The 71,230-nt window shown below is 45.6% G+C and overlaps 2 protein-coding genes across 3 annotated transcripts; both read left to right on the top strand.

Moving 5' to 3' along the window:
• The first annotated feature begins 24,029 nt into the window (after window positions 1–24,029).
• Aen (apoptosis enhancing nuclease) lies at window positions 24,030–34,984 on the top strand. Of its 2 annotated transcripts, none has more exons than XM_047539847.1 (4): window positions 24,030–24,115; window positions 27,522–28,128; window positions 31,229–31,429; window positions 31,998–34,984. In XM_047539847.1, exons 2-4 carry the CDS (start codon window positions 27,586–27,588, stop codon window positions 32,232–32,234), a joined length of 981 nt encoding a protein of 326 aa, XP_047395803.1. In that variant the 5' UTR covers window positions 24,030–24,115; window positions 27,522–27,585; the 3' UTR covers window positions 32,235–34,984. The 2 variants fall into 2 exon arrangements, with proteins under 2 accessions (XP_047395803.1, XP_047395802.1); XM_047539846.1 differs by lacking the exon at window positions 24,030–24,115 and adding an exon at window positions 24,122–24,304 and having other exon boundaries at window positions 31,998–34,983.
• Window positions 34,985–39,489: 4,505 nt separating this feature from the next.
• Window positions 39,490–54,368, top strand: Isg20 (interferon stimulated exonuclease gene 20). The gene is made up of 4 exons (XM_047540640.1): window positions 39,490–39,727; window positions 39,995–40,246; window positions 52,481–52,681; window positions 54,145–54,368. Exons 2-4 carry the CDS (start codon window positions 40,019–40,021, stop codon window positions 54,259–54,261), a joined length of 546 nt encoding a protein of 181 aa, XP_047396596.1. The 5' UTR covers window positions 39,490–39,727; window positions 39,995–40,018; the 3' UTR covers window positions 54,262–54,368.
• The last annotated feature ends 16,862 nt before the right edge of the window (window positions 54,369–71,230 follow it).

The following is a 71,230-nucleotide window of genomic DNA, read 5'->3' as shown; positions in this document are numbered from 1 at the left end:
ACAGCCATGGATAGAACCTCAAGTATAATAATGATTAGAAGTAATGAGAATGAACATCCTGTTGTTCCTAATCTAAGGAAAACTTTTAGTCTTCCCATGAAACATGATGTATTTCTATTTTGTGCAGATGTCTTATATCAGGTTGAGGAAGTTCACTTCTCATTCTAGTTTGTTGAGTGATTTTCGTCATAAAAAGGCATTGGATTATTTTTTTCAAAAGCTTTTTCTTGTCTGTGGAGTTAATTCGGTTTTGTACTTGACTCATACCGGGTGTTATATAGATGGATTTCTCTCTTTTAAATCATCTTTGCATTCCTGGGATAAATCCTTCTTGGTCATGGGGTATAATCCTTTTAATCTGCGTCTGGGTTTGGTTTTCTAGCATTTTGTTGAGGTTCTAAATTCATAAAGGCTATTAGTCTGCAGCATTTTTCTCTTGTGATGTCTTTGGATTTGATATCATGGTAATACTGGACTCAGAGGGTTTGGTTGGAAATGTTTCCTCCTTTTCTGATTTTTGGAAGACGTTTATGAAGGATTGGTCTTATTTATTTATTTCTGTTACTGGGAATGGAACCCTGGAGTGCTCTACCACTGAGCTACACCCCCAGCCCTTTTAACTTCTTATTTTGAGACAGGACCTGGCTACGATGCTAAGCCTGGCCTCAAATTTACACTCCTTCTGCCTCAGGCTCACGAGTCACTGTGATGATGGGTGTGCACCACCTGAAATAAGGACAATTTGATGTCTTTAGAGTATAATCCAGTATTACGGTGACCAGAAGCAGTCACATTCCTGACCTTAAAGAGAACATTTCTCAAATTTCACTGTTTAGTGGGGTGCTGTGACTTGATGCCCTTTATTAAGGACAGGCAATTTTCTTTCATTCCAGATTGGCTGAAGTTTTTATCTTACATTGATATGGAGCCTTATCAAATGCTTTCTAGATTTGTTCAGTGTTCATGAGATTCTTTTCCCTTTTAATCTATTAAAGTTGAATTAATTTACATGAATAGATTTCCAAATGCTAACAATTCTTTCATACCTAGAATTTGGCCTTTTAAAAATTTATTTAGGATTCTTTAAATCTATATTTCTAAATAGATTGAACTATACATTTATTTCCCGAATTTCTTATTGTTTATTCTTCCTTCCTTCCTTCTTCCCTCCCTCTTTCTTTTTTTCTTTCTCTGTGTGACTTGGTAATATGGACATATTCTGTTTTTCAAAATTATGTTGCAATTTACATACAAAACTATCTCAACCTGGTAGTATGTGTGTTTAAGGATGGGTGATGGTATGTTTTTGTTAAGGATTGATTAATTTAAATCACTATAGGCCTACTAAGCTTATATGTATGGTTATATATGTATTTATGTTTATTGCACTATAAATTGAAACCAGGGGTGCTTTACCACTGAACTACTTCTCACTGAGTTGCTGAGACTGGCCTTGGACTTGGGATTCTCTTGCCTCAGTCTCCCAAGTCCCTGAGATTACAGGTATATGCCACTACACACGGCACAAGATTTTCTAATATTTTCTTGAGTTAGTTTTGTTAATTTATGTTTTTCTTTTCTTTTCTTTTTCTGGGAGGTAATTCAGGGGCACTCCACCACTAAGCTACATCCCCGGCCCTATTTTGCATTTTATTTAGAAACAGGATTTCACTGTGTTGCTTAGCAAGCCTCGCTTTTGCTGAGGCTGGCTTTGAACTGGCGATCCTCCTGCCTCAGTCCCGGCCTCCCCTGAGCTGGTGGGATTACAGGCATGCACCACCGCACCTAATTAATTTACATTTTTCTACAAAATTGTCCACTTTAAGTCTTCAAAAGTATTGGCACCAGGTTTTCATTGTAATAACTTATTTTTAAATCTTTACTATTTCTACAGATACCATCTTCTTTGCTGCTGTTTCTCTGCTCACCCCCAGCACTGGGATTGAACCCAGGAATGCCCCACTGTGCCTGGCTTATAGCTGGGTTTTTATTTTTATTTATTGATTTATTTGCAGTGTTGGGGTTTGAATCTGGGGCCTTGTGCATACTAAGTGAGTGTTCAACCTCTAAGCTACATCTCTATTTCTGCTGACTTTTTAAATCTCTCAAAATCTGTCTTTGAACTGAAAAAGGCAGTACATTTAAATTTATCATGATTAGTAATATTAAAATTATTTCTATCATTTCATTTATTGTTTTCTATTTACCTTGAGTTTCATTTGACCTCTTTTGTATTCTCTTTCCAATATCCCACTTGATATAATCTCTTTTTCTTCATTTCTCCTTTTCACTATGGGTTTGGTAATAACTTATAATTTCTATTAATTTAATATAATATGTTATAATATAATATGTTATAATATGTTATATTAAGAATTATATATGTTATATATCATATATATTAAGAATATATATTATATATATTCTTTTTGTATCCTTAATATATTATATATGTGTGTGTATATAAAAGCATATATATTTTTTATTTTTTTTATTTTTTTTGGTACTAGGGATTAAACCTCTGAGTCACATCCCCAGCCTTTATTTTTTGAGAGATGTTCTCACTAAATTGCTTAGAACCTTAGTAAGTTGCTGAGGCTGGCCTCCAACTTGCAATTCTCCTGCCTCAGCCTCCTGAGTCATTGGGATTACAGGTGTACACTACCATCCCCAGCTAGAATTTTATTTATGTATGTATGTATTTATTTTAAATTTATTATTATTATTATTATTATTTTGGTATAGGGGATTAAACCCAGGAGCGCTTCACCACTGAGCCACATCCCAACCCTATTTTGTACTTTTATTTAGATACAGGGTCTCACTGAATTGCTTAGCACCTTGCTTTTGCTGAGGCTGACTTTGAACTCAAGATCCTCCTGCCTCAGCCTCCCATTCACTGGGATTACAGGTGTGAGCCACTGCACGTGGCCCCAGCCCCCTTTTATTTTTTATTTTGAGACAGGGTCTCCTTGAGTTGCTTAGGACCTTGGTTAGTTGCTGAGGCTGGCTTTAAACTTGCGCTCCTCTACCTTAGCCTCTGGAGCCACTGGAATTACAGGCATGTGCCACCACACCCAGTTACATTCTAATATATTAACATTTGATTTATCACAATTTAAAGTTTATATTTGTAAAACATTCTGGAATAAAACACAAAATTTAGAATGGAAGCTCCATTTCTGCATGCTCTGTATGATAGAGTTATTAGAATATGTTGAGATTTATTGTCTGATATTTTGGCTCCACCTCCCAGTTAGACATGATTATTATATTTTACAGCTAGTGCATTTTTTGATTTATCAGCTCTTTTCCAATTTCTATTCTAATTATCATTTATTTCATTTCATTCTTTCCATTTGGGTTCCATTTTCTTACTATCTAAGTCTATCCTTTTGCTGGGCATGGTGGCCCACACCTGTAATCCCAGTGACTTGGATGAGGCAGGAGGCTGGCAAATTCCAGGCCAACAAGGTAGGCCTGGACAACTTAGCAAGACCTAGTCTCAAAATTAAAAAATAAAAAAAGGCTGGATCGGAGGTTAGTGGTAGAGCACCCCTGGGTTCAATCCCCAATATCCACCCCACAAAAAGAAAGAAAAAAGTCCATCTTTTTGTGGCTTTTGCTTTGAAAAAGAGTGTTATCCTCTCTATAGTTAGGTTACTTAGGTCTTTATTTGAAATGTGCTCTTAAATTTATTCTTTTCAGGAATGGTGGGTTTCATTAACTTGAAAGATCAGGTATTTTGTTTTATTTTGATTTTTAAGGCAGTTTGATAATACCGGTTAATGCTTATTCATATTGTAGTTTTTAGTTTCATTTCTGTGGTTACTGGGGAATGAATCCAGGACGCCTTACCACTAAGCTACATCCGCTGCCCCCCACCTTTCAAAAAATTTTTATTTTGAGAAAGGGTCTTGCCAAGGTGCTCAGGCTATCTTCCTGCCTCAGCCTCCCTGTTGCCGGAATTACATGTTTGAACTCCTATGCCTGGCTGTCTATAGATTCTTCAGTGTGATAACAGACACTGAGGCTACTGAGGCTACCCAAGTATAGTCTGTTTAGTGAATTTTTTTCTTCAGTATGTTTTCTGGACAACCACACATGGATATGATATGGGACGATCCTTATTCTTTTAGCTCAGATAGCTTTGTTGAACCTGCTATGAATGTGTACCTCTAGAGTCCCTGTCTCCTCCATGGCAAATTTCTGATCTCTTTGAGTTCCTGAGGGGCATCATTCTTAAAGACCACTCCATGGAAGCACTTGGGTCACCACCTCATCGATGCCAGAGTGATCCTCCTCTTCTTCAACTCTTCTTTGAGGGAGCCATTCGTCCACACTCAAGTTGGAAGGAAGAGTGTGAACGGTGGTCAGGTTTGAGTGTTTTAATAAATTCTGAAACATTCTTAACCATGGTCATTTCTAAAATTGCCCCTTCCTTGTCTCCCTATTCTCTCTTTGTAATACCTGTTAGAAATTCCTTGATCCTTCTCCTTTACTCACTCTTGCCTTTTACTCCCTGATATTTCCCATCAATTTATCTCTTTGTTTAATTCAAGGTAATTTCTTTTTTTTCAAAAATTTTTATTGGTTCTTTTTAGTTATGCATGACAGTAGAATCCATTTTGATATAATTATACAAGCATGGAATATATCTCAATCTAATTAGGACCCCATTCTTGTGGATGTACATGATAGATTCGTAAATCATCTGCTGTGATTAGTCAGCTGTTTAACCTATCCATTAAGCTTCAATTCTTTAAATTCTGTTTCTCTCCAATTTACATATTACTTTAAAAATATATCAGCTGCTCTTTCATTATGAATTCTGTTCCTTCTGGTTATTGTTGTGGATGTTTTGATACTGGGGACTGAACCCAGTGGTGCTTTACCACTAAGCTATATCCCCAGCCCTTTTTATTTTTTATTTTGAGATGAGTTGCTGAGTCTGGCTTGGAATTTGTGATCCTCCTGCCTTAGCCTCCCCAGTTGCTGGGATTCTAGGTTTGCACCGCTGTACCCAGATATTCCTTCCTCTTATGAAGCTTAATTTTTAAAAGTATACAGCTTGCCCTCTATAACTATGGGTTCCACATCCATGAATTCAACCAACTATGAATAAAAAATATTTGAAAAAAATTGTGTCTGTATTGAATAGGTACTGACTTTCCTTTTCCAGAAACAATATACTTAGCATTTGTTTTGTGTTTGGTATTATAAGTAATCTGAAGATGTTTTAAAGTATATGGGAGGATACACATGAGCTATATGCAAATATACCATTTTATAAGGACTTGAGCATCTACAGATTTTCGTATCCTCAGGTGTCCTGGAGCAAGTCCCCATGGATACCTAGGAAAGACTGTATTTATATTTAGACTTTACTGATTGTCCCTCTATCTGAAGTTCTTTGGGAATACTTTATGTAGTGTCTAATGGTGCTCATTCATAGCTATCATGGCCTCATTTTAAAACTGTAGCCATGGTTTTGCATTTGCCTGTATGGAATTCAGAGGTTTACCTGCCCCTACCACAAATTTGAGTTTAATACCTCAGCTGAGGATTTTTGCACCATGACATGTTCTAAATTCAGATCCCACCAGAGTTTAGTCTTTAAGTTTCATTTCCCATGGGGAAACTTATAAAATAATTTACACCCAGAGTTTGAGTAATTTGCAGCTTCCTTACTGTGTTCTCTGGGTTCATGGATCAAATAGTTCTTGCTCCATTTTTCTTAAGAGAGCAGCCATTCTTCACAACCCAGATTAATGACAGTGCCTTAGTTCCAGTTTCTTGCCTTCTTTTCACCTTTGGCTACCTACCCTGTCCCCAGGCTAAAACTTAGGCCACTGGATATCAAAATATATAATACTTACTTAATGTCGCTAAATGCATGTTTAAAAATTGGTACAATGTTAGATTTTATATATATATATATATATATATATATATACACACACACATTATATGTAATATACATTTTATATATAATGTGTATATCATATATATAATATATCTATATCTATCTATCTATCTATCTATCTATATATATATCTCATACATATTAGCCTCAGCTTGGTGCTATTGGGAAGTAGTAGGTGGGGCCTAGTAGAAGGTCTTAGGTTATTGGGGGAATGCCCTCAAAGGGGATACTGGGACTCCAGGTCCTCCTCTTCCTTTCTCTGCTTCCAGCCACTGTGAAGTGAGAAGCTTTGCTGCTACCATGCATGGTGGGAGCCATGGTGTGCTGCCTCACCGCAGCCCCAGAGGCAGCAGGGTCAACCACAGACTGAAACCTCTGAAACTGTAAGGCAAAATAAACTTTTCCTCTTTTTAAGTTGATCATCTCAGGTATTTGTTACAGTAACAGGAAAAAAGAGCATTGTTACCCCTAATTAAGCTGCTTTTTTCCTGTGAAGAGAGTGTGTCTGGAAGTCAAATTATGGATGGATGAATCCACCACTTACCAGCTGTGTGGCTTCTGGCAAGTTACTTAACCAGAGATTAAACAAAACCAGAGGAAGTAACACCTGCCTTCACTGGGTTGTTGTTTAATTAAATGATGTAACATCTAAATCAGGGTTTTTTAGTTGTAGATCTCATAAAATTATATAAAATACTGTATGTAAAAGCATCAAAAAATGCAAAGTACCACTATGAAAATGTAAGGGAAAGATTATTATTAACATCATTGTTATTATTAATTTGAGTTTGGAAGGAAGTGTGATTGAGTAGCAGATGCCAGGAACAGAAGCAAGCTTACTGGAGAGAAGGCCAACTGGGTTGATGATGGATCTGAGTTGACTAACAACAAAATGTCCCTTATCAGCTCTTTGCTGATAAAGTCAAACCATCCCGTGGTTACCAAATACCCAAGGCAAGATCTGAAATGACCTGCAGTTCTGAGATCAAGTCTCCACACCTGTCCAGATTATGTCCATCTGGAACAGCACTAGATAAGTAATAGATGCCTAACAAATGTCTTCTACTCCACTATTTCTATCATATTACACTTTAATTAAAGAAACTACATGATCACATTTCAGAAAATTTTGGAAACATGATAAAAGGAAAAAATTTAAAGTCATCCATAATCTCTGTGTTTTAGCAGAAACTTTATCACACTCTATTCTATTTTTTAACGCGTGCTTTTTAAAAAAAATTTTAGTTGTCAATAGACCTTTATTTTATTTATATGTGGTGCTAAGAATCGAACCCAGTGCCTCACACATGCTAGGCAAGCACTCTACCACTGAGCTACAACCCCAACCCTGCATGCATGCTTTTTAAAGTCATTATTTTAGTCATAGCTATAAAGGTAATTCTGCATTCTGCTCATTTCTTTCTTTGCCATTTTATGATGCATATTTTCTCTATTCATGTTTCAGCATTTTAGAGTTGGTAGAATATTTTATCCATCCCATAGCTGATCTGCCAGTCCCCTATTGCTGGATGTTAATGTTTCTTCTGCTTTTTTTTTTTTTTCTTTTTTTTTTTTTTCTCTTTTCTTTCCTTTTTAAATTTTATTTTAAGGCAGGGTCTTGTTAAGTTGCTAAGGCTGGCCTTGAATTTGTGATCCTCTTGCCTCAGTCTCGTGCATTGCTAGGATTTCAGGCATGGATCATTGTGACCAGATGTTGCTTCCACTTTTAAAAATATAAAAATTCCTTCATGTATTCAGAATTTCTTCTATTTAAGATTAGTTTATTAGAATAGATAAAAGAAGAACTGACCCAGAGTGTGAACATGACTATGCCTTTGATACAACTGATAAAATTGCTTTCCAATGAATGTATACAACTTACAACCTCTGTTGGTATGAATGCCTATCTTACCACACCCTCTCCAACATTAGGAAGTAGATTTTTATTTTTGTCAATTGGTATGTGAAAAATGGTACCCCAATTGTATGATTTATGATTTTTTAATTTTAATTTTAATTTTTTATTTGGTACTGGGGATTGAGCCCAGGGATTCTATACCCCTGAGCTACATTCCCACACCTTTTTAAATTTTTTAAATTTTGAGACATGTTCTTGCTTAGTTGCTCAGGTTCTTGCTAAATTGCTGAGTCTGGTCTCCTAAGTCACTGGAATTTCAGAAGTATGCCACTGGGCCTGGCTCTATTTTAAATAAAGCAGAAAAATTCCCAATATTTGTATATCAGTTATTTTTCCATTTTTATAAATTGTCTTTTCACTTCTATTTAAAAAATAATTTCAGCAACGCATACAAGGGAGACAATCAGTTCTTTTCAGCAGAAAGATCCTTAGTAGCTCAAGATGAACTAAACAGTCCAAGTTCTTTTAAAGTCAAGCTGGATATGCCATGTGAATGTGTGATGAAATATCAAGGGCTTTACAAAGATAGGGAATAAAGTACTAATCCTGTTACTCTCATTTCTTCTACAGTTGACAGTTCTAAGATTCCAAAGGGTATAGCTCCAAGAAAAATGTGCTGTGTTAAGAGAGAAATCGGGTAAAATGAAGAAGAGCTGAAGAATTCCACATACTACCCAGACACCTAACAGATTCCCACCAAGAGATGGAGATGGTAGAATCTTTCCCCTGCACTCATTTTCCTGAACAGGCTAGAAATAGTCCACACTGGGCAATTTGAAATTGTCTAGAACAAGGTTACATTTGCTTTCAACCACTATTTCCAGATAATTCCCCAGGACAGCAAGTACATATAAATAAAAGTCTATTTTTCCTTGGGGGGAACTCTACTGCTAAGGGGGGAACAAGATAATACCCTTCACAGATCATTACATATATGCCAAATGCCCATTTAATGACTGTGCTGATTAAATGTGAATTTGTGAGAGAGTGCACATAAAATTAACTGTATGTCTCTGTTGTTGGTAGTGGTTTTTTTTGTGTGTGTGTGTGCATGTGTTTGTTTTTGTTTTGGTGCTGGGAATTGAACCCAGGGGCACTTTACCACTGGGATACACCCCCATTTCTTTTTTATTTTTTTATTTTTTTGTTTTTAGTTATACATGGGCACAATACCTTGATTTTATTAATTTATGTGGTGCTGAGGATCGAACCCAGGGCCTCTCTCATGTGAGGCAAGCACTCTACCACTGAGCCACAACCCCAGTCCTCCTGTTCTTTTTTATTTTGAGACAGGATTTCACTAAGTTGCTAGTGCCTCTCTAATTTGCTGAAGCTGGCCTCAAACTTGAGGTCCTCTTGCCCCAGTCTCCCGAGTTGCTGGGATGACAGGTCTGTGCCATGACACCAGGGTTGGTAGAGTAGTGAGTTTTTCATTTTTATTTTGGTTGGTTCGTTGGTTAGTTCATGAAAATATGTTTTACAGCTATATTTAACCTACCAATCAGGAAATGTAAAACACTATTAGGTTTACATAATCATAGGTGAGCCTACAAGGGGTTCAAATTTTCTTTCTTCTTTCAGTTTCTCCATATACTTATAAATCAAATACCATTTCCTAAATTTAAAAATGTAAAGAATGTTACTTCTGGAAGCCCTGGGTTTGATCCCCAGCATCACAAAATAATATTATTATTACTATTATTATTATTTCTGAGTGACCAAATATCTGAGTGATGCATGAAAAATATGATTTTTAAAAGTTTCCAAATACCTGCATATTTTGAAATTGAAAAAGAATGAAAACAAAACCCCTGTGGTACTAGCAGGAAATGTCCTACTGCCTGTGTTGTCAGGATGTGAGCAGGCAGATGTGAGTGTTAGTTCAGGGCTGGACCTGTTTGTTGGGCCTTGGCCAGTAGTGAATGGAGAATGGCACATGAGTGAAGCCATGACAGCCCTTGTTGACCAGTGTGGGGAGACTGATAGTAGAAAACTCACAAGTAACATCAATGAAGTAAGTAGGTGAAGTAGGAACAATTCTTTCCACTTTCCTCTTTACTATAGGAAAAAATAGAAAAGGTTAAAGACAATAGCATTGGTGACGTTAACAAAAAGGAGAAGTAAGGTGCGGGCGTCCTACGCAGGCCTTGATCCCAGTCCTTTGAGCGTCAGGGCTTTTCTCCATAGCAGGCAGAAACACCAGCGCCTGATTCAAGAGATTTGGAAAACTCAGATTTCTGTGTGTTATCTTCCAGTCAATTTTAAAAATATTGTAGGATACTTCCGTGTCTCATTTGGTTCGTTGCCAAATGCACACTAGATCGGTGGATGGTTCCCTCCCGGATCCCCAAGCCGTAGAGTTGTAGGTTTTCTGAAACACCAGGGGAGCTCTGGAGCAGGGTTTGTCCGTCTACACCGGAGGGTGAGGATCCGGACAGATGGTTCTGTGTGGGCACTGCCCGGGCGTGTGGACGCTCAGGGAGAGTGTGGGTGGAGAGTGAATGAGAAGGGGGTTGCTTTCGCATCCTTGAGTTCAGGGAGAACACGTCTGTGTGAGATCAGGTGAACCAGATCCAGCCTGCTAAGGTCGAGTGGAAGGAAGATAAGAAATGTCCCTGAGGAAATGAAGGATTCTGCATGGTAGCTCTCTGGGAGCCTAGTGTTTCCCAAGGGCGAGATTGAGAGGTGGACCCAGAACTGGTGAGGGCTAAGCTGGATTCTCAACTAAACAGGACGGAACTCCAGCCCAGCGCCAGATCGAGCCGGAGAGGGAAATAGCCTGCTGGCTGCTGGCTGCTGTCGCGCGGACCCCCGGGAGCTGTTACCATGGCCACAAGGGACTTTTGATGTGAAGAGTTGTGACACCCGCCCCCCACTCCTTCTCTCTGCTCGCCTTCAGGGTGACGTCATGAACGTCCGTGTCCCTGACAGGCCACCTGTGGGTTGGTCTCGGTTTTAAAGCAGCTGTTCTCCCCTGGCCCCCGCAGCCACGTCCACTGTATCTACACCGGAGGACCGTGCCGGGACTCCAGACTTGCCTGCCACCGTGGCGGCGCGGCCACTCTTCTGGACAGGACAGACGGCCCGAGAGAGGCAAGTATTCAAGGAGTGTTTCACAAGATAGTTTGTCAAACCCCATCCCCCTCTCCGCGTCCCTGCTCTGCAGCTTGCTTAGTAGCTCTCTGGGGAGCAGTATATAAGCAAGCGGTAGGGTGGTGAGGGGGCTTTCTTACAGAAAGAAGTGGAGAGCAAGTGATCTTTATCCCTGGCTATAGCGATTTGTGCCAGGTAAAATTTCAGGTAAAGCTCCTGTCCAACCCTTCCCCAGGTTAAGGGCTCAGGATTGGAGCAGCAGCTAGCTGGAGCTGGGACTCGCGAATCCGAACCTCGGCTGCCTGCGAGGCCAAGGAGGGGACCGCGGAGCTTGGCATAGCTGACGGTAAGGTGCCCGCCACCAAAAGGAAGGGGAGGGAATGAGGTTCTGGAACCTAGCAGATCAGCGCCCCAACCTGAGGCTCGCCAGTTCGAGTTGCGGGGGCGTCTAGTTCTACCCACCCGCGGGCGAAGCCGAAACTGCCTTGCTGTTTGTCTTGCTCTGAGGAGTGAGAGAGCGGCCCCACAAGCCTCGGGAATGTACGCTCTCGAAACCCAGCCGCTCCAAGCCCTCAGCCGCCACCTGGTCTCTTAGATTTCAAGTGCAGCAGACTGGTGCGTGCAGAAAAGCGACCAGATTCCACGTTCCACAAGATCTGTGCGCCACGAGTCCCGGGACTCTACTTGCAAACATTCTGAAAGCGCAGAACCGACGCAGGTGGGGTGTGTGTGTGTGTGTGGAAAGTGCTAGGAAGTAAATGGGTAATCATCTCAGTGCAAAGGGCCCTTCTTCCTACCCTTTGCGATTTGCCGCAAATAATCCCATTAACGTGGGTAGGGGAATGAAGAAGAGGGAATTGCACCCCGGGAAGCCCCATCTGTTTAAAAAATAAAAATAAAAGCGCATCTAGTGCAGATATGTTCTCGTCTCGCTTCTCCACCCGACGGGTTCCTGCCTGAGGTCTGACTCTGGCTGTTGAAGGTTCTTGGAACCCTTCTCCAGCGAATCCAATATTCCAGGTTCAGCACCAGAAACTGGATAGCGCCCAATTCCCAGATAGCCACGGGCATGTTGGCACGTCGCCTCGACCTCCTAGCCACACGGTACAATCCTCAGACCCAACCAAGAGGAAGCCAGGAGGTGAGATAGGGCTTTCAGAGAAAGGAAGGATTTGTCTTCCTCATTTCTCCAGGGGTTTTTGTTGGTTTCCTGGAGGACATTCCATCTCCCACTCGCTACAACCAGAGGAAAAACTTAGAGCCAAGTGCAGGCAGTGTGCGGGAAGAAAAGGCGCGCCTACAAGCGGTGAGCATAGGAGCATGCGAGAGTCCTTTGGGAGCTCCAGGCATTGGTGTTCTATGAAAAATCGCAACATCTGAGTTCTTTGCCTCTCTCTCCCGGTCTCTTTCTCCTTCTCCCCCTCCCTTCCTCCCCACAATCTCCGTACGCCTAGTTGGGAGTGTAAGAAGGAAAAATCGTGGAATGGAGAGAGAAGATATTAAGGCCGAGGTAAGATGCACATTTTACATGGGCGCCAACCTTTGGCTATAGATTAAAACTGCCCAAAATGAACATCAAGTTTCGCTTTTTTTTTTTTTTTTACTCCAAAAGAGCTCCAAGTGCCCTTTGTACGAGGAGCAGAGATGATTGTTTTGCCAGGGAGGAAAAAAGGCGCGGAGGGGGAGAAACTGTCACAAAAGGGCTAACGAAGGTGGGGGAGGAGAGCGGACCGGACGCCGGCACTAGCGTGGTTACCAGGCAACCAGTCGCAAGCCCCTGCCTCTTGTTGCCTTGGTTACAGTGAGTGGAGGGGCTTTGGCCACTGATTATCCATAAGCACCTTGATTCTTTAAAATGTCTCCTGGGAGTCCATGTCTTCCCGGAGCAGCGCAGCGTGAAAGTCACCACCGCTCCCACATAATCCACCCCACTCAGTCCCCAGCTCCCCCACCCCAACGCCCCGGGAAATCCTGGAGGGTGAATTTTTTCCTTTTAATTCAAGGCGCCAGGCAATGCCCCTGCAATCTTGCCCACCCACCCCACTCACGTTTCAGAGAAGTAATTGTAGCCTTCCCTGCAGTTTCTTTGGGATTCGCAGTTTGGTTCCCCCCCTCCCGCCCCGCCCCGCGACCCCCGCGCCACCCAATTCATTTCTTTATACTATAGGAGCTGATCGCTCTCTATCCTCGCTTTCCCCCCTTTATTGGGGGCGGGGGGGGGGGCGCGGGAAATAGGTTTGTTCTTCATGGATGAACAAGAAGGAAACAGGGATATTGTCCAAGACTGTCTACTGCAGAGAGAGGTTTTCTCCTTGGTTTGGCGGTCATCCCCTGCAAACACCACTTTGCAAAGGAAGGGACCTGAGTTTTGAATCGCCTCACCCCACAGACCTTAAGGACAACACAGGAAGGTAGAAACACGTTCCTCTTAACAAGCAGTCCCTAACATTACCTACATTGATTCTTCACTAGCAAACACAGCACTTAGAGCTTCTAATCCTCTGATCTTTTCCCTTTCCCTTTATTGACAAATATTGACTCCACTTTTCACCTGTCAACCTCACCTGCCTGTGTTCATTTGTACCATCTGGGTGGAAAACCACTTTACCCATAATTTCACAAAGGCAATGGTAGCACTCATCATAATTTAAGAGTAAACCACTGGGAGGTTACTAAAATGACCTGTGTTCTGTGCATTATTTCATCCAGAATTATTCTCCTTAAGAGCTGATAACTTTTTATTTCCAAAACAAAACCTTGTTTTAAGTTGAGCTATCACTTAAAAACACAGGTAAGGAGAAAATCTCCATGTTTCAGATAGTAACTGTCATCTCTTTATCTGTAATGCTCTTCAGCAGCAAATCAAACATCCTTCCTTTTCTCTTCTTCATTCATTGCTAATATAATTTTTAATAATTATAATTTCAATGTAAGTTTAAGGCCAAAAATGCCCTCAGTGGACTGGCTAGATATAGTTGGGGGCGTTTACATTAAAATGCCTTTCTCTCACATGTTACTATAGAAACTTCTTTTTGCATCAGACCAGACAGCTGGTCTGCTTTTTGTACCTTTCTTCCCAAAGAAGTGCTTTTCTTTATTAATTCTTTGGGACAGCCTATCATTGATCACATCAGTAATGACCCATAGCAACAGTAGTTCGTTTTTTTTTTTTTTTTAATTAGTATTCCTTTTCTTTTCATTTCTTTTTGGACAAAGGGTTTACTTTCCTTTCAAGAATATAACTGAGATTTTATTGGCCAGAAAGGAAAAACGATTCTCTCATTGGTTTGTGTTCATTGCCTGGTCAACCAATAAGAGGATGCCATTTATCTTTTTCTGACTAGCTGAGTGAACAGGGTACCCAGAATGATTGAATCTGCCTTAGTTCTATCCAGAAGCAAAGGACAGAACTGAGTTCTGGGACCCAGGAGCTAGGATTTCCCAGGGCTAGTCCAGATTGTGTTTGACTTGCAAAGATGAACCTTTCTACGTAGCTATTTGTAGCTTACACAAACATACTTGCATAATACATTGTTCTATGGCTTTTTTTTTTTTTTTTGGGACATTTTACGATACACCATGATCATTTTTCCAAGTCAGAGCAGGTTATTGGTATCAGCACATTGGGGACCCAGGGATTTTTGTGACCTCCCCTGGAAGTGCAGAATTGGTCCTCAGAATGGGTGAAGGGTGAGGATAAACCGCTAGAAGAGGGAAGAACTTCATTAACTGTGATAATCAGGTATCCCAGCTTTTGGATTCACTCTACTCTGCTTCAGTGTCCCATGGTCATTTCAATTTTTTTCTTTCCACTTTCATTCTTCACAGCTGTCCTTTTGGCCTGAATTTTCAATGACAAGTAGAAAAACTGGATGGATGGAGATGATGGCCCTCTAATTCAGGGTAAGAGCAGACCCGCTGCTTCCCACGAAGGCTGTTGACAGGTAAGTGATGGTGATCTTTGGAACTGAAGATTATCCCAGTCCCTCATAGCACTGGAGTTGGGCAGGGCTGTTTATTTATTTTCCTCCTTCCTGCACCAAGTGTACTATTTAGGGGGACTGACACTGGTTTCCTCTTCTCTAAAAGAAAGGGGAGACACAGTTCCTTCCAGGACAAACTCTCTCATAACAGCCTTGAAGAAGTCTTGACATGAGTATGCATGCCACTGGCAGTCTTCTTTTGGTTGCTGCAAGAGGAGATGTTAGAAGCAGATAGATGCCTGTTTATGATGCTGCTATCAGGAGCCACCTCCTTCTGGGGTCCATCTGAGTTCAGTGGGAGCAGGAGCTTCAGTGCTAGACTATTAACCCTATTAAGACTATTAACTATTAAGATTAGGAGCTATGTCTTGTCACCTTTGATTCCCTAGAGCTTAGTCATGTTTAAAGTAGAGGCTCAACACATGTGTGAACTAGACCAATTAGTATTAGGACAAGTCCCTTAACCTCCTCTTTATGAGAATGACAGCTCTAGCCCCGGGCCCACCCCTTTCTCTGCCTCCCCCTCCAAATCAAAAGCTTCATATTCCCTAGCCCTCTTCACAAAAGATAAATGAAGGTTCAGTTAATTGTTACCATGGATACGTAGAGTGCCCACACTGAGGATCCCTATCACCCATTACTGTCATGAAGCAAAAGAGAGGAGGGGTTGGGGAATCTTTGTAATGGAGGAAACCATGGAAACAACCGTTGCTAAGGGGACAGCTCTAAATTAAGAGGAAAGAACCTATAAGTGGGTAGTGGGACTTGGTGGACCTAAGAGCAGGTCACTTTTTCAAGGTACATTTCTCTGAGATGATAGCAGCATTTTTTTTTTCTTGCCACTATTTAGATTTTTTCCTCAACCCAGATAGAGTTGAGAGTTAAAGACTTTTAGAAATTTTAGAAAACCAGGGCTATCATTAGCTCAAGTCCATCTTCAATGGCTCTGTAAAGAAAAAGCCAAGGAAAGTGATTTTATTTCATACATCGAGGTCTAGGCTATGTGCCAAGCAGGGTGGGCTTAGAGCAGGGAAGTCACCTGCTGATAGCTTTCAAGCCAGGGTTGTTCTTGTGGACAGACCCTCGAGGTGATATCCAGAGAGCTTCCAAGACTCTCTCCAAATTCCCTTTGTGAGACCGTTTAGCTTATTACCACCTGCAAGCTTCCTATGGTTCCTAGGGTAAAAACCTCCCCTGTTAGCACCTTACACCCTAGTTAGACTTGCTCTCTAATCTTAGGCTTGAATCTGTCTGAAATAACACAGCAAGGTTGATGTACTAGCCCCTCTCAACAGTGTCAAGGAAACACAGCTTATTATTTTTTATGTTAAGAGAAATTTGACAATATGTCCCTTGCTGTCCCATGATGGGTTAAAAGAGAAGGGGGGTGGGGCTTGGCTCCCTGAAGCTTGGCACTGAAGACAAACACTGCATTGGGGGTGTCCCTTCTAGGGAGGGACATATTTCTCCCTTCTACAAAACTTTTTTTTTTTTTTTTTTTGCAATATAGGGATTGAATCCGTGGGCACTCTAACACTGAGCTGTACCCCTATCCCTTTTTATTTTTTATTTTAAGACAGGGTCTCTTTAAGATGCCCAGGCTGACCTGAAACTTTCATCCTCCTGCCTTAGCCTCCCAGGTCACCTGGATGACAAGCCAGGCACAAAAGAACTTCCTGGTGTGTTCTCACACCCACGCAGGACTGTGCCCAGTTTCTGGCTGACGGCTGAAAGGGGCTGGCCTCGGAGCTGGTGCTGCCAGCTTTCCCCACATCACCCCTCCACAGCCCCTGAGCTCCTCCATCTCAGGGCAAGCCCTTCCCCACTCAACCAAAGGGTGGAGGGGTGGACTCAAGAGGAAGAGCTCACAATTAAGAAGCTAAAGAATTAAAAGCACCAATAGGGAAGAGTAATTATCCCTCAGCTGCTGCAGAAATAAAATTAGGGCCATGCTCTCTGGGCTCCCAGGATATTGTGGCTTTGCTAATTAAGGAGCGGATGTGCCCTGCCAGTGCAATTAGAGGCTGGCCCAGGCAGTGAAGGCCTCGCCACTCCTCCATCAGTGCCACCCTGCAGGGGAAATTAACCAGGGAACCCAGCCTGTGCCTGCAAGGAGGGGATGCCTGGACTGGGTTCCAGCCTCCCCTACCCACAACCATTTCCCTCTTCCTCCCCTTTCTGTTCTGCATGCCCCAGCACCACGCCACAGAGAGCAACTTCATCCCCAGCTATGGCTCAGTTAGCGCCGGGAGGATTTTCACCTTGAGCTGTGTAAACCTGTAGGAGTGGGAGGCGGGACCCGGTATGGGGGTCACCACTATCTGGAGTTTTCTTTTTTCCCTTTTCTGAGACAGTACAGTACTTTATGATTCACAAAGAAAAGGTAGAGAAAATAAGGCCCCTGTCTGCTTCCCTAAAAAGATAAGATTTCCCCATTCTTAATGGACATATGTCCTTTATAGAAAATAGAAAACCCCAGGGAAAAAGAGAAAAAGAAGAAAATTTTCCCTGTCTTGTGCAGAGACAAGGAGGAGATGAACTTGGTAATGGGAGAAGGGACAAATGCTGGCCGTCCCTGCAGGAGTATCCGTTGGATTAGCCCACCCTGTCTCACCGGTGCTGGGTCCAGGGGCAGGAGGTGGGTGGCCACCAAGGCCAAGGACCGGCTAGCCCCGTCTGGAAGACTAGTGATTTTGTTGTTGTCTCACTGCTCAACAACAAGTCCCAGTCTGCCGCATGGTGCTGGCCACCGCAGCAGGGTGCAGGGCACGGGTGGGCCCCCTTTCTGACTGTCCTCACACAGGTTCCTTCCCATGCCTTCTGTCTCCTAGAAACCACCACAGGAAACCACTCTGCACACCCCTCTGCCCAGGCAGACTCCTTGGGAAACAAGGAAGGTCTATAGTGTGTGAGGGGAGGGGGCAGAGTCTGTCCCCAGGGAACCCTGGCTGCTTCTGCACCCTGACTACAGGGCAGGGAGAAAGAATCTCCCTTAATTACTTACTCAGCAAACATGTTCACACAGCAAACACGTCTGAGTCCCTACAGTGGCACTCGCAGCCAGGTGGATCCTGGCCTGAGAGAGCCACAGTGTGTGCCAGCACGAAGGGGCACGTGCTCCTGATGGAGTGTCCACATGCTCGTGCCCTGGCAAGGTGGACAACACACCTGATTCCAGCCCACATGGAGATTATCAGACCTGCCCAGTCCTCCTCTGGAGCCAGAGAGCCATGGGCTGTGTGCAAGGAATTTTTTAGCCCCAAAATCTCAGTGCTGACACTCAGAGATGCCACCATGAGAAAAACTAGGGTGGGGAAACCCAGTTCCCTGACTGTGGCAAAAGTGATCAGAAAAACCATTTCCTAGCCTCCTCCTCCTCTCCCCTCCCCTCCCTTCCCTTCCCTTCTTTTCTTTTCTTTGGTACTGGGGATGCTTAACCACTGAGCCACATCCCCAGTCCTTTTTATTTTTTATTTTGAGGCAGTCTTGCTAAGTTGCTGAGGCTGCCTTTGAACTTGCGATCCTCCTGTCTTAGCCTTCCAAGCCACTGGGAGCCTTTCTTGATGTCTCCTCTTGGAAATCACCTTACCCCAGTGTGGGCACCAAGCCCAATATTGAGACCCCTGGTGAAGATCCATTTCTCAAGCAACTCAAAAGCTCTCCCTCTTCCTTTCCTGGTCTACTCCTGCCCTCCTCTTCTACCCATGCAGCAGAGAACTTCAAAGCACCTTACAAACTTAAATTGGGTTGGGAGTTGTACACTTTTAGGGAATGCTAAAAATGCAACCATTAACTGAGCTCACACAGCGTCTCTGCTTGCTAGCTGTATGACCTTTGGAAAGGTACTTAACTTCTCTGAACCAAGTCAGTCCTTCACTTTCACCCAGAGGTTCCTGCTGTTGTTGCCTCTGCTGCTCCTCCAGGCTCTCTTCTTTCCCATTTCCTGCCTCTTAAATTTCTCTTTATTTCTAACTCTGCCTGAAACCTGTGGGCAGCCAGTCCTATTAGAAATTTCATTCACACTTGAGAAGTCTGCAAATTGGTGTCACTCAGCAGGCATCTGCCCTTCACAGGGGGACAGGGGCCTGATGGACAGGATGGGCAGAGGTAGGGAACAGAATGGAATCTCTTCCAGGCAAACATTAGTATCCAGAGCTGATATGGAGAGGAAGGGGAAGAAATCCTTCTTCCCTAAAACATCTGGGGAAAGTGGGATACACTCCTGATTTGAGAGATGAATAAGATAGTCCCTGTGAAGTCAAACACACCAGTTTCAAATTTGACTCTACTGCTTAATAGCTATGTGACTTTAAACCAGTCACTTAACATCTCTGAGTCTTGGATTCCTCAACTGTAAAATGAAATTGATCACATCTACCTTGCTAGGTTGTTATGACAATTAGGCAAGTGAGATGGCATAATACATCAAGGCATACTTATTTTGGTCTTTTTGGCCTCCTTTTATATTTTTCATGGTTATCTTCTTTACCATATTTGGACACTCACAGGACTCCTTCCCTGAAGTAGGAACAAGTGGAAACTATCATCTCTCTACTAGTGTCTCTTCTCATGTAGGAGTTTTATCCATTTCAGTGTTGATCCTTCCCTTCCTCAGATCAGCATCATGTCCATTTCATTTACAATGAAAGAATGAAGGTAGGCCAAATCCCTCCCCATTTCAAAAACACAGAAATCAAGGACTAGGGAGGCCATGGCCTGCCTCCTAGGCTGGTAACTTTACAGGAGTCCCGGAACACAAAAGGGTCAGTGACTCCAGGGTCGGGGGCATGAGTTTTTGGCCTTAATAACAGCGATGCAGCAGCCTGGTCCTGCGCTCTCACCTTTACTGCAGCTGGCAGGTTTCCCGGGATAAGCAGGGATGCAGCGCCCTCTGCTGGATTCTCTAGGTAACTTCTTTCGTTGCAGTTCTGTCATCAGTGCAACAAAACCTACCAGCTTTGAAAATCTCCAGGTTCAGGACCCACCCCAGACCAGTCAAATCAGAACCTTGGGGTGTGACCCGAGTGTCAGTAATTTTTAAAGCTCCTCACCTTCAGTTGGGACTGAGGACCACTGATTTAAGAAGTAATTTTATATGTGGAGAAACTAGCATAGAATAGTAACAGCAATGTTAGAAAATAAAATTTTCCTGGGTTGAATCTGTCCAATTTCCATTAAGATATTAACCATGTGAGATTAACCATGTGAAACTTTTCAGGAGTTGGGTATATAAAGTTGCCATGATTATTTTGTTGACAGGTTATGTTTTGGTAAATCCAAAATCTGGCCATTGTTGGGTCAAGAGTATCAAGAGAGGGAAAATTGCTTAAATAAAATGATAAGTGATTTACATTTGACCCCCAGAGTTTTGTCACCTTCATACCCAGTAACACAAAGGATCATTTTCTTTCTCTTTCTTTCTTTCTCTCTTTCTTTCTTTTTTCTCTTTCTTTCTTTCTTTTTTTCTCTTTCTTTCTTTCTTTTTTCCTTCCTTCCTCCCTTCCTTCCTCCCTCCCTCCCTCTCTCCCTTCCTTCCTTCTGTCCTTCCTTCCTTCCTTCCTTCCTTCCTTCCTTCCTTCCTTCCTTCCTTCTTTTCTTTTTGGGTGAGGAGTGTATTGGGGATTGAACTCAGGCATGCTACCCCTGAGTTACATCCCCAACCTTTCCTATTTTTATTTTGAGATAGGGTCTCACTAAGTTGCCCAGGATGGCTTCAAACTTGCAATCCTCCTGCCCCAGCCTCCTGAGTCGCTGGCATTACAAATGTGTGCCACCATGCCTGGCTAACACAATGGATCTTAAAAGTGGCCCTGCATCAGGATCAGCTGTTAGTCAACTTGATGAAAGACAGATTGCTAGGCCCCACCCACTGATTTTCCAACAAATTCCCAGGTCAAACCCATGCTGCTGGTTTAAGACCACACTTAGAGAACTGCTGCTCTAAAAAAATGGACCAAACCAACAACTAATTTCAGGTCTGCACTTGGTTCAGCACTGTAGGAATCCCCACAGGGCCCAGGATGGTCCCACAATAGGTATACATCTTGCTGCTATGCAAGAAGAGCACTTTGTGCATAATGATTTATAAGTAAAAAAATCAAGTCTTACCTCTCAAGTGCTTCTGGATTGAGAAGTCCTTAGAGAAGAGGCTTTGTCACAGGCTTTTCCCCACCAGGCCCCAGTCCACAGGGGTTCTGTTATAGAGAGGGCCCAGTCTGTATGAAAGGAGGAGATATTTTCATTGCAGGAGTGGGCAAGTGAGATCAGTGGTTTCCTTAAAGAAGCAGAACTGGGTGCACTGCCATCCACAGTCAAGACATCAGTATGAGGCCATCCTTACTGAACTGGACTTCAAATATTTTGCTTGATAATATTTTTATCATAATTCTTAGTTATGAAGGTGTTATTATTATTACTATTATTCACAGCACTTGTAATTGAACCCAGGAACTACATTGCCAGTCTTATTTTATTTCAAGACAGCATCTAAGTTGCCCAGGCTGGTCTTGAATTGCACTCCTGTTTCCTGAGTGGCTGGGATTCCAGGCATGTGCCTCCATGCCCAGCTAAATACCACCCTCTTAAGAACTATCTGACATCTTAAGAAATATGTCAGAGGAATGCACCGCATCTAAATTATGTAGTGATTTGATACCGTTGGGGTAAACAGCAGTCAGTGCCTAGGTTTGTTGTTTCTGAAGGTGAGCTGAAAAGGACCTCCAAGAATGTGTTTTGAGGAGCAAGGAGGAAGGAAACCGGTGGCTCCCCTCATCTCCAGTCTTTAGGAGGGGATCGAAGCAGGATGATCTTGGTTGTGAAATAGAGTCATGTACTCATAAAGCATCTTAAGAAACCCATACACAGCTGGGGAGATAGCTCAGTCGGTAGAGTGCTTGCCTTGCAAGCACAACGCCCTGGGTTCGATACCCAGTACCGCAAAAAAAAAAAAAAAAAAAAAAAGAAAAAAAGAAACCCATACACACAGTGGGAATGCAGTCTCTCCTGTAGATATATTCTCCTGCTTGTGGGGACAGCCCTCCATTGTATCCAGGCCTGCTCCCTCCAAGGAGCACCTAAGTAATAAAATTTCCAAACCCTCTCTCTCTCAAATCCTCCAAATTCTTTATTTAGGATCAAAAAACAGTACATTAAAGCCTTTGCAGCCCTGGGGTTGCACAGATACTAACATTATCCATTTTTTAAATTAATTTTTTATTTGTTCTAATTAATTATATATGACTGAATGCAATTATGCATTTTGATAAATCATACATAAATGGAGTATAATTTCTCATTTTTCTGACGTACATGTTGTAGGATCATTTTTAAAGTAGGTGAAAAAACTGTTCTCACTATGTTAATTTTACCAAAAGCACTGTGCTCCTTGAAAATCGCAATGGTTAAGAAACCAAACCCTTACTCTTTTGTGTTCTAGAAATGAATTACTACAAAGAAACACCCTTCCCCATGCAACTTGAGATAAAACCCATGGATTCCACTCTGGTCTCTGATGAAGCGAGCACAGACACTTCAAATTCCCATTCTTTGCTTCATCAGTGGTCTGCTGAACTGCTTAGCCCACTGATTAACTGGAACAATATGCATAACTAAACTTTAGTTAAGCTTTTGTTCCTCCCCATGGTGCCCCAATTTTGGCCCTCTCTCACCTAAACCAGTATACAATCCCTTCTTAACAGCCCTCCTAGAATAGTGTGGTCCAAGATAAAACATTCTCCTGTCTATTATCCCATCATGTCACTTCTAGTCATCCCATTTCTTCTGAGGCTTTGTTTACACCTCCCTAAAAAATAAAGCTTTTTGCCTAATCCTTGAGAATGTGGAGTGGTCATAGCCAGAGTGCTCCGCTCACCACTCCCCATCTCCTGCCCCAAATAATCCTTTCAAATAAACCTGGATTTGTTTCTTACTTGACATTAGATGCAACATGCTTTTTTTTTCTCCTTGAATTCACATTTGCATTCAACTTCTGCTATGAAGTTTAATCCAACCATAATATATTTTCATGCTTGGCACTATTTTATGGTGCACCCGCTCATATTTTTCCCCCACAAAATTATGTAAATAAATTTGAACTTGCGAACCGAAAAAAAACTGTGACCACAAGGTTCTAAGTGTTTGTCTTTTGATTGAGATGTTATTGCAATTATTAGTGGTACACAAGATCAAAATAAACATAAAGAATTTCATTATATGAGAAAATTTTTCAAATTTCCACAACCACTCCCAATTCTCTGCCAAATGAATGTCTCTGAAAATCCATCCTTTTGTAAAAGAAATTCACATTTATCATATTAGTAAACAGGGGATTCAGATAGAGGCATTCCTATGGGATAGTCTACTTTCTACCTAGAAGGGATCTTTCCATAGGAAGTTAAGGCTGGGGGTGGGGGAAGTGTAAGGCAGGAACTGGTGGCTCTTTCGAGAAAGACTACTTCTGCATAAGACAACTGCTGCTTGCTGTGCACATCTTCCCCTCAATCTTTCATACCCTTTCATACTACCTCCATTCCCCCCGGAGCACAAACCCCCATCCCTTTGAGCTGTAGTAGTTTTAGACTCCCAGTTTCAGGCAGAAAATACGATTTGTAGGTTCTTCCTGTTGTATCTATTTTCAGTGTATTCCATAGGGGAGACTTACTGAAGCTTCAGAAGAAAAAAGGTGAATTTAAGACTTCCCTACATGAGTGAAATATTGCAAAAGAATAAATGAAAAAGTAGTGCACAGGAAGCAAATAGCGCCCATCATGCCCTCGTATGATCTCAGTCTGCGTAATTTTGGAGGAGGCTACTACTCCCATTCTGCAGATGTGCGTGTACACTGTAAGTTACTCGACCTCGGGTGGCACGAGGCTGGCTCCCAGGAGGACCATCTCCACCCTCAATGCGAGGCTGGTTGGAACCCGGGGCACGAGAAGCGCACACTCCGCGGGGTTCTCTTTAAAACTACCCTTCCACACTCCGGTTCGGACACGCCCCCTCCGCGAGCTCCCGCCCTTCGACTGGCGAACTCCTACCGCATCTGGGCAGGCTTAACCAATCAGAAGAGGTCTTAGGCGGGCGCTGGGTCCAGCGAGCCAATGGTCGGGAGGCTGTAGCCGGGCTTGCCCGGGCAAGTGGGAGCTGCCAGTAGCCTGGACGCCACGTGCTCGCCGGAAGGGACGTCCGCGGCCTCAGGTGAGGTCTAGGACCCAGCTCTGGGTCATCGGTTCGGGGGCGCTGGCGCGGCCTGTGCAGGGCCGCTGGTGGCCGCGGTGGGGTGGGGGTGCCTAGCCTCCGCCGACCACACACTTCGGGCGGACAGGTGCGGGAGTAGGGCCTGGGTACCGCCTCCCTCATCCCAGCTTGGCCTGGACGCCGCGGCCGGTAAGTGCCCAACGCCCGAGCCCTTCCCCGGGTGGCCAGGCCTCACGCGTCACGCCGCGGGAACGCCCAGCGGGCGGCGAGGTCATGCGGGGCTTCTCTCGCCTTGTTTTTCTTGAACCCGTGAACTTTGTAGTAACGCGGGGGACCTTAGTGAACCAGGTTTTCTCAGATTTGGCGATTATCGGAATCATAGTTTGCCGGTGGGGTCGCGCGCATTTTAAAAATAGAGTCTTGGTCCTTGGTCGCCCAAGGGCAGTTCAGACGGTGTGAGAATAGGCCTGAGAATGGGCAGTGTAACAAATCTCTTGTTTCGAGTAATTCACTGCGTTTCTGAAACCTTAACCTTGTTCAAAACCCTAGATTTGCCCTGGGTCATCTAATTGTTTCGTGCCAGAGCAGGGTCTAGGACTGCCCACTCCCTCCTGCTCTGCCCGCGGGCGGGTGGCCCCAACACCACTGATGATTCTCACCGTGGTTCCTAGGGGGCCTATACTAAGAGAACTCCGCGCCTGAGGCCCTTCCTTTAAATGTGGGACTCCTACCGGAGGGCTCCGTGTCTGCGCTGACCCTCAGAGCCCTGGATCCAGGCAGGAGGACAGTTTGTACTTGTCCTTGCCGAAGGGTTGTGTCACTTGAGCAAAATTATCCCCAGCTAAACATCTGGGTCCCCAAGATGTGCCAGTGATGATTGTTGGTTCTCACGTGTCAGCATCAGGGTATATGGAGAAGGACTGTTTTTATCTCTTGAAACAAGGCCAGAGACACCTTTTCTTAGGGAATTGAATTTTGACTTCTTTAAAACCTTGCCAGCAGAGTCAAGAAAGACATCCACTCTAGCCCTGGTCTCAGCCCCTGACCCACAGAACTTTTAACCCCAAAGCAGAGCAGGGAAAGCTCCTCACTCCCACCCTGAAGTCAGTTATTAGCATGTGTCTTATTAGGCCAGGTTTTCTCCCATTGCTGGGCTAAGGCAAATTGAGGTTCCGAATTCTAAGGTCTGTTTTGTCGTATGAGGAAGTTACTTACAGTGAAGAACTCTTTTAAAAAAGGAGAGTGCTTCTGGTGGAAGCCATGAGCCAGCCAAGGATGGATGAGTCAGGATGGGTCACCAAGCCTCACCCTGGCTTAGGGTGCTAGGAAACCTAATGCAAATGCAGACATCAGCAAACCTGGCACTTGGCTTCACTTCCTGCCCCCTTCCCACTTCTTTAACCTTTGCTGTTACTACTCAAGCCCTTAATCAAATCCAGACTTTGTTTCTGTAAGGCAGGTGTGTTCCTTTCACCCTCTCCCTAAAGCCCTTAGTGGTTCCCCATCAATCTCTGATTAAACGAACTTGTACTCACTCTCCAGGAACAGTTCTCTTGCAATCCCCACTCACTTTTCTCTTGGCTCTCCACCTCCGAGCTTTTTAGTTGCTGCTCTGAACTCTTTGCCCTCCTCAGTGGATGTTCTTTGGCTCTGGGCTTTGTGCCTGTGTTCTCTCTTTCTGAATGCCCTTCCATTCCTGGGTTCCCTGGCTGACTTATCTAAAACACTGCAAAGTTTCCCCTCCACTGCCAGACATTCCCTAATCTGGATCTTCTGCTTATTTCATTGCTTGTCTAATCTATCAGGTACCCCTCCTTTCGACTCATCACTCCCATTCTGAGCATGCCCTTGGAACTTTTGGATGCTCTCTCTCCCTACCAAACCACAAATTCCCTAGAGGCAATTGTGTCCTAGGGAACTCAGTTGCCTCTAGATCTCTAGTCCCCACATTCTGGCTAATAGCAGGCCCAACTTGGGCTTCCTTCACAAGCTTCTGAAGGGGCCTGCTACAAGCCAGATCCTAGGCTGACTGTTAGAGAAGGGACCGAGACAAACAGAACTCTGTCTCTACCTTCAGAGAACCCTGAGGTAGAGACAGGTAGCTCTTACTGACTTTGAAGAATATAATAATTTTCCTACACAGTCAACACAGGGCAAAATGCACAGGGTGAATTTCTTTGCTCCCCAGCTAGACAGTTAATGCCATAGGTCAGGGCTACTGAGCAACATTTCAATAACTTATCTAGGTGCCTCTGGGTCTCCCTCATTCTCTTGACCAGCAGAAAACAGTCTGGGGGCACCAGCCTGGGGTAGGGATGTTTTGTGGAAGGGCCACCAAAGTTGGAGGCAGAAGATGAAGTGGTAAAAAGGAGACGACCATTTATGCTTTGTGCTCCAGTGGCATCAAGTCGCTGGTGGGTCCTGCAGCCTCAGCCGTGAGTCTGTGTCAAGTCTTTGCCCTCCACGTAGTCCTCTCTCTTCTACCTGAAGGGTTACTACTGTTCATCACGTGGATATAACCTCTTCCAGGAAGCCTCCTCCTTCTGCCTGTTGGCCTGTCCTCCCTTCCAGTGCCTCTAATCCAACCTTTAACACATTGTCTGCTTCATTTCTCTCACTCTGGTGAGACTAGATGGTCTGGGACCATCTTTATAACACTGCCCAGCACTCGGCACAATTGGGACCCCAGAGAGCCTTACTGTGACATGTGGGATGAGGGCTTATGGGTAACAAAGCAGAAAGGATCAGAGAGAGACAGGGGAAAGGCCTGTGGTGTTGGGAAAGGGCAGAGAGTTCAGGCAACTGGTCTGAGAATAGCTGGCTATCAACCATGGGCAAGAGTCTTAGCTTCTCTGGGAAGGGAGCAGATTACTGTTGAGCACCTGCTATATGTGTGTTATATACAGTTTATAAAGATCCATGTTAAACCCTCTTCTGCCTTATTCACAATATAATTGTCAGGGATCAGATTTTGGATTTTTGCATTAGGGATATTCAAATTGAATACTTTTTGTGTAACTTATTTCCCTATAACCAGACCTCTAAACTCTTGGGTACTAGTAATATGGAAGTGAACTGTGGCTTGAGGTTGAGAATATAGACTTGGGATTCTTATTAGCTTTTATGTCTTAGGTTGTTTCCCCCCCCCCCCCTATAAAATGAGGGTAATAGTGCTTTGTCCAGTCATTGGGGAGATGGAGTGAGTCCATGCAGTATTTAGAGCAGTGATTTCCAGGTGGTATTTACAGTACGAGTACAGTTTTTAATAAAGTAGGTCCTGTACTTGGTGAGGTGCCTCGAGCTCTCAGCTCTAGGGCAGCCCAGCTGTGGAGCACTGCAGGGTCAGAGGAGGGATGGCCTGGTACATTCCTCATACAGCCTCTCTGCTTATGTGTTCTCTCCCCAGGGTGCCACCCTGTTGGAAGATTGCCTCCCAGGCTTCCCATACTCTGAGCTGTGAGCTGACTGGCATGGTACCTGAGGAAGCCCCTGGGTCTGCTCAGTACCCATGCCTGTCCCTCACCAACCCCAGTACCAGGGATGTGGTTCGAAGAAGGCACAAGAGAAGGAGCCGACAGCACCAACGCTTCATGGCCCGGAAGGCCTTGCTGCAGGAGCAGGGGCTACTGACCATGCCACCAGAACCAGTATCCTCCCTGCTGCCAGCCCCATTGGAGGTGCTGTCAGGCACTGAAGCTGCTGGCAGTGGGAGGCAGCATCTCAGGGCTGAATTTGGCAGTGGTGGCCCATATAGCAAAAGACCCACCTCCAGGGAAGCTCCAGGGCCCTTGCCCAGCAAGTGTGTAGCTATCGACTGTGAGATGGTGGGCACAGGACCCCGAGGGCGGGTGAGTGAGCTGGCCCGCTGCTCTGTGGTGAGTTACCACGGTGATGTCCTCTATGACAAGTACATCCGGCCTGAGATGCCCATCGTTGACTACCGTACTCGCTGGAGTGGTATCACTCGGCAGCACATGCGCAAGGCCATCCCCTTCCAGGTGGCCCAGAAAGAGGTGAGGGCAAGGTTGGGGTCTTGTTTGGGTCTGTGCAAAGGGCTGGGCAGAGCATCCCTTAGTTTGAGTTACCACCTTGCCTCTGGGGGTGAGAGACCTTGAGAAAGTCACCTCATTTCTCCAAATAGTAGTTTCCTTCTCCATAGAATAGAGTAAGTAAAAAATTCTGACTCTACCTAAGGAAGGATTGGGGGTGGTGGGGACATAAGCAACTTACATGTTGAGTTTTGCTATTGTTTTTATTTGTTTATTTATTTGGTACTAGGGTTTGAATCCAGAGGGTGCTGTACTACTAAGGCACATCCACAATCCTTTTTTATTTCTTATTTTGAGACAGGGTCTCTCTAAGTTGCCCAGGCTGGCCTCACACTTGCTGTCCTCCTACCACAACCTCCCAACTCACTACAATTATAGGTGTGCACCACTGCACCTGGCTTGATTTCTTTTATGAAAGAACTGTGTGTCTCTGTAAAATTATCAAGGCCCGTAGTCCTATTGCCTTAAGGTGTCAATGTTCTGACATATTTCCATGTTAGTTTTTTAGTGCTTTGAACAAAATCGATTGGTTTTAGAACCACTCTAACATGGAATTATCAGATGCCCTTGACCATAGGAAATACCTAAAGCCTTATTTTTTTTTTTTTTTTTTTTTTTTTTTTTGGGTGCTGGGGATCGAACCCAGGACCTTGTGCTTGCAAGGCAAACACTCTACCGACTGAGCTATCTCCCCAGCCCCTAAAGCCTTATTAATAATCTAGGATCCTTGCCACCTGATTCCTCTATGAAGATTCTGACTTAAGATGTCTCAGGCCTGGGCAGGGCTCCAGTGTGCATTTCTACAAATACTCAACACTAAAGAAACCTCTGCCATAAAAACCACAGCATCTCTGTGGGAAATGGTGTTGAGGCATACAACTTTCAAAAGACCTGGTCAATGACACCACAGAAATATAACAAATCAAGTAATAAATGGTGGCACATTTTGCACATGTTAAATGGTTAGAAAATGCATATTGCACCAATAAGTGGGGCACTTTATCTTGACAGAGACCTGAAGTTTGCTTGTGGAAATGGGTGTCAGGAGGGTTGCTGCTTGGGTTAATTGTGAATTGATGCAAGGAAGAAGTTTTCTCAGAAAGTGCTATAAGAAGGCTGGGCCAGTGGCACACACCTGTAATCCTCATAACTCTGGAGGCCGAGCCAAGAGAATTGCAAGCCCAGGGCCAGCATGGGCAGCAAGACCCTGTCTCATAAAAGAGGCTGGGACATAGCTTGTGGTAGAGCACCCCTGGATTCAGGCTGTAGTACCATGCACATGTGCACATGCATGCACATACATTCAAAATGTGGTACAAATAGAAGTAGATGTGAAGGGATGTGGCATATCACACAAGTGAACAAATATGCTGGTAGCTACTTGAGGTTTGTATATATTGTGCCTTTCTACTGAGTCAGTTCAGCTGGCTGGTTTTTCTGCCCTAATTTAGTGTTTCTCACAGATAAAATGATGCATAAGCCAAGGTGAAATTCATATTCTTGAGCTGTGCTCTATTGCATCAATTTTATTAGAACAAATTTGCATTTTAAAAACAAACATAACAATTGCTTTTTAATGTTTCTGGGTTATTTGAATTAGGCAGGTTCGTCTTCCTTTTTCATATATCATTATGGCCTAAATATTTCTTTGAAAAGATTAGTGATTGTTTATCAATCATGTGGATCAGGAATGGAAGCAGTCGGAAGCTAGGTTTATGGCCAATTGTGGTGGCATACACCTGTAATCCCAATGACTTGGTAGGGTAAGGCAGGAGAATTCCAAGTTTGAGCTCACTTAAGTAACTTTTTGAGATCCTCGGCAACTTAGTGAGACCCTTTCTCAAAATAAATAAGAAGGGCTGGGGATGGAGCTCAGTGGTAAAACCCCCGTGGGCTCACTCCCTAGTACTTTAAAAAGATAAATAAATAAAGGAAGGTAGGCCTGTGGTGAGCCCTCCAGCTCCTTGGTCCCTTCCATTTACTCAGGAGCAGAACCACTTTCTGCCCAGACGGAGCTAGTGTGGGGTGGACTTGATCTCTTCCCAGTTTATGACTGGTGGTTGGGTGGGGGTCTTGGTGTGAGACTAGTGTGGTAATAACCCCACCATAAACTCTAAGAGTGTCTTACCCATCTGCCATGAAAGTAGTAAACCATGCACTGCCAGCAGTTAGACCTTGGGAGGCTAGCAGCTGGTGATAAGGGCTGGGCCCATCGGGGTAGGAGAGAAGCACCCTCCTCCCTCTGCAGGTGGCCAGAGCTGCACAGAACAGCAGGTGTAGAGTGTGAGAAGGAGGAATCAGTGCACAGAGGGGCAAGGTTGATGACAGCATCCTGAAAAAAAGAACTGTATCCTTTAGTACTCACAAGAGCTTCCATTTATGGTTTCTTTGCCTATGTGATACACTGTTCTGTTGAATTCACCCAAACAACAGGTCTTTATTGATCAATAATTAATAATAAACAAGGTGCTTTCATCAAAGCATTACTAATCAAATCAAGTAGGGTCCTTGCACTCATGGGAATCTCAGTGAGGAAGGGGTGTCTACATCATCTTGAGAGCTAACTATGTGATTAGAAAATGTGTCTCCTGAAGGAGAGAGCAGCAGCGGTGGGAAATCATGGGAAGGCCTCCTGAGAAGGGCCTTGAAGCTGAGACTTGCAACCTGAGAGAAGTTGGGGAGGATCTAGGTGGGGCAGGAGGGCTGATGAAGTCTTTAGGTTGAGAGCAAAGCCTGTGCCAGCAGTGAAGAGTTGCTTGTGTTTTTGACTAGAATACTTGTCCCCATAATCCTCACAACCATCCCGTGGAATGCTGTTGGTAATGTTCCCCTCATAGAGTGCAGAGAACTGAAGTATACCACTGGTTATAGTCAGTAGACAGGTCTGGATTCAAATTTGGGGTGGTGTGGTTGACTCTGGGGTTCATGGTCTCCCACTTCTCCACTTCTGTGCTGCCTCCCTCCAGATGCTCCAGTCCATACACCTGTTGTTGAGGGCACTTGGGGTTCGTCTACTGCTAGCCTAACAGTGGAGCTTCATGCCTCCTCCTCTCTCCACTCACAGATCCTTAAGCTCCTGAAGGGCAAGGTTGTGGTGGGGCACGCGCTGCACAATGACTTCCAGGCCCTCAAGTACATCCACCCTCGGAGCCAGACCCGGGACACCACTTATGTCCCAAACCTGCTCAGTCAGCCCGACCTCCACACCCGAGCCAGAGTCTCTCTTAAGGACCTGGCCCTGCAGTTGCTGCATAAGAAGATCCAGGTGCGTGCGTGGTGCAGGGATGGTTGGGAGGGAGCGAGGCCCACTGCTGGGCCACAGGTGTACCTTATCATTCTTCCTCTCCAGTCCAGGTTATCTTGCATGAAGCATGGGTCTCCCACTTACATAAGCTGCCCTTGTGTTTCTCTCCACAACCTTTCCCAGTGTCACTATGATAGCCTGATAGACTGATCTCTTTCAGGCCTGTCCCCTACCTAAGCTGGCTCTGTCCTTTTAATCCCCATAGGTTGCTCTCCTTTCTGCTACCACCAGACACAGAGCCTTTGATCAGGGGGCTGTTGACTCTTGCTCCCTCTGTGCTTCATATTCGTTATCCATCTGGTCTTATAGCCCTTGAAGCAGATTTTTCACCATGTCTTGTGTTCAAGGAAAACAGGCTTAGAGAAGCTAGGTGGCCTGTGGTATGCAACTGGGATTCCAACCCTTTCCTCTGAACTTAGTCTGGGGTATGTGTTCTTGGGCCCCTACAAAAAGCCTTGGGAGGCGGGTGTTACTTCTGGGGTCACAGGCCTGTCTCACCCGGCAGTGATGTAGTGGCTCTCATCCACAGGTGGGCCAGCATGGGCACTCATCCGTGGAAGATGCCACAACAGCCATGGAGCTGTACCGACTGGTGGAGGCACAATGGGAACAGCAGGCAGCCAGTAGCCTCTGGACCCATTCTGAGGACAGAGAACCTGACAGCAGCACTGACATGGAGCAGTATATGGAGGACCGGTACTGGCCTGATGACCTGGCCCAGGATACCACAAGAGGAACAGGGGGAGCACAGGATGGAAGGGAGTGAGAGGAAGGAGTGTGGTGGATAGGAAGTAGGGTCCAGGACAGCACTGGGCTGTCCATCCTGGGCAGGGCTGGCAGGATGCAGCCTGCCAGCCTCAGGGTCACAGCAGGTGGAATCCTTGTCCTTCACATCCTCTGCCCACAGCATAGCCCTCTGTCCCTGAGGGCTATTGCTAATTCTTTCTCCTGACTCCTGTGATTTTGCCGATGGCACTTTATAGATTCTGTGGAAATGGCAGGTGGACTGTCACTGGCCTTCTTCACCTCCAGGTCTGCTGGAGTCACCATACTGTGCTAGCTACAGGGATAACAACTGCCTGTGGGGAGGGAGGGGTCAGTTCCCTGCAGCTCCCTTATGTTAACTTATGTGACAAAAATTTATTTAGTTCTTGTTGCTACCTCTTCCTCTACAGTCATGTTCAGGTTCAAAATAAATGTGTCCTGAAAGAATTAAGACCTCTAAAGGGGGCATTTCTTCCCATCTCTGAGTTGGAACCCTGGTTGCAGCCTTTGTAGGAGGTTTACGTCCCATGGTGCCTGTCCCCTTCCTGCTAGGCTGCAGTGGAATAGGAGAGCCCATAGCCTCCCCTTCACAAACTTGTCATCAGGATCACAGGGCACAGCTCACAAGGGAGAGCAGAGAAGCTTTGGATGAGAACTTGCATATTTATTTTGACCCAAATCAGGATTCCCTTGCCCAGCACTAGGTTCGTTTACATCAAAGCCTTGGAAATAGTCTGCATAGTTGCTGGGGCCTCTCAGTTCTGTGATTAACGGTTACTGTGGTTTTGAGTTTTAATTTATATAAAAATGTTTTCTGAGGGGCAATTTTGGGGTACTAGGACCATCAAGGACTTGGGTCACACAGACCTCCAAGCCCCATCTTTACTGTCACTTAGCACTGAAACTTCAGAAAAGCCTGTGACTTTGCCCTTGAGCCTTTTTCCTCATCTGTAAAATGGGCAGAGTGATTAAGCCTACCCTGCAGGGTGGTTAGGATGTTTCATTGTTAGGTGCCTTGCACATATCCTGAGTGAATTGGCTCCTCTTCATTCAGGACAATGCCTGGACACTGAGCCCTTGGTGGAGCAGTCGTGGCCTGGAGAGAGCTGTCTTTGCTTGCCTGTTCCAGCAGGTGGGGCCCGGGCACATGCAGGCTGGGGCAAGGGTAGGGCATGGAGCTTCAGCGTATCTTGTCTGTGGCTACCAGTTGCTGGCTTCTTGTCAGTATCCTGCCACTGTGTGCAGGAAATGATGACAGAGCAAGGCAACACAGGGTCAGGGAGGGAGGGACACTACTGAAACCACACCACCCACTCGCCAGCTGAGGCTCCACTGTCCAAACCCAGGGTCAGAGAGCGTCTGGTCATTGGCTCCTCCCTGTCAGCAGAGAAGGAAGCTGGCCAGCTGGCTCTAGGACTGACATTGGAATTCTTCAAAAATTTTCCAAACACACAGCCAAGTAGTATCTTCAATTGATTTGTGGATTGAAGGAAGAAGGAGCTGTTATAGTGGGGAAATATACTGTTGTAAATTGTTTTGTTGTAGAACTATTTGTTCTAGAATAAAACAATTGGAAAAGTGGGTGAAATGACTCTTTCCATGAATTCTCAACCTAGGGTTGAGATTTGGGGAGGTCTGGGGCACTAGGCTTACTCCTTGCTTTGTCTCAAAGGGGCGTCTTTCAAGATGATGCACTGAGATGTGGCAGGAAATTTTTAGAGCTACTGAACTTAAAATTTTTATTTTATAGCTGCCCTATTAGAGCACAAGGTTTAATTTCTCCCTGAAACTAGGTACTTACTTTAAAATATTTTTAATTGAAAGAAGATACTTAAAATTTCCCATCTTAATCATTTTTAAGTGTACAGTTAAATAGTGTTAAATACATTCACATGGTTGTGCAACAGATCTCCAGAACCCTTTTCCTGTTGCAAAACAAAGTCTGCTCTTTAGGTGGTAACTCCCATACCCGCCCCCACAACCTCTGGCAACCACCATCTTACATTGTGTTTCTATGAATTTGACTAGATATTTCTCATAAGTGGGAATACATTTGCCTTTGTCACCTGGCTTATTTCACTTTGCATAATGTACTCAAGGAAAAGGATCATCCATTATAGCACATGTCAGAATTCCTAAGGTTGAAAAGTAATGCACATACCATGTTCATCCATTCATCTGTCCATGAGTGACACTGGTTGCTTACCCCTCTTGGCTATTGTGAATAATGCCAGCTGTAAGCATGAATGTAAATATCCCTTTGTTGTCCTCTTTTAAATCCTTTTGGACATACACCCAGTAAAGGAATTGCTGAATCTTATGGTAATTCTTTATTTAATTTAGTGACTGAGCCATTTTATATTCTCACCCAACAGGGTTTCATTTCTCTACATTCTTGTCATCTCTTGTTATTTTGTTTGTTTTTTAAACAATAGTTGTCCTAATGAATGTGAGGTGATAGGGTTTTGGTTTACATTTTATGATGTTGGGTGCTTATTTGTACATAGGTCATTTTTACCTCATTTAATCTTTTCATATGTATATGTGTTAGCACAGTATTTTTTCTTTTTTCACTTGGTGATGGGAATTGAACTCAGGCCTTGTGCATACTAGGCAAGCACTCTGCCAACTGAGCTATATCCCCAACCCTTTTGTTTTGACCCTGTCTTAGATACTTTAAGTTGAACTACATGATTTTGATTATTGCTCAAATTGTTTTATATGGTTCAACCTATAGTATGTAATTTAGATATCCCTGTGCACATTTTAGAGGTACATACCCAGCTAGGGTTGGAGAAGACAGAGCTGCCTCTGGGGAGAAGTGCCTCTGACCCTCCATTGTGAATTTTCTTAGCCTATTTTGCTACTATAACAAAATACCCAAGTCTGGGTACTTTATAAAGAAAAGAGGTTTATTTAGCTCCATTCTGGAAATTCAAGGTTGTGGCATTGGCATCTGCTTGGCTTTGTGGGAGTCCTCATAACAGATGGTAGCACAATGACAGGAGTACATGTAGAATGGATCACATGGTAAGAAAGGAAGCAGGAGAATGAACTTGATGTAGGACAGATCAGGCTGGACACCTGAGGAATTTTCAGGAAGCAGGTTTATTTAATCTGCAGCAGTCCAAAGGAGCTCATGCCTACAACTTTCTGGACCCCAGGTCTGGAAATTCTTTTAGATTTGTACTCAATGTGGTGGTTACATGACAGCAGATGGTACATAACAGTTACTCTTTGTCCCATATTTTAGATCAGGCAGAGGTTTCACAAGTTTTTACCAAGGAAAATAGTAACTTTTGCATAGCAAGCTCTCTTAAGACAGAGTCTGTCACATCTTTTGTCTGCAAACCTGGCATTTACAAGAAAGAGGAAGCTTCAAACCACAGTGAGCTCTCTCTAGAAATCCTGTTGATGTTCTTCACAAGGATCTTATTGACTAGGGGAGAAACTTATATATTACAATTATGGCGGGGGTACCTGGTGGCTCCATCAAGCTGAGACCCTCTTACAATGCTAACCTAGCTTCATGACCTTGAATCCCCAAGAAATAGCATTAATCCATTTGTGAAGGAGGTGCCTCCAGGGCTAAATTATTTCCCACTAGACTACCTCCTACAGGATCCACCACCTCAACAGTTCCATGCTGGGGACCAAGCTTCCATCACATGGACTTTTGGGGGATACATACCACTTCCAAACCATAGTTCGAGTCATCTGCTTGACATGTACCCTGGGAATTCTGAGTGGTGAGAATTGCAGTGAGGGCCACACAGTGGCAGTCTTCTTCTTGCTACCATCATGGCAGGTGGGCACCTATTCCAGGATGTGTGTCTTGTAAGGCTGACAAGTTTGCCTGAGTGACTTACTCTCCTATTACCTGATCCAGCAAAATTTGGGAACATCAACATCAGGAAACCCCCTGATGGGTTGGGCTTTTCCCTAAAGTGCTGTCAGTCACCAGCAGTTGGGTCCAACATTAGAGCACACCGGACATTTGAACAAAAATTTAGCCTGACCCAGTTAGAGTTCTCGGTTCTAGGGGCCCAGCAGTGAACCAAAGAGGGGACAAAGGGAATTTAAAGAACAAGTAGAATGCATGGTGTTTCTGGGGGGTGCTGATTCCTGTAGAAAAAGCCAGGAAGAGAATAGGAAGTTCATTTTGACATAGCATTCAGGGAAGGCCCTATGAAGAGACCTGCCAGAGAGGGAGTAAACCAGGCAGATGACCTGGAGGAGGAGCTTTCCAGAAGAGGCAACAGCAAATGTCCAGACCCTGAGGAAGGAGTGCGCCCCAATGAATGTACCATCATCATGGCACCACTGCCAATCTCCTTCCTGAAGCAGATCTGTTTTTACTGGTTCTTGCAGCCACCCTCACACTGGGGCAGTGACTAGCATCATTCAAGGAGGTGGCAAGACATGCTGATGTCTTAGGAGGAGTCAACACATGCATAAACTGACTCAGAGTGGTCACGGATCAGAGCTTGGTACAAAATGAGATTGGAAAGGCCCGAGGGTTCCATGAGGTAGGGTCTGGAAACTCCTTGGAGGAAATCCCTAAATTTTTAAGCAGAAAAGAGCTGTGACATAGTACATGAGATTAGACTTTGGAAAACTTGATCAGGTAGGACTCAAAGGACAATTTAAAGCAGGACATGAAGATGGAGGCAGGAATACCCACTTGTAGCAGCACGGGCCCAGGGCAGATGAGGACTGCTGGATAGAACATTCCCAGAAAAAACAGCTGGACACGGTGGCACATGCCTGTAATCCCAGTGACTTGGGAAACTGAGGCAGGAGGGAGGATTGTGAGTTCAAAGCCAGCCTCAGCAAAAGCGAGGCACTAAGCAACTCAGTGAAACCCTGTTTCTAAATACAATACTACATAGAGCTGGGGATGTGGCTCAGTGGTCAAGTGTCCCAGACTTCAATCCCCGGTTAACCCCGCCCCCCTCCCCCCCCCCACCAAAAAAAGAGAGAAAAAGGAGAACATGGGGGCCATGTGGGAAAACTCTTGAAGATGCAGATTGGGAGCAGACTGCACAGACTGCGTACAGGACCACGGGGAAGAGAATTGTGCCCTGGGACCCAGGCGAGGCACGAGAGCCTGCAGCAGGATGTTGTCTGCAGATCACCACTGGGTGCTTGGAGTCCCATGGAAATTGCAGAAACAAATCTCCAATAGAATTTTTAGGGGCTTACTGTATTTTGGGGGGTTTGGGTTTTATTTGTTTGTTTAGGTTGGGGGATTCTTGTTTTGGTCCTGAGGATTAAGCCCAGGGGTGCTTTACTGAAAGCAAAATGGAAGAGAAAGAAAAGGAAATGGAGACAGACCTCAACAGATCAGTGATGCTTTATTAAGCCCAGGAGGGGCGCATTTTCAAGAGAGAAAATGACAACTGGTTACTGAAAGCACTTGAAAGTGAACATAAAAGAAAGAAAATGGAGGCAGACCTCAACGAACCAGCAATGCTTTATTCAGCACCAGAGCACGTCTATGGGGGGAAAATGGGTCTGGGTTTTATAGGACCTTAGCAGAGCCAGGTCATGGGAGGAGTTAGTCACTTTTGGAGGGCCTTTTGGCAGGCAAGGCCAGGTCACGGGATTTTTGGTGGCAGGCTCATTTAGGGAAGGGCAGGAGGGCAGGTAAGGGAACAGTATGGGAAGTTCCTTGGGGCCTGTTGTCCATGTTCTTCAGTAACAATAGGGGTTTAATGAGGCTGAATCATAGCAGAATGTGTCAGTTGGGCAGTCAGGGGGAACAGTTGTGAAAGTCCAGAGCCCATTGTTTTCCTTTTCTCCCTGGGACTCTTCTCTCCACCCCCCACCCCCTCCCTGGGGGTTGTTTTCCATATCCTTCATTTACCACTGAGCCTTTTTTATTTTTTATTTTGAGAAAGGGTCTCACTAAGTTGCCCAGGCTGGCCTTGAACTTGTGATCCTTCTGCTTCAGTCTCTGGAGTCTCTGGGATTATAGCTGTGGGCTACCACAGCTGGTGGGGGGTGGGGGGATTACTTTTTAAATGCACATTCCCATAAAGTAACAGGGTTTTATCTTCTGTTTATACTGCTTCATTTTTCCCTAAATCAGCATAACAACCTTTACGCCTTTGAAAAGCAGAAAGTCCCCAAACTGAATCCAAGCAAGAGTTGCTCACTCAGAATGGAAACCAAAAATACTTCTTTGTATCTCAGACTTGAACCAACTGCATAACAAACAGGAACAATGCTGTATCATTGAGACATAGTTCAGTATTTGGTTTTATTTTTGAAGTGTAAGTCAGACATCTGACTTGGTAAAAATACCACAAATCTAGGGAAGTCCCCTTACAAACCACAAATATTTGTGAAAGTGGGGGGCAACCAAATCAGACTGACGGATGTTTATTCCGTACAGATGTGAGGTAGGTGGCAAGCACAGTGGCTTTCATTGTTCGGTCACACCACAGTGTACTGTGCAATGCGTTGTGTTTCTTATTGAAAACAGTCTGAAGCTGAGTGCAGTGGCGCACACCTGTAATCCCAGCTACTCTGGAGGCTGAGGCAAGGAGGCTTACAAGTTTGAGGCCAGCCTCAGCGATTAAGCAAGACCCTATCTTAAAATAAAATACAAAACAAAGGACTGGGCACGTAACTCAGTGGTAAAGTATCCCTAGGTTCAATCCCCAGTACCACAAAGAAACAAGAAAAAAAAATAAATAAATAACAGTTTTCAACCCAGTTGTACCTTGTTCATTTATTCAATAAATACAGAGTGTTCCTTACATGTTTGGGCACTGCTCGAAGAGTGTGATGTTCCCACCTGAAAGAGTGTGGTTTAAAGAAGTATGGCTGGGCTGGTGGGCACTCCCTCGATGCCTGCTTCTGGTCCTCAAACAGCGTCAGCCCAGGTGGGGATAGAGCCCACTGAGGATGGACAGAAGCACCCCTGAACTGATGGAGTCTCACTGCTTCCTTGCTTTCCCTGATAACAGGTGGGGACTAGCCCCCTTCCACCCCTACCTCCTTCTGCCCTTCCCAAGTAAAGGCCTCCACAACCCAAGAACAGCTCATCCTGCCCTTATAAAAGACCAAACAGAATATCAGTCTGGTAACGGGCCCCAGAAGTTGCAGGACATTCCCCAGGCTCCAATCCTGGGGATGTTTGTTTCCTGGGTGGAGGGTGAGAAAGCAAAGAAAGATGTTGCAATCCACTCCATCCACGTCAGATGCGTCATCTGAGAAGGGGAGGGCAGGGGCAGAGGAGGGACACCCAGATTGACCAGCCCTGACTCAGTCTGCCAGCTCCCCACCTGCCAGCGTCTGAAAAGGAGCAGCCCAGCCCACATGCCGCCTCCCGCCCCTGACTTCCCTTGATAACAAACTAGAAACTGAAACAGGGTCGGGATGCCCGGCTTGAAGTTGGAGATGAGTCACCATTCAGAGCAACTGCAGTAGCTGCGAAGTGGCGGCAGAGAGGCAGGCGTGAGCCGGGGGTGCAGAGACAGGCAGGTAAGAAGGGGACACTGAGCGGCAGCAGTGGCCTAGGAGGTGGTGAGAGGGGGCCTCCTGGCCCCCAGGCTCTTGGACAGGACAGGGGCCTGGGATCTGTAGGCCAGGGGAGCTGGGCAGGGTGGCAAGAGGCCAACTTCCTCTGTTGCCAGGTAGCTGTGGAGATAGGGCAGGGCAGATGGTGCAGGCCAGCTGGGTGGTGGCCCGGGATACCAGGAAGCTTGTTGGCCCATGTGTGACAGCCACTCCATACCCTTGCCCCTCTAGCGCATCTGAGAGTCCCCACGGAGCATGGCAGGCAGCCCAGAAATTGTGGCCATGGACTGTGAGATGGTGGGTTTGGGTCCCCACCGGGAGAGTGGTCTGGCTCGCTGCAGCCTTGTGAACCTCTACGGCACCGTGCTGTATGACAAGTTCATCAGGCCCGAAGGGGAGATCACGGACTACAGAACCCGGGTCAGCGGGATCACTCCTCAGAACATGGCAATGGCCACCCCGTTTGCCGAGGCAAGGAAAGAGGTGAGTGAATGGCCAGGAGACAGCCAAGCCAAGGGGGGTTGCAGATACCCCCACTTCCCTAGGCATCTGTGACCCCACCACAGAGGATACCCCACATTGGTGCCAAGACAAACCTGGGAGGTATCTCCATCGTAGTCTTGAGAAGGTTTCCAACCAACAGAGAACCTTAGACTCACATCTGGGAGCTGCCTTGGGGCATCTGGTTCCACTTCCTGGTCTTGTGATGTGGAAATAGCCCCACCTGATGTTCCCCCACACGATGACCTGGCTACTTTCCCCACTCTTTCCTCTACACCAGGCTGCCATGAATGAACCCTGTAGGGCTGCAGAGGCTCCTGGGTTGAGCCTATTCTGGAGAAGAGACCAGAGCTTCCTGGGCTGAGAGGGATCTTGCCCCTGGAACAACATTGTGGCCCACAGCAGGCTGTCCACTAATTTCGAAGCCCAAGCTTGTGGTCCGAAGATTTCCCACTCTCTTGCTCTTTAACTAGTGGTAAAAGCTTCTCCAGGAATGACTGTCTAGGCTCTCTGAATTACTAAAGGGAGAGCAAAACTTAACCAGTCTAGAAGTTTCCTCAGGGTTAGTCACTCCTGGGAAGGCTCAGTAGGGCAAGTGAGCTCATCAGCATCTGTGGGATTTGGGGGAGTCCAGCAACATGGGACTGAAGTTCGTCTCAACTGCACACATGCAGCGCATGCCAGGCTTTGGGCACTGGAGATAAGATCATGATAACTACTGTCCTGAGCACTCACTATGCTCTGGATGCTGTCCTGCACACTCGCTCTCTGTGAGCTTCATTGTGCACCAATGGTCCTGCCAGGTGGGTTCTCAGCAGTGAACGATTCCAGAGTTCAGAGGGCCAGTTTGAATCCCTGCTCTGTTGCTTACCAGGTAAGTGACCTTGGGCAAGTTATTCATCCTCTCTGTGCCCACTTTCCCCATTCATAAAAGACAGTGGGGCTAATAATAGTAGCAGCAGCACTGGATTGTGCCAAAGACTGAGAAGTGCCTAAGTAAGTCCAGTTGGTTCTCAGTATCCACAGGTTCCATATTGGTGGATTCAACCAACCATGGATTAAAATTTTTGGAAAGAAAATTGCAACTGTACTGAACAAATACACTTTATTTTTTTTTTGCCCTTATTCCCTGAACAATACAGTATGACAACTATTGACAGCATTTATGTTGCATTAGGTATTGTAAGTTATTAGAGATGATTTCAAGGGCATCAGAGGATATGTGTAGGTTATATGTAAATACTACACTATTTTATGTAAGGAATTTGAACTTCTGTGGATTTTGGTATCTAGAGAGGATATCTAGAACCAGTGCCCCGTGGATAACAAGGGAAAACTGTACTAAAAAAATGTTAGCTATTGTGATTGTTTAACTTTTTATTCCCTTATAATAGATGGGGAAATTGAAGCTTGCTTGAACTAAGCATATTAGTTTGCTAGGGCTACTGTAACAAAGCACCAGAGACTGGGTGGCCTATACAACAAAAATTTATTGTCTCATGGTTCTGGAGGCTGCAAATCTAAAGTCAAGATATTGGCAGGGTTAGTTTCTTCTGGGGGCTGTAATGGAAAATCTACTAGGGTTCTCTTCATCACTGGTGGAGTTGGCAATCTTTGGTTTGTAGAAACATCACACAGTCTCTGCCTTCATGTTGGTTGTTTGTTTTTGTGTTTTAGCACTAGGGATTGAACCCAGGGGCGCTCTACCACTGAGCTATACCTGCAGCCCTTTTTTGTTTTGTTTTGTTTTGAGACTGGGTCTCACTAAGTTGCCCGGACTGACCTCTAACTTGCAATCCTCCTGCCTCAGCCTCCCAAGTTGCTGGGATTGCAGGCATGCATCACTGTGCCCAGCTCTACCTTCAGGTTTATGTGGCATTCTACCTATGCACTTGTCCCTGTCTAAATTCCTCTTTTTAAAAGATTCTAGTCACATTGCGTTAGGAGCACACCCTACTCTAGTATGACCTTATCCTAACTGATCTAGTTCTAGTCAGCTCTCCATATCCACAGGTTCTGTATCTGTGAACTCAACCAAACACAGAAAACATTGGACAAGAAATCACATCTGTAAACACAGTCTTTTTTACTTGTCATTATTCTCTAAGCAACATAACAACTATTGACACAGCATTTACATTGTATTAGGTATTATTGTAATCTAGAGATGATTTTAAAGCATACAGGAGGATGTGCATAGGTCATGTGCAAATACTATGCCATTTTATATAAAGGCTGAGCATCTTCAGATTTTGGTATCCACAGAGGGTTCTGGAACCAATCCCCCTAGATACTGAGGGACAACTATGTATCTGCCATGACACTTACTTTAGTCAGCTTTTTTGTTACTGTGACCAAAAGACCTGACAAGAACAATTTTAGAGGAGGAAAAGTTTATTTGGGGGCTCACAGTTTCAGAGGTCTCAGTTCATAAATGGGGCCTGAGTTCATAAATGGGGTCTCAGTCCATTCTTTGGGGCCTGAGGTGAGGCAGAACATCATGGCAGAAGAGTATGGAAGAGGAAAGCAGCAGGGAACATGGCACCAGGAAGCAGAGAGAGAGAGAGAGTCCTCTCACCATTGACAAAATATGTACCCAGAGCACCCCCCACTCCCTGTGACGCACCTCCTCCAGCCACACCCTATCTGCCTACCGTTACCACTCATTTCATCCCTATCAGGGGATTAATGTGTGGATTAGGTTGAGACTCTTACAACCCAAACCTTTCACCTCTAAACCTTCTTGCATTGTCTCACACATGAGCTTTTGGTAGACACCTAATATTTAAACCCTAACAACCCTGTTTCCAAATAAGTCACATTCTGAGGTTTTGGGGTTAGAATTTCAACATAAAATTGGTGGCAGGGGACACTCTTCAGCCCATCACACTAATTTGCATAAGATCAGATAGCTGGAATGTGGAAGAGCTGGTCAGGATTCAAAACTCAGACTTTCATTTTGGAGAGCTCAGTGGAGTGCAGGGTTCAGTCCTGAAGTCCCCATTACAAGCTGTGAGATCTTGGGTAAAATACTTAATCTCACCCTACCTGGGTTTCATTTGGAAAATAAAGGTAATTGTATAGTCTTGTCTCTGTGTATATGGCAGATTGGTTTTAGAATCCCCAAGGATACCAAATTCTACAAATATTGAAGTCCCTTATAAAAAGTGGCACAATAGCCAGGCAAGGTGGCACATGCCTATAATCCCAGTGACTTTGGAGACTAAGGGAGGAGGATTGCAAGTTTGGGGCCAGCCTCAACAGCAGAGTGAGACTCCGTCTCAAAATAAAAAAGAACTGGGGAGAGGGGTGTAGCTGAGTGGTAAAGTACCCCTGGGTTCAATCCCCAGTACTGCAAAAAGTAAGTAAACGAAAAATCAATCAAAATGATAATAAAATGGCGTACTATTGGCATATAACCTACATACACCCTCTTGTATATATTAAATAATTCCTAAAGTACTTAATTACCTCATACAATGTAAATGCTATGTAAATAGTTGTTCTGTATTGTTCAGGGTACAATGACCAAAAAGAGTCTGTACATGTGAAAAAAAGGGAGGGAGAGAAGAAAAATGGAAGTGAGGGAGGAGGAAGGAAGGGAGGGAGGAAGGAAGGCAGGCAGGCAGGCAGGCAAATGACTCAGGCTTCGTCCTCCAGAGCGCACTGTCCACCAGGGCAGCCACCAGCCTTCTGTGGCTAGTGAGCACCTGATGTTTTTCTGGTCCGAACTAAGATATGCTGTAAGTGTCAAATCCACTCTGGATTTTGAACGCTTGTATTAGAGAAAAGAACCACAAAATACTTCAATCAATCTTTTTATTGGTTATATGTTGAAATGGTCATATTTTTGATATATTAGTTAAACAAAACATTGAAATTAATATCACCCATCTCATTTTACCTTTTTAAATATGGCTATTATGATTTAAAATTCCATCTGTGTCTTGCATTGTATTGCTATTGGACAATGCTATGCTGCTCCGGAAGTATTAAGAGGATACTGGAGGAGCCCTTAAGAGGGGTAGGGCTTATCAGGGTGGTTCTGGAAAGACTCCATGAGATCAGTGGCATTTGAAAAGGATGGCATAGAGTGTGTATATGCACCTTTATAGGCCATAGGGAGCTACTGAAGATTTTTGAGCAAGGGAAGAGCATGGTTGGATAAAGACCAGTTTCAAGAAAATTAGGCTGGAGTGGTGTGGGAGGTAGACAGGAGTGAAGAAAGCGTTTGCAAAAAGGAAAAGCATCAGAGGCCTTAGGGAACAACAGTTCCAGGACCTGAGTCTTCCATGGCAGACAAAGGATTGGAGACTAAGAGATGTTGTTAGGAAGGAGAGACCAGAGGAGAGTCACTGGGAAGGGGAGAATAACATGAAGCAGAGGTGGGGATCTCCTCAGGAGCTGGTGGGAGGCCCCGGGACACTGCAAGGAGCCCCCACCCTGTGATCCCTGTTGAGCAGCCAGGGTGAATAGTATGTCACCATCCTTCCTTCTCGTCCCCAGTCTCTTTCCCCATCAAAGGGAAGAAAGGGTCAGAAGAACCCAGAATAAAGAAATGCCTCTCTCATTCCCTGGCCTGGACACCAAGGCCTAAAACCTGCCATTCCCTGGGCACCCTTGAGTGCTGGCCTGGGAGTCAGGACACCGACTTGGTCTGGGCTCTAGACCATCATCATCTAACCTGTTTTTTAGATACCAGGTCAAGTCCAAGCTTTGGGTACCTGACACAGCCCTGCCCACCGTGGTCACTGGACAGGTCTCCAGACAGGTCTCTGGAGCCACTCTGGGCTTCACAGTTCCTTCTCCATCACTTCCTGTTTTGTGTGACCTTGGGCAAGTTATTGAATGCTGCCAGCCTCAGTTCCTGCCTCTTCTTTGGCCTCATGTAGGTTGGATACAATGACACGGGCCGTGGTCCTGAGTGCAGTGGCTCCTGGCCGATTGATGTTTACTAAACGTGAACTCGAGGGAGAAGGCCAGAAACCCAGAGCACGTGGCCAGTCCCCTCTCTGCCTTCCCTTGACAATGCTGGCCCTGGTTTTCTGCCTGCTACCTCTGGCATGCCTCCTGCCAGTCACTGCTGCCCTGCTGCCAGAGAAACTTCTCCCAGCCTGGCTCAGATCATAGCCACCTGCCACTCACACACCTCCCCTGGCTCCCCTTCACCTAGGATGCCACTAGCCAGCAGCATGACTCTCCAAAGCCCCATCCACCTCACTTTCCTGCCTTCTCGCTCAGCTCAGCTTACCCTCAGCTTCAGCCAAACCCAGCTGTTCCCTGTCCTCCATTCCTGCTCCCAGAAATGCCACCACTCTGACACCTCCAGGTAGGAGGGTTCCTTCATGATGCTGTCCCAAGCTACCCATCATCCCTGCCCCTGGCGCTCTGGACCCCTGCCATGGGGGTCTCTCACCTCCCTTGCTGCTGCCCATGTACCTCTTGTCCTGCCTGTCCACACACATCTCTGTCTAGTTCCACAGCTCTTGCTATATTTACCGGCATCCAAATGGGATGCTGTGCTTGGCACTCAGGAGGGGCCCTGAGAACTCAGGATGGGAGTTAAACTGATTTTCAAAAACAGAAGAGTTCTGGCAGTCATGTGCTCTCAGGTTGCCTCTGCACTAAGGTTGCCTCTGCCCATGTGTTCGGTTTCACTGTCCACCTTTTTGTCGAGTTGCAGCAATACTCACACAATCCACGGGAATGGGGAGCAAGCAAACTTGACCGGACATGAGTACAATTTCAACTCTGCCTCCTGATGGCTCTGTGTCTTCCGGCTGGTTGCTCACCCTCTCTGTGCTCTCCTCTTTAGGATCCTGTGTGCAATAAAAATGATGCAGTAGCACAGGTGTATCTAGCACCATGTCCCAGGCACTGCTCTGGGCATTTTTCACACACCACTTCCTTTATTTTCTACCGCATTGCTGGGAGCGAGTTAACTAGGATCATCCCCAGTTTTCAGATGAGGAACCTGAGGTGCAAGGCTGAGTCCACTGTGCAAAGAAGGGGTGAAGCAGAGATTCTAATTCTGGTTCCAGAGTTGGAACTGTGCTGTTCAGACCTCATGCTCAATGAGTGTCAGTGCCTTCTATAAATGCAAGGTGCCCGCTATCTGTAAGGGACAGTATCCAGTATAGCCTGTGAGTGAAGAGGTGGTTCCAGGTCATGGCCATCTAGGACATCTATGAGACAGTCAAGGCCCCTGAGGTGGCTTGACCTAGCTCATCATCAAATTTCAATCCCAAAGGCAGATCAGGCATGTGGGTGCCAAACTGTGCTGGGACTCCCAAAGGGCAGAAGCCTAACAGTCCCTTTTCAGTCCCCACAGGCCAGACGACACCTCGCAGGTGAATCTAGGGCTAGCTAGGTCTTGGTTTCGTGTGAGGATTTTCCAAATTCCCCTCACCTGCCAGTCTCTCCCTCCCCGCAGGAGCAGTGAGAGGGTTCTGCTGGCAGTGAGCAATAAGCCAGCCTGTGGCAACAGGAAGGCTCTGGGGGAAGCCCCTGAGCACCCCTCCCTAAGTGGGCCCCCTACTATCTTACTTTTTAATTTTTTGGTAATATGATTGTTCCTTTTATAACAAAGAAATTGTCCCTTGCTGGGTGTGGTGGTGAACATCTGTAATCTCAGCGACTTGGGAGGCTGAGGCAGGAGGATTGCAAGTTTGAAGCCAGCCTCAGCAATTTAGCAAGACCCTGCCTCAAAATAAAAAATAAAAAGGACTGGGGATGTAGTCCGTGGTAGTGCATCCCTGGGTTCAATCCCCAGTACACACCTCCCTGCACCCCTCCCCCGCCAAAAAAAAAGGAAGCAAGAAAAAGGAAATTGTTCCTTATCTTCAGACATGGCTAGGCCTGGTTGTCATCCAGAGCAGGGGTTCTCAATGAGGTGGGTTTTACTCGCCAGGGGACATAGCCATACATGGCAGGGAGACTGGGACCACTCTGGTTGTCACCCTGGGGGAAGTGGGGGCTGCTCCTGACATCTAGTTGGGGAAGGCCCAGGATGCTCCTGGACAGCCCCCTTCCCTGCCACACATATGCCACACAAGGACACATCTTGGCCCCAATTGTTCATAGTGCCGAGGTTGAGAACCCTGGTCTATGGAGCCCTATCAATCAGGAGACTGAGGTCCAGAGAGGAGCAGGGACTTGTCTAAGGACACACAGGAAGTTGCGATAAAAGACAGTGCTCAGACTCAGGCTTCCACCTGGCAGGTTAATCTTCATTTAACTTAACAGTAATTTTTTAAAAAAAAAAAATTTTTTTCCAGTACTGGGGATGGAACCCAGGGGTGTTCTATCATTGAACTACATCCCAGTCCTTTTTATTTTTTTAAATTTTGAAACAGAGTCTCACTGACTTGCTGAGGGTCTGGCTAAATTGTTGAGGCCAGCCTCGAACTTGCGATCCTCCTGCCTCAGCCTCTCAAGTTGCTATAATTACATGCATGTGCCACTTTGCTTGGCATTATCTTAACAGTAATTTTTGATAGATTGTAACTCACGAAAGTGAGTTAATACCCTTTATGCCAACCAGGCATGATGAGTGGCATCTACCCTGTGACCTAGGAGGGAATCTCACAAGGGGAGGCTGAGTAGCTTATGAATGGGGAATGATATCAGTAACAGTGACTTTTGCATGGGTCAGGGTGTCCCGTTGGGGCTCTGCCACTTGGCAGTTCTCTCTGGAGCTTGGCAGATGGAGGAAAAGACCTTATTGTCCAGATTAACCCCAGGGTAAGTGGCACGAACTGAGGGTACGGGAACCTGGACAGCTTGGCAGGAAGCAAGGAAAGAGCAGGACTGGGACCTTTACTCGTGGCCAGCTCCCCTGGCAGCCAGGAGTGAATGAATGGACCCATGAACTACTGAGGGGAAGGGTGAGGACCAACAAGCAGTCTCCAGGAGGCCCACAGGCTCCTTGCGGAGGTCTCCAGACTTGTCTGCAAAGATCACCAAATTTGTTGATAGGAAGAGCCCCCTGGAACATTTGCCACCAGCCCTTCCCTGGTGGAAGAGGGTCCAGCCATCTGGATCAGGCCCATCTGGGGATTGCTCTGAAGGAGAGTAGAATCACAGAGGAAGGCGTATGAAGGCAGACAGCGGAACTGGGCCTGTCACTCCCTGGCCAGGTGGCTTGGATACACACCCCTCTGCACCCTGTCACCGTTGGTCAGATGACAGGCAAGTCCTATCTGGTGAGGGCTGTATTCCTGATTCCAGCAATCTTCACTGAGTGCCTTTATGGGCCTGGAGGTGCTCTTTGTCCCAAAGTACTCAGTAGGTGGTAATAATAACAACTATAATAAAAATGACAGCATTAGGTGGATCCTCTTAGCTTGCCACTTATAAGCTGTGCGACTTGGGCACGCCCCTTAACCTGTCTGATCCTCAGCTCCTTCCTCTGTAAGATGGAACAGAGAATAATCTTCCTGAGGAGACTTGTGATGAGTTAAGCAAAGTACTGGCACAGTGCCTGGCTGATAAGAAGAGATCAACAAATGTCCCTTACCCCACCCCACTTCAATTCTTTCCAGGAATTTGAGAGTCTCCGCTCCCTGGGTTTGGCAGTGGTGAAGTCTGGCTTGCCTGCCTTGTGACAGGTCTGACCTGCTGGTAGACCACCCCCACCCAGCCCCTCTGGGGCTCTGGCTGGTCACCCTCCCCAGTCCAGTCTTAGGAAATCACAGAGTCCTGGTTGCTAAGGGGCCATTCAAGCCTTACAAATGGGAAATCTGAGGACCAGAGAGGGTTCCTAACATCCTGAAGTCACACAGCAAGTTCGTCTCTCTGTCCCTGACCAGGTCCCAGCATCTTTGTGCTGAAGAATCATAGTTATCTCTCTACTAGCTAGTCTGTTTTCTTCCCCTGCTTCCTATTCCTTCTTCTGCTTATCTCATCCCTCTTATTTGTCTCATGATGAGTCTCGTGGTGCCAGCTAATCCCTCCCCCCACCCCAACCCCAGGGACTCTGGGGTCCAGGAAATGATGAATTCCCCAGGAATCCACATCACCATGACTTGGTCCTCTTATGTCTGGGACTGACTGTGGCTGTCTCTGGGATGGCGGACCATTTCCTTCGGGGCTTTGTGTGAACTGGGTCTGAGCCAAGCTGCTAGACGGGAAAAACAGGCCACATTGTTCAGAAACATAAAGGATGTCAGCAAGCAAAAGCACATGACCTCAGCTGCCCAGCACCACTGCATCCCCCTTCTTGGCCAAGCAGGCGCCGCCCCGTCCCGCACCTCCACTGCCCCAGGATTCCCCTCCAGCCGCTGTTTTGAGGTCATCCAGGCCCCAGTGTGGTCTTCAAAAGCCTCAATGTGACCTTCAGACCAGCAGCATCGTATCTGGCCTGTTAGAAATGCAGAACCTGGGCCCTGCCTCAGACCTCCTGAAGCTCAGTCTGTGTAGTGGGCCCTCTGTGTCCCTGGATGCCACGTGTGAGGACTCAACCCACCATGGGTGGGAAGTAATTGGGAAAAAAACTGTCTGTACTGAACATGAGCAGCCTCGTTTTTCTTGTCATAATTCCTAACGATCCAGCAGAACAACTTGTGACCTAGCATTTCCATTGTATTAGGTAGTATAATTTAGAGGTGATTTAAAGCATACAGGAGGATGTGCACAGGTTGTATGGAAATACTGCCTCAGCTTAAACAAGGGACTTGAGCATCCTGGGATTCTGGTATCCACGGGGGTCCTGGAGTCATTCCCCCACAGTTATATGACGACTATGTTTTAGTGACAGTCCGCAAGTGACTCCCAGGTACTCTGGTTGGAGCAGCTCCAGCATGGTTCACAATCTGCTCCCTAGTTCTTCTGGCATGCTTTCCACCATCTCCTCTGTCCAGGGGAGACCTCCAACAAAGCCATGTGAACAGCAGAACAGGCTGGTGACAGCAAATGGGCAGACCCACTTCTAACACTGTCATTGTAGATGAATGATCTGTCCGAGCCTGGGCTTCCTGTGGCCACCAAGAGAGAATGTTTAAAACAGGGCCCCATGATGTCCCCAGTCACTAACCAGCTAGCAGGAGAAGCAGGAGGTGGGAAGGTGTCAGACACACGAGGCACCTTCTTGGGGCCTAGACTATGCTGGTGTGTTCGACACAGAGAAAGAGATGAAGGATGGCGGGACTGTCCACACTGAGCCTGAAGGATGGCGGACTGTCCACACTGGGCCTGAAGAGCCAGAGCTGCCCTTCAGCGCAGGCCTGGTCCAGCCATGCCCTTCTGGCCTCAGGTGCCTTTTTGCCGTCCTCTCCAATGCAGCTTCATTGGGCAGCCCGCTGGATGTGTGGCCGGAGCCGGGCAGGCTGTCCACGTGGGAGAGGAGGCCAGAGGGGAGGCTTGGACACACGTGCAGGACAGTACTGAGGCCCTCTTAGGGCCACCCCTGCCCCTGCAGCTGGGCCACAGGGCTGCTGGAGGCCTGAAGCAGGCTTGCTTGTCCTGCTCACTGTGACAGTGACAAGCAGGTGCCTGGTTCTGCCACTAACTAGCTGTGCACTGTTCCAGTTCTCTGATGGTGCTTAGCAGGTCACCCAACACTACGTGGTTTGAACAATGTCAATATTTATTTCTCTCATGCACCTGCAATCTGGGGAGGTCAGGGCAGGCATGGCATCTTGAAGGTAGGGGCTGGAATCCCAGGAAATTTGTTGAGGGGAGTTGTCTGGTGGCGGATGCTGTGGGCATGTCTCTGTGTGGCCTCTCCCTATCCATGGTGTCTCCAACATGGTGGCTTCAGGGTGGCTGGACCTCCATTTCTTGCTCGAGACTCTCAGGATTCTGCTGGGAGTGATGGTGCATGCCTGTAATCCCAGCAATGAGGGAAGCTGGAACAAGAGGATCACAAGTTCAAGGTCAGTCTGGGCAATTTAGCAAGGTCCTGCTTCAAAATAATAAATAAAAATGACTGGGGTCATAGTGTAGTGGTAGAGCATCCCTGGGTTCAGTCCAAAAAAAAAGCCTCTCAGGATTCCAGACCCAGAGAGGTGTCAGAAGTCACATGGGCCAACCCAGAGGTAAGGGGAATTAGAGTCCATCTTTTTGAAAGGAGAGTCCAGGAATTTGCAAACTAATTTAAAAATCATCAGAGGAACTTGGGGCAAATGCCTTCAAATCTCTGGGCTTCCGTTTTTAGTTTTTTTTTTTTTTTCATTTGTAAAATTCAGGTAAATACAGCACCCCCTACTGGCTGATTAGCTTTCTGTGGCTTATAAATAAAGACATCAACTTCATGGTTCAAAACAACACAATTTATTATCTTACAGTTCTGTAGTTCCAAAGTCCAACATGGGTTTCCTTGGGCTAAAATTAAGGGGCCCCAGGGCTGGAGTCCTTGAGACTCTCCGGGAGAGGCCACTTCCTTGCCCTTTCCAGCTTCTAGAGGCTGCCTGACACCTTGACCTTGGCCCTTTCCTCCATCCCCAGGGCCAGCAACATACAAGTTCTTAGAAGGAATCACTCTGACCTCCACAATAAGGACTTTTCCATTGTGTTGGTCCCACCAGGATAATCCAGCGTTTTCCTTATTTTAAAGTCATATGATTAGAGATCCAAATTCCACCCACAATTTTAATTTCTTTTGTCGGATCCTGGGGATTAGGGTGTGGACATCTTTGGAAGGTCATTATTCTACCTGCCACAGTAGGGTTGTTGAGGATATTAAATAACATGATCATTGAGCATGGGGGTGCTTGTCTGTTATCCCAGCAACCCAGGAGGCTAAGTCAGGAGGATCAAAAGTTAGAGGTCAGCCTCAGCAATTTAGCAACACCTTTAGCATCTTTGTGAGACCCTGTCTCATAATTCTAAAAAAAAGGACCAGGGATGCGGCTCAGTGGTAAAGTGCCTCTGAGTTCAATCCCCAGCATGCGCAGTGCACACGTAAAGGTGATCTAGGTGATGTATCTTGCTATGTGCCAACACACGGGAAACTGTAGGTACCACTACTCTTATGCATCTGAGCCACTGGACAAGTCCCTTGGGCATAGCTTGACATAGCATGTAAGAAGGGACCTGGTCCAGTCTCCTCTTCCTTTATGTGTTTGAAGCTCAGAGAGGGATGATGATTTGCCCAAGGTCACATGGCAAGTGGAGGTGGGGCTGCTTCCTGCCAGTCCCCTAACTGTACCAAGTTGTCCCCCATCCACCGGGAGGACCTGGGGTGGATATATGTGGGGCCTGTGTCTTCCTGGGCAGATCCTGTTGATCCTGAAAGGCAAGCTGGTGGTGGGTCACGACCTGAAGCATGACTTCAAGGCACTGAAGGAGGACATGAGTAGCTATACCATCTATGACACGTCCACCGACAGGCTGCTGTGGCACGAGGCCAAGCTGGACCACTGCATGCGCGTCTCCCTGCGGGTGCTGAGCGAGCGTCTCCTCCACAAGCGCATCCAGGTGAGGACTCCTCCTCCCCCTTAGGGTGGGGCCAGCCAGGGTGGGTCAGGGCAGCCCCAAGGGCTGGACTCCTACCTCCAGGACTCTGCACATAACCCCGATGGCTCCAGTACAAATATTTGCCCCTAAAACTCTGTTCCTCTACTCCTGAGAGGTTGTGTGCTGGTGAGAGAGGGAGAATGTTTTGTTTGGGCTTCCGGGAGCAAGAATGGGAATGCAAGAGGTTCACCTGAGAGGTGACCCCAGGAAGTGCTGGGAGAGGGAGATGGGGGCGGGGCGGGGAAGCACCCAGAGGCCTTTGCTTTTGCTGGTCTAAATCAAGCCAGTTGCCCTGTGGACAACAAAGCTTATGTTGCAGAACTCTAGGAAATGGTGCCAGGCCAGCACCTCCAATGTACCCCAGGGTGGGGTTCAGGAGCTGGGGTACTTATCTGCCAGTTCCCCTCAGGCCTTGCTCTAATCCCTCAGCATTTCTGGCTGGTGAGCAAAGCCAGCAGGTGAAGCCGCGTGGATGTGGGGCGGGAGTTGGCCAGAGGGAGGGGCTCAGGGAGGGGCTCAGGGAGGCCAGTGCACCCAGGGGTCCTCCAGGCCATGAGCTCTTCTTTGAGCACCTACTCCCTGACAGATGCAAGGGATCCAGGGGTGAGCAAGACACAGTTTTGTCCCCGAGGGACTCTTGGTTGGATGGGAGGTGGCACCTAGTCCAGTCATCAGCCCACGTATGAGGAATGCCCAGTGGAAGGAAGGACAGTCCCAAGGGAGCAGGAATGAAGGGTGGGGCTGGGGGGCAGGAGATCAGGTGTGGATGGAGTTGGGTGAGTCCTGGTCACGGAGGGCAGGAGTGGGGAGTGTGAACCAAGCCTGTGCTGGGGACTGCTTGACTGGGTGAGAGGTCAGGAGCACGGAGCCCTCTCCTTCACTAGTAGGAATTGGGTTGGAAGCTGGGAGTGAACTTTGCATTAGCTTCACGACACCCAGGGACCAGCCCTGGTGGCTCTGGCTGGCACGGGGGTGCAATCCACACCTGGGTATTAGGTGTATTCTGTGGCTCTCTGTGCACCTGCCATTGCCATGCTCTGTGGCTGTCAGTCAAAGCCTGGTTCTGGGGGCCTTGAGCCTGACCCAGGCCCCCTCTCAAGCTCTGTCTGCTTGTCCCTGGGCTCATTAAGCCTGGTTGTTCCCCAGACTTAGCCAGCTTTTGCCTACACTGGTGCCCCCTCTCCCCAATAAGCTGTTAGGTGTCTGATTCTTAGGATGCTGGATTTTGTGTCTTGGGACACCAGGGCCTAATGCCTGGTGACCCTAGAGGGTGAAGCCAGGCCAGTTCCTGTCACCCGTTGACAATTCCAAACCCAGGGAGTCAGAAACTCAGGGAGACTCACCTTAGACCGGCCCAGGAACTGGGATGTCGGGGTGTGAGTGACACCGGGCCTCCAAGTCCTCACTCTGTACTGTGTCTGCAGAACAACCATCTCGGACACAGCTCAGTGGAAGATGCAAGGGCAGCGATGGAACTCTACCACCTCTCCCAGCGAATCCGAGCTCGCCAAGGGTTGCCCCGCCTGGCCTCGGCGTACTGAAGCTGATCCAGTCCCCTCCCCAGGGGCTTTCTTCAAGATGGCAACTCTTGCTTTTGGAAAGTGCATCTTTGGTAGTAAAATGGATCTATATTTTGTCTATTCCATGAGTGGATCCTCTTCTTGTCTCCTCCTTTCGTCTCTCTAAGCTAGGTTAACTGTGCCAGGTCCCAGGCTGGGTGCTGCTCAGAGGGAATGAAGAGGTGTGTCCTGGATGTGGGCAAGGGTCAAAATCCGTCGTATTTTCAATCCTGGGTATCCAAGAAGCCACCTGGGAATCTAAGTGACATGTGACTTAGTGAATTCCTCTACTCCCTATTCCCATTCAATTTGTAGCCAGAGGGGTGGCATTATTTCCTGAGGCAGCACCCTGCTCAGGGATCCAGGATCCGCCCATCTCATCTGGAGACTGGAGTCAGCTTTGACGCAAAGATCCCACAAGTGCAATGGCTGCTGCCCTGCCTCTCTTGTAAAACAAGGAAGTGAAGGTAGTGAACTCTGGATTCAGAAAGAACGAGTTCAGAATCCCGACTTTGCTACTGAGTAGCAATATGACAACTTAATTGCTCCAGACATCGGTTTCTTGTCTGTAAAACAAGATGATAACAAGTCATTGGGTACTTATGAGATGTTGCCCCGGGCACCATACTGTCCTAGCTTAAGCGCACACCAAATATTAATAACTATGGTTATTCCCTGAACCACCTACAGATTGGTTGGGGGGGACCCCCAAAGGGGAGATGCATTCTGTTCTGAGGCCCCAGCTGTCTGGGGAAGGGCATAGTGTGTGTGTGCAGAGGATCTGGACTCATTAGAATCAACTGTGAAACGGTTATTTAAATCTGTGCCTGGATGCCCCTTCAGATCCACTAAACCAGGAGCACTGGGGTAGGACCTGGCTTCAGTTTTTTAACGTCCATAGGTGATCCTGATCTTAAGTCATTTGAGCCCCTGAGGTGTTCACACTCCAGTTCATCGGCATCCCCTGTGATTTCCGATTCAGTGGGTCTGGGATGGGGTCAGAGAATATATTTTTGTGTGTGTGGTACTGGGGATTGAACCCAGTTGCACTCTACCACTGAGCCATATCCATGGTTGTTTTAATTTTTAAATTTTGAAACAGGGTCTCGCTAAGTTGCTGAGAGTCTCGCTAAGTTGCTGAGATTGGCCTCAAACTTGCAATCCTCCTGCCTCAGACTCCTAACTCACTGGGATTATAGGTTTGCACCACAGTGTCCCGCTTGGGGCCCAAGAATTTTTAACAAGGTACTGATGAGTCCTTTGAAAAGCATTGCCTAAGCATCAGGTGATTATAATGTGCAGCAACAGTGGAGAGCTGGCCCAAAGAGCTAAGCGCCACTGGGGTGGACTAGGTCACCTGTCCAGCACCTTCTTCCTCATGCAGGGAGGCTTGCTGCCTTGCAAGATGAGTTCAAGGTAACCCCACAGCACGCAGGAGGGATTTAAGATTAAGGATCTGTGGGAATTCAGATGCAGACCTGCCCAACCCCAAACCCTAGTTCTTTTCTCTCAGTTGCTTTGCAGTCGCAGCGCCTTGCATCTGAACTGATGACCTCTGGGAGCCTGGAAGAATCCCTTTATTACTAAGAGGGTGCAGTTGTCTCTCCCGCCCTGTTCCTTGAGTTCCAGGGTCACTTACCAGGGTCTGCTGGTCTATGACTTCTTATGAACCGTTAAAGCTGCTGGGTGTATTGACCTTTTATGACCACCAGGTGGTAGCCTTGGGCCATCTGTCTGCCAGGCTGTCTTGCCTGCAGAACCAGTCTGAGGACACTTTGGGATGAGGGCCAGAGACAGTGCCTGAGGATTTCTTGAGGGACGTGCCAATCTATCCTCCCTCAACCACAGATGCTGAGGCTCAGAGAGGGGCTGGGATATGCCCCAGGGCATACCATGATGCAGCCTGTCCTGGGAGGCAACCCACGTCCTGACTCCCAGCCCAAGATTGTTTCCATAACTTCAGGTCCCCTTGAAAGCTGGGACAAAATGAGATTCCCAAAGGCAGAACAGTCCTAAGGGAAATCTACCTGGACTTCCTGCTTCAGGCTGTGATACTTGGATGCTCTGAAGGAGAGAAACCTGGGGATCACCCTGCTCCATCTCCCAAGGGGTTACTGAGGTCAGAGTCAGGACCCCAGAGTGCAGCTGTGAGCTCTGATTCCACTCATGGGTCCCTGACCTCCTGTGCAGCCAGTGTCCCATGCTTTACCCCTGCAAATGAATACAGTCCTCTAGCAACCCCATATTATAGATAAAGAAACCAAGTCCAGCTCCCAAACCTAAGTTCTTTCGTCCCAGCAGACTAGCTTATGGGTGGCCCAGAGCAGTGTCTCAGAAAGCAGATCAGAGTCCCCAGAAGCCCAGCTGTTACCTGGTGGCTAGGCTCATCCCTACTCAACTTCTGCCTCCACCTCCTCGTGCAAATGGGAATGAATGTTAGCTTCCACTCCCAGAGCTATTGTGGAAACAAAGGAGACCAGGGAAGTGGAACCACTTTGAAATCTGCCCTGGCCTGTACAGTATCAAGTGAAATCATGCTCCCCGAGGATGCCTCTCCTTCTTGGTTCTGTCCTCTGAAAAGTGCCCATCAAGGTCCATACAGCCACACAGGGAGGAAGCAGGCCAGGGCTCCTCAGCACCACCTTGCTCTGGGCTCTTCTCCCCCGACCCTTCAGTGGCCCCAGATTAGTTTCCACCCCTCATTTCCCCCCACCCTGTCTCCCCCTCTGCTGCTGGCATCCTGCCCTGGGCCCAGCCTCTCTCTCTCTTGTCCCCTTTCTCTCCATTCACAGCGCCCCTATCCTGGGCCCTTTCTCCAGGCTCTACACCCAGGAGGGACCTCTCTTCCCCTGGTAGGAAGGCCAGGTGAATGACTGCTGTCCTTGGAGCAAGAGCCTGTCTCTAGAGGCCACAACAGACCGGCCTGATGGAGGCATGGGGTCAGAGGTGGTGGTTCCAAGTCCAGGTGAGCTCTATCTGGTTTCTCAGCTGGAGCCAGACAGATGGATGGCTCATGCTGTCTAATGTCACTTGAACCCATGGGAAGCATCAGTATATTAGGAGACTCTGACCCTCTTCCTTCCACTCACCCTGGCAGGCCTACAGGATGAAACTCAGGAGAGAGAAGGGTGTGATTGGTGCCTTTTCTCCAAGGGCATGTATGTAAATGCCTCAGAAACCAGTTCGGCATAAAAAAAAAATATTGCCTGTGCTGTGGAGAGCAGGGGTGCCAGCCCTGTTGCAGTGGGCAGTTGCCACTAAGCCCCAATAGATGGTGGCTATGCAGAAAGGCTGGCCAGGGGCACGTCTTAAGGGCCTTATCTTGCCTACGGCCAACCAGCTTGAGACCTAGGCTGCACTCCACCTCCCAGCTGACACCTGTCTCCTTTTGCCTGGGGCCATCTACTTGTGGCACAGATATATCCAATGACAAAACGTTAACTACCTTAAAAATGAGTAGGGCACACAGCTGTCATCCCAGGAGGTCAAGAGGATGACGCAGGAGGATTCAAAGATTGAGGCCAGCCTCAGCAACTTAGCAAGACCCTATTTCAAAATAAAAAATAAAAAGGGCTGGGGATATGACTCAGCGGTAGAGCGCCCCTAGGTTCAAGTTCCAGTGCTGCAAAAACAAAAATAAAAATATAAATCCTCCTTGGAGTGCATCTTGGTTTATGCATAGCAGTGTCTGTCCCCCTAAAGTTTCTACCCAGGATAACTCTAATCCTACTTTGTCTGGGTGACCTGTCACACACCTCCAGGTAGTTTTCTGTTCTATTCTTCTACCCTGAGTCCTTGATTGTAGTTCAATGTCCCAGGTTTCCTCAATGTTTCCCAATTCCCTTCTCCCCCCACCACCGGTGGACCCCACCTCCACCCAGCCCAATGCTGTGACTCCCCTGGCCCATTCCTCCCCACTTCCCCCAAACCCCACTTTCAGTGACTCCTTAACAAATGGGGAAAAGATGGGGAAAGAAAACAAAAGCCAAAAAAACAGACCCAAGCAGAATCAAAGAAAAGAGCAGCCTCCTCCCTCCAGCCCAGGGCTGCTGGATCCTGCAGCAATGGCAGAATGAGTTCAGAGGACAAGTGTTGTCTCCTGCCACCTCACCCTGAAGCATCGAAGAAAATTTGGGGGGTGGCTAGAAATAACCTTGTAAAAATGACCACAGTTGGTGGAGCACACCTGAGTCACCTCTGACTCAGATGCAGACTCCAGGGTGGAGAGAGGGGACAGGAAAGGCTGCTGGCCCCTCTCAAACCCCTCATCTCCCTCCCTCCCTCCCTCCTCCTTCCACCCAACCCCAGTGGAAGTGGAGAAAAGAGCTCTCATTCAAGGAAAAGATCCTGCAGTGTCCCTGTGCTTCCCCTGGCCTGACCTGCTGTGTCTCTGGGCGCATGGTTACCCTGCTCCCGCCCAGCCCCCAGCCCCATCCCAGGTCCGCCCCGTCTCCGAGGGTGTAAGTGTCGCCCGGCGCAGCCCAGGTTCCAGGGGCCGAAACTAACGCTGCCCGGCTTCCTGCTCGGCATTCTGCGGGCTGGGCGGCCGCCCCGCCAAGAGGCTTACTCACAAATGGAACAATTTCTCCTCTATATGGAAAGAACATATGCTCTTCCTGCTGGGGGCGAGAGGGTTTTGAGTAGCTTTGCCGAGACTTGGAGGAAAAGCCCAGCGCTGGCCAGGTCCCAGTACCCTCATTTCAAGCCCTGTGTGTTTCGTGGCAGAGCCCGGAGGCCTCAGCTCTAAGCACAAGGGAGGCCCCAGGGAACACGGATGGAGACACTTGGGTGATCTGGTCCCCTTTCTCAGGGCCGAATGTCCTGGGCACCTCATTCTCCTATGCTACTCCCATGTTTCGGACTGGGACAGGGAATGAGGGAAGGGGTGTACTTAGCTCTCTGCCAGCCTGTCTCAGCTTAGTCCCCGCAGCTGTGTCCCTTCTGTTATGAGGGCTGGAGCAGCTCTGCTTGACTGACCCCCATGGAAGACCCCCAGTCTGGTACAGAAGCTGGGGTAGAGGGAGGATTGAAAGTGAACTTTTTCACTTTGAGCTAGCATTTTTCCCTAAGAGGTGTAAAAAGGTTGGAATTCTGCAGCCAGGGCTCTTCTGAAATAGGAAACCTCAGGAGCCTGGACTAAGGTGCAGCCAGCGAAAGGGCAAGACCCGCCAAGAGCAGGCTGCAGTCTGGCCACGCCTGAGTTGCTTCCTGGCAGGGTGATCCTGAGCGGGAGCCCCTCTGAGCCTCTGGTTCCTGAGCTGCAGATTGGAGCTAACACTCCCTGTCTTCAAGGGTTAACGTGCGGGTCAGAGACAGTGATGCCAAGTGCTGGGCATCAATCACGGGGAGCTCTGAGCAAAGACGCAACAGGGTTTGCTCTGGGTGGGAGATTGGCTGCTGGCGAGGGAGGCGGCGACACCAGCATGGAATCATTTGGTATAGGCCGGCAGTTTCTGGGCTCTTCAGGAGGCAACACCCTGGGGAACCTGCCCCTGAGGCTGTAATTTTAAGACCTGTCCCACTCAAGAAACTGTGTGTCCTGGCGTGTTGCGAGGGACCCAGCACTAAGAAAACGATCGAAGTTGTAGTTCTCTTAGAAAACCTCTTGAACTTGGGGCTCTCCTTCTCTTTTCACCTTCGAGCCCAGAGGTTTAGTCCTGAACCAAAAAGAATCTGGGTTTCTGGTCAACCTTCTCAGATAAAAAAAACTGTTGGACCTCAAGCAGGTTGGTCTACCTCTCTGAGTCCAATTCAGGCAAGCAGAATGTCTGAGCCCCCCACGTCCCACCAACCAAATGGGGACATTAGTGATCACTTCAGAGGGTGACTGTGGAGATAAACTGACTTCACAGAGTGCCTGGCACATTGCAGGTGCTCAAAAGAAAAGAGCCATAGGTGTCATTACTTATTCCATGTTTTTTGGAATTATATGTACTAGTGGGATTTATTATTAAATATTAATACGTGCATCATGATAACTTGTTCAACGTCATTCCCTCATATTTCCCCCCTCTCCCCACTCCTTTCCCCATGGTTCCTTTCCTATACGGACCTCCCTTGGATTTTCATGAGATACCCTCCCTCACCTTTCTTTTCCTTTTTCCTTTCTAACTTCCACATATGAGAGAAAAGATCAGACCCTTGACTGCCTGAATTTAGCTTATTTTGCTTAACATAATGCTCCCAAGTTCCATTCATTTTCCTTCAAATGCCATAATGTTGTTTTTCTTTATGGCTGAATAAAACTCCATTGTGTGTATATACACCACATTTTCTTTATCCATTCATCCATTGATGGACACGTGGGCTGGTTCCATAGTTTGGCTCTTGTGAATTGTGCTGCTGTAAACATGGGCATGCGTGCATCACTGGAGTGTGAGGACTTTAATTCTTTAGAATAAATACCAAGAAGTGGTATAGCTGGTCATATGGTAGTTTCATACCTAATCTTTTATGGAACCTCCATCATGACAACCACAGTGGTTGCACTAATTCAGTCCCACCAACAGTGTCGTGGTGTCAACGTGTATGTAGGTACATCATTAATGTTGTTTTGCACTGCTGCAGCTGCTCTGGGCCCTGGGGATCGAGGATGAGGAAGAGCCAGCTGCTGCCCCAAGCTGCTCACGCCTGCCTTGGTCCCAGGTGAACCGTCTTGCACTCAGAGTTGTAAGGGCGGGTTTTCTAGTCTCTCCTCTGCTCCCCTGTGAGATTGAGGGTTGGAGCACTCCACCATCCTCTCACTTTCCCCAGCCCGCAGCCTGGCTCTGGTGCTCCACCAACGAGTGAATGAAGAGGAAGAGATGGATGGAGTGATGGAGGGAAGGATGGAAGGAGGGATGAATTTATTCCTACCCAGGATTGGGCTAAGAGGTCTTGTGTTTGATCCAAACATTCTTTTCTCCTTAAACTTTCTCCCATCTAACCAAGTTATTTTCCTTCTCTAAGGAAAAATAACACACCAGCATAGCATAAGGCACAAATAGCGCACTGGCCAACTTTTATCAAGGGCTCATTATGTACCAGGCACAGATCTACATGCTGTATATGTATATATATTAGGGACTGTGGTTATGCTCATTGCATGAACAGGGAAGCTGAGGCACAGAGAAGTTAATCAACTTGTCTAAAGTCACACAGGGATTAAATGGAAGATCTGGGACTTGAATTGATATTAAAATAGAGGACACATAGGAATTCCTTACCTATGTCAGGGAACTGACAAGGCAAACACTTTTCCCTTTAGAGCAGCTCAAGTCCCCAACCTGGCTTTAAGACAAAAATATCCCAGGCCAATGATAGAGCCAGGTCAATGACAGAACACAGAGGTCCTGGCTTTCAGCACCAGATAGTAAAAAATGGAATGTGACTAATATTTATTGTCACCTGTGCCTACTATGTGTCGGGCATGCTGCACATCTCCAATCTTGAAACAAAAGAAAACTCTGGTTCGTACAACTTCCCAGCTGTCACCCTACTCCTCCCAACATGATCCACACCCAGCCTCTCCATTGTCTTGCCCTGGTCCACTCTAAACCACAACTCTGCTCTCCAGTCCACCTCTCCCGGCAACTCTGCTCCACAGAGAGCTCCATATGGGCAAGTTTACAATACTGCACACTTAAGTTCCCACCTCTCAGTACAATTCAACGTGCGGTGGAAACTTCTCCAGAGCAATGGTCCTCCGCTGTCCTGTTTCTCTCTCCCCTGCATCCTCTGAGCATTGCAGCTCCTTAGGGCTTGGACCTGGACTGCCTCTGCTCTGAGCAGCCTTTCTCCAAATAGCTTTATGATTGCACTCAATCAATGAATATTTATTGCCTGCACTGTACGCATCAGGTACTGTTCTAGGCACTGGAGAGGGTAGAGAGCAAAACCTACATTTCTGCCCTCATGGAGATAGAAATTATGCAAGTAAATACATAATATCATATCAGTTGGTGATAAATACTATAAGTAAAGCAGATGAAGAGAGAGAAAGATCTACACTGGGTATGGAGCTGCACACCTATAATCTCCTTCACTCGGGAAGCTGAGGCAGGAGGATTGCAAGTTAAAAGCAGCCTCAACAACTCAGCAAGACCCTGTCTCAAAAAAAAAAAAAATCTGGGGATATAACTCAGTGGTAGTGCACCCCTGTGTTCAATCCCCAATACTGCAAAAATAAAGGAGAGAGAGAGAGAGAGAGAGAGAGAAAGAGAGAGAGAGAGAGAGAGAGAGAGGTCTTTCAGATGTGTGAACATGATGGACATGTTCATGATGGACATGATGGACAGGTGAGGAGATGCCTGAGCCCCCATCCCACTAGTGCTCTGAACCTTCTTCCCCTCCCTCTCAGTGCTATCACCCACACTGATACTCATCTCCATCTCTAGAGAGTCTCTTCTCTGTACAGGTCCAGCAATCTCTTTGACCTGGACTCCTGCCATAGCCTTTTAAGGGATTTCTCTATTTCCATTCTTGCCTTTTTCTACCCATCCTTTATACTGGAGTCAGACTAATTTTTTTTTAAGTTATGCATGGCATTGCATCATTCATCTCTCTAAAATGCTTTTTGATAATGCTGTTACTGCCTCATTTGAACCCCTTAGGCCTCAGGTGCACCAATTGCTAACACCTGTATCCTTTTGTCTAAGTGTTTTCTCTGGTTACCAGAAAATGTCACTCCCTTGTCCACTCAGGAGCAGTGCTTGGTCAATGACTAATGGCAGGTGGTGGATCAGTTCCCAGCTCCCTGGACCTTGGGTGGGGCAGTCCCAAGATGTATGTACTGAGTGGCTCCCCAGTAGGACTGAGCTTGAGTTACGGTCATAACTGCTTTGATGACTTTGTTTGATGACTGACTTTTCAGTGGTTCCCTTTATTTCCTGCACTTCCTTCTATGGCTCCAACACATCCCCCAAAGCGCATGAAACAGACAACACAATGCAGTGGTGCCAAGGGTGCTTGAGGTGGGTGCTGAGGGAGGGTCTTTAAGGGGTAATGAGGCTGTGAGGCCTCTGCCATCATGATCCGATTGACACCATTCTCCTGGGAGTGGCTTTGTTGTTGCAGGGTATCCTGAGAAATGAACAGGCTCCTGCCCTTCTGCCTTCTGCCATGGGATGATGCAGTAAGGAGACCCTCACCAGATGCTAACACCATGACCTTGGACTTCCCAGACTCCAGAACTGTGAGGGAATTGATTCTGTTCTTTGTAAATCACTGAATCTGTGGTATTCTGTGAGACCAGCGCAAAACGGAGTATAGTGCTTCCCCATTCCCTTACAGGTGTTTCCGGGGACCACTTTTCAAATAAATCATTTCTGCTCAGATTCTTATCCCAAGGAACCAAACTAAGACCTTATAAATCTTCTCTTTGTTCACTTAGGAGACACACGGAAAACTCTGAAACCTGGTCCAGGTGGCTCTGCAAGCTCAGACCACTTTCTGCCTCTCTAACTTTATTGCCTCCATCTCTCCAGCCACTAAGAACTCCTTCCAAGTCCTCTTTGTCATCTTAGGGCCTTTGCAAAATGTAGTTCCCACTGCTGGAATGTTCTTCCCCAACTCCTCACTTGCTTAGGTAATTCTTTAGGTAACTTGTTCAAAGAGGCCTTTCCTTACCATAGGTTGTAAACATACTTATTATTAAACATAGTTATTTGTTGGTGACGATAGGGACACAAATGTGTTTTCTTCAACTCTTCATCCTCCAGGACTCCTACCCAGATGGTGTCAGGTGAAGTAAACAAGTCAAAGGAATGAAAAAGTGGGCCATGGATAACTGTGAGTAACAGGAGATGCTGGCCTCAGAAACAGAGACCCTAGTCCTGAAATGGTATTACTCTAGAACTTCTATTACCACTTCACATTCCTCCATCTTCAACCTTTCTCTCTCTGCTGCACTGGTTTATAAACATGATCAAATCTTGCTTGTCTTAAAAAAACAAAACAAATAAAAACCACCTCCTCCACTGCATAAGTTGTTGAAAGGATGGGGGATTGAATAATAACCTGGAGGGAACTCTGAACTTCAGACAAGATGGTGGCCTAGCATGGGCTGCTGAAATTTTCCTCAGACTCCAATCCCAGTTGGTATCTCAGGAGAGATAAGAAAGTTAACAGATCTTAAAACTGCACCCAGTAGCTAACCTCCTCACTGAGATATCCCTGGTAAGACCAAAGTAGGGTGGGTCCCAAGGTGTGGGGAACTGAGGTCTAGAGGGACAACAAAGATGAGCTAAGAGAGGACTTTGAAGGTTGTCCTCCTTTTTCTTTCTTTCTTTCTTTCTTTCTTTTTTTTTTTTTAGTTTTTGAGACAGGGCCTTGCTAAGTTGCTAATTCTGGCCTTGAATTTGTGATCCTCCTGTCTCAGTCTTCTGAGCCACTGGGATTATGGATGTGTGCCACTGCACCAGCTAGTAGTGTCCCTCTTTTTCCTACACCCTGGGTGCATTGCTGCTCACTCACCTTATCATTATGAGAGGGCAGGAAAACAGAGCAAGCCAGAGGTACCCTAGGAACCCCACCTGGGGAGGGGAATTCTACAAAAGAAGAGAGGATGGCTGCAGCTCATTGGGCAAAAATTTATCTAAGACTCAGGTATTTCTGGAGAGAAAAGGTGTGGACATGAGGGGACAGGGAGTAATTGAACCCAATAACACTAGAGACTCCATTCTGAGGTGTGCCCCCTCCTGGCTCACCTGAAGTGCTATGCCTTGGGGACTAGGCTTGTGCTCTGTCCACAGGAAGACACACCCAGCCAAGGTGGCCAACGCTTCCCAAGGACATAAAAGATGAGTTTGCAGGGAGAAACCCTGAGACCCCTGAGGAACACGAGCCCAAAAGGTTATAAGGAAAATGTTCTTTACCAGAAGAAAAGAACTAATGGAAAGACTAAACAGGAAATCTAAATAATCATGATGTATTTTTAGAGATAAGAAGGTTATAGAATATGTGAATCAGGAGCAATTGATTAAAGATAACCAATTGGAGATATTTAGTGTAAAAAGGAATTTTTATAATAAAGAGCTCAGGATGAATTGACTAGCAGAGAAAATACAGATGAAAAAGAAATTTCTGAGCTGACTGACTTGGTTGAGCACTATGACCAAAAGACCAGGAAGGACGGAGATAAACATGAAAGGCAAGTTAACAAATAAAGGGAGAATAAGATTAGTTCTGAGCTATGGAAGCCAGCTTCACAGGTAGCCCTCAATGATCCCTGTCCCCAGGTATTCACCTCCTTTTATAGAAATTGTTTCCCTCGCAATTGAACAGTTCTTACCTAATATCAATGTGATATTAAAAAACAGTGTAGTTTCCAAGTCTAGGTAATAAAGTTATTGTGGCTTTCTTCTTATTCTCTGGAATTACCTCCCAGGGGAAAACCAACTGCCATGTTGTAAGGACCCTCAACCAACCTTATGAACTGTTCCCAACCAAGCCAGCCCTCAATCCCTGACCCCCCAAAATAGTACAAGATAATAGAGACTTCATTCTATGTTAAGCCATTAAGTTTTTTTAAATTTAATTTATTATTTATTTATTTATTAAATTAGTATCTCATTCTTGTGGTTGAACATGATGTGAAGTTACACTGGTTGTATATTCACATATGAACATAGGAAAGTTATGTCAGTTTCATTCTACTGTCTTTCCTATTCCCATCTCCCCTCCCTTAAGCCATTAAGTTTTAAGGTAACTTTGTAAGCAACAATAGATAAATAATATACCATTCATATGCCAGAAAACCCAAAAGACTGAACAGAATAGAGAAATGTATGAAAAAATAATGACCTAGAATTTTCTAGAATACAAAAGAATGAGAGTGAATATGGAAAAAATTCACTGCATTCCCAACTAAGTACCTAAGTAAGAATTCACACCTGGACACATTTCAGTGGAATGTTAAAAATTTCAAAGTAGAAGGTAAAGAACGATAAGCTTTCAGAGAGGAAAAGATCGCCAACAAAGAAATAAGCACGAGATGGATAACTAACCTTGCAGCAGTGACATAGATTGCAAGGAAAGGGAATAATATCTTCAAGGAGAAGGAGGAAAATAGCTTTTATTCAAAATGCAAGGATGATCACACTGGAAAACAGTTGTTTCTTTAAAAACTTTTAACATGCAACGACCATACAACCCAGCAATTGCATTCCTGGGCATTTAACTCTGAGAAACAAAGCATGTGTTCACACAAAACCTGAATGTGAATGTTTGTAGCAGCTTTACTCACAATAATCTTCAACTGGAAACAATCTGGATGTCTTTCAATAATTGAACAGTTTGATACACTGCAACGTGTCCAGGTCATAAACTTCTACTCAAAAGAGAAAGGAACAAACTTCTGGTACATTCAACAATTTGGATGAATCTCCAGAGAATTATGTGGAGTGAAAAAGTCAACCCCAACAGGTATATACAGCATGATACATAGAACTGTTTATAGAACTATCTGGAAATGATGAAATTACAAAAATGGAGACTAGTCTCATAATTGCCAAAGGTTAGGTCTGGGGAGAGGAGATCATGGGGGAAGGTATGTCATTCTGAATAAAATACCATACAACTTGCACACTGTTTCCAAAATGTTTCTGTCAATCTCTTAGCCTTCTGCCATGAGGTTAAAGGATTTCTCTCTGAGGAAAATGACTAAGCCTATTGGCAAAGACCTACAGATAATGTCGTCTGGGAGTCCTGTTGTATGCCTTGGATCTTAAATGTCCCCCAGAGCTCTGTGTGATAAAGACTTGGTCACCAGCCTGTGGTGCTCCTGGAAGGTGGTGGAATATTTAGGAGATAGGGCCTAGTGGGAGGAAGTTAGGTCACGGGGATCATGCACTTGAAAGGGATATTGTGACCTTGGCCCCTTTCTCACTCTTCCTTTTTGCCTCCTGGCTGCCATGAGGTGAATAGATCTCCTCCACCATGAACTCCTGCCATGATGTATTGTGCTGCCACGGGCCCAAAGTGACAGGACCAAGCCACCATGGACTGAGATCTCTGAAACCATGAGATAAAATAAATCCTTCCTGTTTAAGGTTGATTATCTCAGGAATTTTGTCACAGTGACATAAAGCTTATTAACACACTTCCAAATGAACCTTCACTCTCCAGGGAGGCCCACAGTCAACATACTGCTACCACACTAAGGAAGCTCTCCCAGTCGGACTTGCAAGTCCTTCACTCTCCAACATAAACAGTCAGCAAAGGGTCACCAGGTCTTTGAGGGAAGTTTCTACCTGAGAGTTACACAAAGGGTGAGAGCCAAGAAGGAAAAGATGCAATATGGGGAGAAAAATTAAAGTAAAAGCAAAAGCATGTAATTAGTAGTCTCAGAAAATGAACAGAAGATACAATACCCAAAAGATAAGGAAGACTATTTAGAATAGAATCTTTAAAGAACAACAAAAAATGTTTTTCACAATTAAAGATTGTATAGCATAAATTTTAAATTTGAAGAAAATATTAGAATATAGAGTTGTATAAATCTTCCACAAAATAGACCAAGAAAATTAGAGCTAGAAAAGAGGCTCTATCTAGGAATTTAATATGTAACTAATAGGAGTTCTAGAAAGAGAGAAGAGAGAAAACAAAGAGGAAGAAAATCTCTCGAACTAAAGAGTATGATGATCACCTAAGACAAAGGGCTTGTGAGATACTCAGCAGGATGACTAAAGGAAGACCCACCCTATGGTACACACTGTGGAAATGAAAAAGCATTGGAGATAAAGAAAAGACTCTATAAGCCTTAGAGAGGTAATGGGGAACACACCAAGGACCAGGTGTCAGAAAGGCATCTGACTTTTTCTTAAGACTAGAAGCTTAAAGATAAGGATATAGTGTTTCACAATTCTGAGGGGCAAGGACTTCTGACCTACAATTCTACACCTAATCAAACTATAAGTCACATAGGAAGACAAAATAAGAATATGTGCTTTAAGAAATCTATACCTCCAAATATTTATCTTCCACATTGCTTTTCAAAGAAATTATTACAGGACGTGCTCCACCTAAATGGAGGAGGAAATAAACAAAAAAAGGAGTTCTGATGTGAGAGACATTCCCAGGAGGAGGGGGAAGACACATCTCTGGATGAAGGCTGTAGGGGCTAACCTACAGTGCAGCAGGACTGCAGGGAACCCTAGATAGTGAAATAGAAGAGGGAGTCATACCAAAAGAACTGTAGTCAACTGGTTAGTTTCAGATGAATTCATGGTAGGCATATAAAAAACTAAGTTTAAAAAAATGAGGCAATTATTAATGCCAAGAAACAAAAAATATACAGAATAGTAGGATCTTGCACTTTGGTCAATATTTACATAGTAATAACATTATGAACATTGAATATTGATTCCACTTCCCCACAAATGATGATATAATTATTTGGGGAAAGATGAGGAAAGCATACATGTGAATGAATAGGGCTATGAGCTTCATATTTCATATTTCAAGGAGTACATAATATTCCAAGTAAGAAAACAAGGAAATAGTCAACTTGTGGGTGCTATTTAGAAATTAGAGGTAAAAACCAGAAGAAAGAGTCAAATGAGTTGAAAATATTTACCTTTAGGTAATAGTTATTGTGGGTGGGAAGAGTTTGGACAGGTACACTGTTTTCTATTATAAGACTTGTTATATTATTTAATTTCTTCAAATAATTTTTCAGATATTAATTTAATTTTAAAATAAAATATAATTGTGGAGATAGATGAATGAGATTGAGGAGTGATACATAGGGCTTTCATTAATGTTGTTTCTTAGGTAATGAATATAACAGGCATACAGGTGTCTGTTATATATTTCCCAGCACTATTTGCTGAAGTCTATTTTTTTCCAAAGTATGTTTATGATGCCTTTGTTAGTATGAGATAACTGTATTTATGTGGGTGTGTCTCTGTGTCTTCTATTCTGTACCACTGATCTTCATTTCTGTTTTGGTGCCAATCCCACGCTGTTTTTGTTACTATAGCTCTGTAGTATAATTTAATGTCTTCACTTTTCTTTCTAAGGATTTCTTTGGCTATTCTGGGCCTCTATTTTTACAAATGAATTTTATGACTGCTTTTTCTATTTTTATGAATAACATCATTGGAATTTTAATAGGAATTGCATTAAATCTGTATAGTGTTTTTGGTTGTATGGCCATTTTGACACTATAAGTTCTGCCTATCCAAGAACATGGGAGATCTTTCCATCTTCTAAAGTCTTCTTCAGTTTCTTTCTTTAGTGTTTTGGAGTTTTCATTGTAGAGGTGTTTCACCTCTTTTGTTAGATTGATTCTCAAGTGTTCTATTTTTTTGAGGTTATTGTGAATGGGATAGTTTTCCTAATTTCTTTTTCAGATGATTTGTCATTAGTGTATAGAAATGCAATTGACGTATGGATGTTAATTTTATATTCTGCTAGTTTGCTGAATTTGTTTATTAGTTCTAGAAGTTTTCCAGTGGAGTTTCTGGGTTTTCTAAATATAGAATCATGTTGTTGGCAAATAGTGATAGTTCAAGCTCTTCTTTTCCTATTTGTATCCCTTTAATTTCTTTCTTTTGCCTAAATGCTCTGGCTAGAGTTTCCAGGACTATGTTAAATAGAAGTGATGAAAGAGGGAATCCTAGTCTTGTTCCAGTTTTTGGAGAGAATGCTTTCAATTTTTATCCATTTCTCCCTTGTTGGCCTTGGGTTTAACATATTTTGGTGTATATTCCTACTATCCTTAGTTTTTCTAGTGTTTTGAACATGAATGGATGTTTCTGCATCTATTGAGATAATCATGTGATTCTTGTCGTTAAGTCTGTTGATGTGGTGAATTATGTTTATTGATTTCCATATATTGAACCAACCTTGCATCCTTGGGATGAACCCTATTTGATTATAGTGCATTATCTTTTAAATATGTTTTTGTATGCAATTTGCTAGTATTTTATTAAGAATTTTTATATCTATGTTCATTGGAGATATTGGTCTGAAGTTTTCTTTCCTTGATATGTCTTTGTCTGATTTTGGTATCAGGGTACTACTAGCTTCATAAAATGAGTTTGGAAGGGTTCCCTCCTTTGCTATTTCATGGAATAATTTGAGGAGGATTGTTATTAGCTCTTCTTTGAAGGTCTGGTAGAACTTAACTGAGAATTCATCTGGTTCTGGGATTTTTTTTGTTGGTAGGTTTCTAATGCCATATTCAATTTCATTGCTTGAAATTTATCTGTTTAAATCTTTTATGTCTTCCCAAATCTTCAATTTGGGTAGGTTATGTGTCTCTAGAAATTTTTCAATGTCTTCAAGATTTTCTATTTTATTGGTGTATAATTTTTCAAAATAGGTTTTGATTATCATCTGTATTTCAGTAGTGTCTGTAGTAATATTTCCTTTTTCATCACAAATTTTAGTAATTTGATTTTTTTCCCCTCTTTCTCTTGATTAGCTTGGCTAAGAGTTTAATTGATTTTTTTTCAAAGATCAACTTCATGATTCATTGATTTTTTGAATATATTTTGTTTCAATTTCATTGATTTTGGTTATGATTTTAATTATTTCTACTGCTTTTGGTGTTGATTTGTTTTTCTTTCTCTAGGACTTTGAGATGTAATGTTAGCTTTTTTATTTGGTGACTTTCTATTCTTTCAATGAATGAGCTCAGTGCAATGGAATTTCCTCTTAGAACCACATTTATACATTTTGATACGTTGTGTCACTATTTTTATTTCACCCCTGATTTCATTGCTATCCATTGGCCATTCAATAGTGTATTATTTAGTCTCTGGCTGTTAGAGTAGCTTCTATTTTTTATTTTACTGTTGATTTATAATTTTATTCCATTATTATCTGATAGATTACAAGGAATTATCTCTACTTTTTTTCTATTTTCTAAGAGTTGCATTGTGGCCTATGATATGGTCTATTTTAGAGAAAGATCCATGTGCTGCTGAGAAAGAAATGTATTTAGTCATGATGAATGAAATATTCT

Source organism: Sciurus carolinensis, chromosome 2 (assembly GCF_902686445.1).
Source record: "Sciurus carolinensis chromosome 2, mSciCar1.2, whole genome shotgun sequence".
In the NCBI taxonomy this organism is placed as follows: Eukaryota; Metazoa; Chordata; class Mammalia; order Rodentia; family Sciuridae; genus Sciurus; species Sciurus carolinensis.
Note: the sequence above shows the minus strand (reverse complement) of the source record. Positions and strands in the feature narration are given on the sequence as shown.

Coding starts and splice junctions, on each gene's coding strand:
- Isg20 (XM_047540640.1), top strand. CDS start 40,019: ATGGCAGGCAGCCCAGAAATTGTGGCCATGGACTGTGAGATGGTGGGT. Junction 40,247..52,480: donor TTGCCGAGGCAAGGAAAGAG/GTGAGTGAATGG, acceptor CTTCCTGGGCAG/ATCCTGTTGATCCTGAAAGG. Junction 52,682..54,144: donor TCCTCCACAAGCGCATCCAG/GTGAGGACTCCT, acceptor CTGTGTCTGCAG/AACAACCATCTCGGACACAG.
- Aen (XM_047539847.1), top strand. CDS start 27,586: ATGGTACCTGAGGAAGCCCCTGGGTCTGCTCAGTACCCATGCCTGTCC. Junction 28,129..31,228: donor TCCAGGTGGCCCAGAAAGAG/GTGAGGGCAAGG, acceptor CTCCACTCACAG/ATCCTTAAGCTCCTGAAGGG. Junction 31,430..31,997: donor TGCTGCATAAGAAGATCCAG/GTGCGTGCGTGG, acceptor TCTCATCCACAG/GTGGGCCAGCATGGGCACTC.